Source organism: Anser cygnoides, chromosome 3 (genome assembly GCF_040182565.1).
Source record: "Anser cygnoides isolate HZ-2024a breed goose chromosome 3, Taihu_goose_T2T_genome, whole genome shotgun sequence".
NCBI classification, from domain to species: Eukaryota; Metazoa; Chordata; class Aves; order Anseriformes; family Anatidae; genus Anser; species Anser cygnoides.
Window position 1 is genome coordinate 45036674 of NC_089875.1, and position 69447 is coordinate 45106120.

The 69447-nt window shown below is 43.4% G+C and overlaps 4 protein-coding genes and 1 long non-coding RNA gene across 7 annotated transcripts in view; 3 read left to right on the top strand and 2 right to left on the bottom strand.

The window, feature by feature from the left end:
• Positions 1 to 3409: 3409 nt before the first annotated feature.
• GNPAT (glyceronephosphate O-acyltransferase) lies at positions 3410 to 23923 on the top strand. Of its 3 annotated transcripts, none has more exons than XM_066994062.1 (16): positions 3410 to 3515; positions 6449 to 6637; positions 7982 to 8158; positions 9573 to 9702; positions 12123 to 12250; positions 12702 to 12777; positions 13361 to 13512; positions 13603 to 13733; positions 14406 to 14629; positions 16949 to 17194; positions 18184 to 18263; positions 20595 to 20735; positions 21698 to 21797; positions 21893 to 21986; positions 23161 to 23222; positions 23523 to 23923. In XM_066994062.1, the coding sequence occupies exons 2-16, from the start codon at positions 6530 to 6532 to the stop codon at positions 23564 to 23566; spliced, it is 1893 nt and encodes a 630-aa protein (XP_066850163.1). In that variant the 5' UTR covers positions 3410 to 3515; positions 6449 to 6529; the 3' UTR covers positions 23567 to 23923. The 3 variants fall into 3 exon arrangements, with proteins under 3 accessions (XP_066850163.1, XP_066850161.1, XP_066850162.1); XM_066994060.1 differs by lacking the exon at positions 3410 to 3515 and adding an exon at positions 3628 to 3996 and having other exon boundaries at positions 6446 to 6637; XM_066994061.1 differs by lacking the exon at positions 3410 to 3515 and adding an exon at positions 3628 to 3996.
• Positions 23924 to 24186: 263 nt separating this feature from the next.
• Positions 24187 to 29487, top strand: PDCD2 (programmed cell death 2). Its single transcript, XM_066994067.1, has 6 exons — positions 24187 to 24559; positions 24641 to 24889; positions 25943 to 26128; positions 27171 to 27286; positions 28243 to 28359; positions 29070 to 29487. Exons 1-6 carry the CDS (start codon positions 24262 to 24264, stop codon positions 29247 to 29249), a joined length of 1146 nt encoding a protein of 381 aa, XP_066850168.1. The 5' UTR covers positions 24187 to 24261; the 3' UTR covers positions 29250 to 29487.
• Positions 29488 to 31045: 1558 nt separating this feature from the next.
• TBP (TATA-box binding protein) lies at positions 31046 to 39964 on the bottom strand. The gene is made up of 8 exons (XM_066994068.1): positions 39859 to 39964; positions 38330 to 38571; positions 37337 to 37668; positions 36320 to 36407; positions 34289 to 34380; positions 32946 to 33113; positions 32549 to 32643; positions 31046 to 31625 (listed from the first exon to the last, which is right to left on the bottom strand). The coding sequence occupies exons 2-8, from the start codon at positions 38381 to 38383 to the stop codon at positions 31546 to 31548; spliced, it is 909 nt and encodes a 302-aa protein (XP_066850169.1). The 5' UTR covers positions 38384 to 38571; positions 39859 to 39964; the 3' UTR covers positions 31046 to 31545.
• Positions 39965 to 39979: 15 nt separating this feature from the next.
• Positions 39980 to 46406, top strand: PSMB1 (proteasome 20S subunit beta 1). The gene is made up of 6 exons (XM_048045955.2): positions 39980 to 40174; positions 41019 to 41126; positions 42517 to 42598; positions 43039 to 43168; positions 44704 to 44810; positions 46130 to 46406. Exons 1-6 carry the CDS (start codon positions 40068 to 40070, stop codon positions 46313 to 46315), a joined length of 720 nt encoding a protein of 239 aa, XP_047901912.1. The 5' UTR covers positions 39980 to 40067; the 3' UTR covers positions 46316 to 46406.
• A 3978-nt stretch (positions 46407 to 50384) lies between these two features.
• LOC125179763 (uncharacterized) overlaps positions 50385 to 69447 on the bottom strand; it is a 25471-nt gene continuing 6408 nt past the window's right edge. Inside the window, exon 3 of the long non-coding RNA XR_007157535.2 lies at positions 50385 to 51326. This is a non-coding gene — a long non-coding RNA (uncharacterized lncRNA). The remainder of the gene's footprint in view (positions 51327 to 69447) is intronic.

Genomic DNA, 69447 nt, shown 5'->3' on the forward strand with positions numbered 1-69447 from the left:
GGCCAGAGAGGCCGTGCTAGGGGATGGATGCAACAGAAACCTCACCCTTGCTTGAAATAGTGAGCAAGATCCTAGATGGAACTGCGCTGATACAAAACCAGCTGAAGATCTGGCTTTCTGTGGTTATTCAATACGCAACAAACACTATTTGGAGAAAATATTTTTTCTCTTGAGAGGCATGAAAAAATAAATAGCTGATGATTTCGTGTCATCAGTCTACCAGCCTCTAAAGATAGGGCACTGAAGCCCACCGTAGCTCAGGACAAATTCTGTGCCTTTCATACTGCCCACAACCAGCTTTGACTGACGAGGTGAGTCCTGCTGGAGTCAGGAACCCACTCCATGGGGAGCAGCAGGTGTCAAGCCCAAGCACTCCTCCTGTGCCTGAGGCATTATCTGTCAGGCTCTTGGGCTAGCTCTTACACGCTGAATTGTTAAAGACAAAATTTCACACGAACCTTTCCCTTATCATCCTCCTTCGCTGCTTTTTTCTCTTTCATTTTCTCTTGATATGTCTTGTAGTTGATGTGTTCCTTTTTGGGGGGCTGCAGAAAAGATTGGGAATGATGCCACCAATGAAGTTTTCAAATAGGTTCAAAAAAAATATTCACATTTGCATGGAAACAATTTTTCAGGTGGTGGGGAAGACAAAAGACATGGTTTATTTCATTTTGGGTAAGAGGAAATGACTTAAGGTAGATACATAGGAAGTATATGTTTCTTGTCAGAGAGGGATGTTGATGTTATGTAGCAGACTTAGAGTTTCCACAGTAACACCAAGACTGGAAAAAAAACTATAGACCCTTCCTCACTCCCAAAGACCTAGAAAAAATGTTAACTCATTGGGAGAGAGAAGCTTTAAAAAGCTTCAGAAGAAGTAGTTCCCCCTCCAGCCACTTAGTTTTGAATGGTCTGATTAAAGATTAGTAAGTGGTGTTTTCCATCCCAATCAGTCCTATTTCACCTAAACATCTCTGGTAACACAAGCATACCAATTTTCCAAATGCCTATAGAAAACAGACAAGACTGAACAGAAAACGTAAAGTAAGCATGAGGTGGGAGAAGGGGCATGGGATGGAATCTGGTGTTTTAAAGTAGTGCCAAAACCCCACAGTGTTTATCACCTTCCTGCATTGTAAGAGCTGGGTCACCGGGTCACCTCCAAGCACAAAACAAGCAAGAATTACCTTGGCTCCCAGCATGATAGCCCGTTCCCGTTCCCATAAACGTTGCTCTTGTTTCTCATAGCCTGTGATCCCAAACCTGTGCACTTCCAAGCGAGCCTAGAACATCATAAAAAAATTGCAAGCGTTTTGTAATTGTCTGACCCGTTGTAAAATAATACTTGACAGACCACAACAAAGTCACACTCCCAGAGAAACCCTGGCTAAAACCTGAACTCGGCATGCTATAAAATAATACTAACTGAGTTTTGAATCATACTGCAGAACAGTTAACTATTGTCTATCTAACCTCTGGACAGTAAGGACTAACAGAGGGTCAGTATTTGATTCTCATTTCACACAAAACTGGACACATGGGAAGGACCTACTTTGTATAAACGTGAATCATGTCGTGCTGTACAAACCTGAGCAATAAAACACGCTACCCACAGCACCCAGCATTTGCAGAGCGCTCCCATTCCTTGACTGCAGAGCTTTTGACCAGTGAGAAACACAGATGGGCATATGGTGCAATGGTTCAACTACATAAATATACGTACACAGTTGACACTACACCAGAACTCCCTGGCAAAACCAGCAGGGAATTCATAACCTTTATAGAGGTAGTAGTTGAAGCCCCAGTGTTTCCACCAGTACAGCACTCCACACAGAATCTCCACTGGAAGGTCTTGCTAGATCACAGCACGACCCTGGGCAGAGATTGGGCATACAAAACAACTTGCACAAATCTGCAAAAAAATATGTAGCTAAGAAGGCCAGTGCTGGTTACACTTATAGAACAGGTTAGCACAAAAAGACAAATGGAAAAAAGTCATCTGTTATTTCAAAAATGGAAACCAATCTGCTTTTTTTTCTCCCTTTCCATATGGGATTAGAAATGCAAATTTAACACCACGTGCCTAAAACAGCGTATGCTACACGTTATGGGTACTCACATAGTTTCACACCACTGACATACAGTGCACCTCCTCAAATTATCGGTGACAAATCAGAAAGAAAGGACACAGAGTTGTAACATGCCTCTTTCCATACCGAGCTGTCCACAACAGCCAGCACGCTCCTCCTCCAGCACAGCACACGTCAGAAGTAACACGAAAAGATATCTTTTTCTAGCAGTGTTTCTCCTTGGTCCCACTGTACCTTTCCCAAGCATACATATACACACCTGCACAATAAAGTGCTGAGATTAGATAGATCCTGGTGACTTACTTTTTCGAAGTTAAATTCTTGCTTGTTTTTCTTTTCAGCCACTGCTTTGGTCTATAAGCAAAATAAAACATTTCCATTGAATATAATAAGTAAAATTATATTTAAAAATTGTTCTTAAATTATATTTAAAAGCTGATTGTGATAGTTCTTTAGAAAGCAGTGAAATGCTAAAATGGGTGGTAGCGGTATCTTTTTCTGGCTTTACTACCTTGATATGTTAAAAGACAAGTCTTAATGGTATTTTTAATATGTAGATATTGTAGGGTCTTACTGAAACAGCCTTGCACAATTTGCACAATTGCATGTGAGCTATGCATCATGCACACTTTCATTTCAAAACCCATACCAGAAGTGCTAAGGCATGAACTTTAAGCCATTAACGCAAAGAGAAACATCTCCAGAGGAAGCAGTATCTACAAAAGGTTGGTCCCATTAAAACCATCCCAACATCGTTTAAAGAGCACACTTGTTCAAAGCGAGACTGGCACTCGGTGGCCCATGGGCTCCGTGCCTTTCCACCCTTTGGGGCAGGAGAAGCTGCCAGTTTTGGTACTGAGCCTTTCCGAGATGCTTCGGCTCACACAAAGCACACAGCGATAGCTCTGAGGATCTAACGCGAAGCCACCTTTGTTTCTCCTACTTTTTAAAAGTCTAAAGCCACGTGTGTCCGATGGCTGAACCCGGTGAGCAGGAGCTGGGCCTTCTCCCCGAGGTGGTCCTGGGGCAGCTCCCGAGTGCCCAGGTATTAAAAAATAAATAAATAAATAAATAAATAAGAAAGAAATCCGTGCTTCAAGATCCCTGCCCTGGGCCTACCTGTGGGCCGCTGCCGGGGCCCGGCCGCCCCTTCTCCTCCTCCTCCTCCGCCTTCGCCCTCCTCTTCCTCCCGCGGAACACCACCACCTCCACGGGCTGCGGCTGCGGGGCGGGGGGCGGCGGGGGGCCGGCGGCGCGGAGCTCGTCCCGCAGCCCCACGAAGAAGCCGCGGGCGCCCCGCTGTCCCCCCGCCGCTCTTCCTCCTCCTCCTCCTCCTGCTGCCGCCGCCGGCTCCTGGCTCTCCTCCTCCGCCGCCTCCTCCTCGCCCCCATTGCCGGGCTCCTCACCTGCGCGGCGGAGCCCCCGGTCAGCCGTCACTGCACTCCCGAGTGAACGCCCCCCCCCCCCCCCGCCATCCCTTACTTCGGGGAGCCCCCGGCCGCCCCCCGCTCACCCACCCAGGTCGTAGAGGGCTCCGAGCACCGCCTCCAGCCGCCGGCAGGGCTCCCTCGCCCCCATGGCCGCTGCCTTCCGCGGCGGGGCGGGCGGAGGCGCCGCTTGGTCCCGAGCGGCTGCCGTCAGCCCTAAGATGGCGCCGCCCATGGCGCGGCTCCTCCGCCCTCCCCCGCGCCCGCCCCAGCGCTGCGGGCAGCGGGGCCGGGACCGGGACCGGAGCCGCGGCAGGGACCGGGGCCGGGGCACCGCGGGGCCATGGGGGCCGCAGCCGCAGCGGCGGGGTAGGGCGGGCGAGCGGGGCGCGGCGAGGCGCGGCGGCGGCGCTCCTGGCACCATGGCGGCGGCGGCGGCGGTGCCCGGGCGGGCGCGGCGAGGGACGCCCATGTACTCGGTAGGCTGCCCGCGGGGGGCTGCCCGCCTCGCCCCCTCCCCTGACCCGGCCGTGCTCACTCTGAAGCGCAGGGACGGCCCCCGGCGGCGCGGGGGGGGCTTTGGGGCTGGCTGCGGGGGCAGGGCGCCCCTTCGGGTTCCTGTCCCTGCTGGGATCGGGGCGAGGGGGCTGGAGAGAGGGGGGCGAGTCCCGGTGTCTGCAGAGATCCCCGAGCTTCGCTTCTGTGTCCCCTGGTGCCACACCGGTGCATCGTGAATGCTCCCATTTTACTGTTTTGAAGGCACAGGGAAAGCGGAGGTGTCCCAGGCTCCCACCGCTTCGTTTCTGTCACTGCCAGTGCCCCCGTAGCCACCTGCCCCGCCGGGTTCCCCGACTGGAGGGTCCCGGTTGTGGCTTCTCTCAAGGGGCTCTGTCCCGGCCTGCGCTGGAAGCCCCCGCAGCGCCTTGGCTGTGGAGCACGAAAGGAGCGATGCTCTTCTTCAGCCGCTGGCTCCCTCAGTGCTAAGTCAGGCCAGGACACGGAAATAACTATTCCGGCGGGAAGAAATCCGTGGCAGGTCAAATCTAGAATCGTGAAATGGAGACGAGTGGCAGGGAGGTGGCTTCTCCTTTGGCCGTGGCCTTTGTGAAGCCTCACTCACCGTGGACGCGTTGTGGAACGGCTGCAGCAGTGCAGCGGCTCCTGATGTGGCTGATGATACCGGGGCTGAGTGCTGGATTTCCTCCTTTTTTGTTGTTTCTTGTGTTCTTTTGCAGGGGGTTGCATGTTGTAGGATTTAAACTTTGGTGATTCCAAGAAATGTTGCTTAGATTTTCTGGGTAATGTCTTGTCACGTACTGATTTAAGCAGGTGCATGCTTAGAGCCGACCACTATTGCTGAGGCTATTTTGAGCTATCTTTTTCACTATTATAAGGCATAAGTGTTTTTTTTTTTCCTGTTTTATTTTTAATCAAGAGGGTTGATATAAGGTATCAAGGCAACCGATGACTAATACAAACTATTTCCAGTCTCCTTGTCAGTTTGTGGCTTACATGGCTCTTGCAAAATATCAGCCAGGTGAAAAGTATGGAAGAAGACAGATTGAAAGACAGATTGAAAACTGTAATACTAAACTTTCACAGTATCTTGTGCTGATGAATGGACAGGAGCTAAATGTTTGTTCTGTCCTCACTTTAAATGTCAGCTGCTTTTGATAATGTTGCTGATGTGGCTGTGGTCAACCGGCAGTGAAAGCTGACTCCCTCTCCCGAGGCTGAAAACCTGGCTGCTGCTGCTGGGCATTTTGCTTATCTGCTCCTGGTGTTCTCATGTGCATTTGCTGGCCAGGTTTTCATCTTGAGGCCAGAGAAGGTTGCTCTAACAGCCTGTGAAGCAATGTGTTCTCTCCTTCGCTTTTGGACTGGTTCTGCACAGGTTGTATAGAGGGAGAGAAGACAAAATGAGTGGAAGGGGTGCCTGTGCTGTCCTTCAAGTTGTGCTGAAGAGGAAGACATGAGCATTTTTATCTTAGCATCTTCTTCTAATAAATGTGCTTAACCATAACTGTTTCCTTTGTGTTGCACTGAGCCTTGCTTGTCTGATGAACTGTTGCTGCTGTTCTGAAGTTTGGAGGAATATGATTTAAAGACTAAGGGGTCATTCATATGATCTGTGCTGTTAGAGGAGATAATAGGAGACATCCCTCTCCAGCACGGGGGATGTCTACTGACTCAAGGAGAAGAGTTTTGTCACTGACATTTCTACAGCGGGATGGATCCTCAACTAGCTCTGGATGCACTGCTAGCTTTCCTGCTTACTAGTGATGCTGGTCACTCAGGGACTGCACTCTCTTTATAACTCTGTGCGCACCATGTTGCGTTTTCGGTCTTCATGTGGCTGGTAATAGTTTTCTGGTTCTGTTCCTACTCGGCTGTGTTTTCTGTACCTTATGTCCAAGGCTGGTGAAAGCCAGCACCAAGGTCCCAGACGCAACTTAAAGCAGAAGGGATTATTTCTGGTGTCGATGATTGTGTTTTTATAATGTCATGTGTGTTATTGCATTCATGCAGCTGCAAGAGTAGGGATCAAAGCTGTTTCAGTTAATACCTCTTAAGCACGAGGAGGCTGGAGGCAAGGCATTTTAGTTTTAAAGCTTAGGTGTTTCCTCAGCCTCTTCCTGTTGGACAGAATTAAGTAATGTGGCATATGGTGATTTGGGGACCTTTGCAGAGGGAAATGGTTGTTTCTTTTGTCTTTGCTTTATTTTGGTTTTAGTTTCTAATTGCAGCATTGTTCCAAGCAGGCAATATTTGTTCATGCACTCAGAGCGTTGAATGGAGACATTATAGAAAGGTTAACAAAAAAAAACACATTGCAAAAATTTTGCACGGTATTATTTTACTGCTGTAGTCAAACAGATCACTGAATCACTCGAGACGGTGTCTCATTCTTTATTTGTATGTTCCTAGCAGAAAGAGCTCACGTCAAAGAAAAGGGATGAGTTTGAAGATATCTTGGAGGAAAGGCGATTGTCCAGTGACTTGAGATATGCAATGAAATGTTATACCCCTGTGATCTACAAAGGACTTTCACCTTGCAAGCCAAATGCTATTAAAACTGCTGTTCTGCAGTCAGAGCAAGTTCAGTATGTTATCAAGCAGGTGAGCCGGAACACTGAGCTGTAAGACAAAGTAGATTGAACAGAGCCAAATTTTGTGTGGCGACGGGAAAAAATAAAAGTTACTGCTGGTCTTGTCAAACACCAGAGTTGTAGTTTGAAAGGCACTCCAATAAATCAGTAACTAGGGAGGCACACTCTTCTGGCAGGAAGAACAAATATTGGTTTACCAAAGAGTTGCCACTGAAGCTGTTGTGTCGTGTTTTTATTTTCTGTATATGATACTTTACATTCAACTTAACCAATGTGCTTGACTTCTTTTTTTTCTCCTCCACTGTCCTTGATGCAGAGCAGGATTGTGAAAGATTCTGCTTAGTAGATGTTTTTGTACTTTGAGGATGTTTTGTAGCAATTTTATAGGCTAGTGATGTATTTATGAATTAGTCATTGATACATTCCCTAAAATGAGAGTTATATTTTGATAGAAATTTTTCAGACAAGTGTCAAGTGGTTAAAGGGAGTTAGTCCTGCCATTGCAATCTAGTTCTCAGCTTTGGACTAGAAATTACTGAAAGTATTGCTGGCCTCTAAACTGAGCTGTGCTGTTTGGGAAGCTTTTTCCCCTGTCACTCTTCCTCTTTCTTCCTACTCCATGTTCTGTAAAAGGCATGTTCCTCATTCCATAACAGAAAAAAAACCCAAACTTTTCAGCTAAATATTTCTATATTTAAGAGAGAATATAAATCTCTCCTCCTATATAAATAGAAGAGATGACCATTATTTAAGTCCGTTTTAAGAAACTTCAAAAGGGAATGTGTGTAAGAACAGAAAAAAAGAACATTGATATGCAAAGCTGGTAGAGACAGCGCTTTGTATGCATTTCAGCTAGTGATTGCTACAGTAATACATTACAAAGAAAATCAAGCTTGATAGGGCTGATGTTCTTCAGCCAAGTCTGAAAATCCAGTCCAAATGCACTTCAGAGATTTACTTGAATATCTCTAAAAACATAAGTTTCATTTTACTAGATAAAGAAAATTGCACGCAGCCTTCTTAGACCAATAATCTATGAAATATTCTTAGAACTGAACCTCCTCTGAAGAGGCTAAAATATTCAGATGGTGTGTTTGGGGGGGGGAAATGTTGCTCCCTACCCCCTGTTGGCAGCTAAGCTCATCATTGATTTTGAACAGCTTTAACTTGGCTTTTGCTTGCTGGTTAACAACAAACAGATTCTGTGAGATTAGATGTATGCCTATCCCATAAAATAAAATCTTGCTGGCTATTGCATTAGTGTTGGCATAATTGTTGTGGCACATTGAGCAGTGTGCACGGGCAAGGAGAAGGGAATCACATCTGACTGCTCTTTTGTTTGTTTTCTCTTTAGTTAGCAAAAGAGATGGGAGAATCACCTGATATTATTCAAGAAGAAGCCACAGAAATCCTGGATGAGATGGGTCACAGTATGCAATTAGGAGCTGTCAGATTTTTTGCCTTTACTCTGAGCAAAATATTTAAACAGCTTTTCCAGAGAGTTTGTGTGAATGAAGAAGGAATGCAGAGAGTGAGTACTGTTGGGGAAAAATAAAAAGGTATAATATTTTCATGCTGGTTGCTTAGGCAAAGACTTCCATCTTCACTTCCAGTAAAAAATACAAAAAAAAAAAAGACTGCATTTGTGTTTATTGCAGCTTTTCTAAATAAAGAGGAGAAAAGACAGATGACATGTAAGTTTTTGAGGCAAACAGTCAGCATCGTTTTTTGTACACTTTTCCAAATGTTTCCTGTGGTAAGGAGATGTTTTGCATAAAGCATCTTGCAGCTTTTGCAGAGATTATACAGGCCTTCACTTGGGATACATTTGGCAATGAGGAATATACGATCTGTAAGATTTAAATATATATATTGCTTGTGCCATGTATTTTGATGCTTAGAAGGAATTTGCTTAAAACTTTTTAGTAGGATAAGAGTAATTGTGATCTTGCAAAAGTGAACTGTTCACGTTACTTATGTTTGCATTTTTTTTCAAGAGGGTCATCATTAAAGGTAAGTAGTTGTCAAAAGAAGACACGTGACTGTCATCCTCTTTCTCTTGTTGCTTTTTTTTCTCTTCTGTAATTGTTTTGCCAGCTCTTTAGGGATCTGAATTCCTAATTTTAAAAAAAAAAAAAAAGTTCTCTGTATGACTAATTTTGATCAAGTGATTTATGAGATGTAAGAGATGAGAAACCTTTATTCAACAGTTTTGTTTCGAGAATACTTTGACCTCTTTTCTTTTAGCTTGGTTTGCCTTTTAAAATGGCAATTAATACAGTACATCCTGGAAGCAATTTCCATGTGGGGTGAAACGTGATGATAGCTACCTGGGCAGTAGATAAATAGAAATGCTGGAACTGGTTCTGGAGGGAAAGAATGGTATGTGGCCAAGAATATAAAAAGAAAAAGTTAGAGTAAGTTTTTTTTGCCTAATTTTATGTGGCTGAGTGGGTTGGCAGTTCTGCCAAACCTTCATACGGCTAAGATCCATGAAACACTGTGTACCGCTGTAAGATGTCTTAAGTTTGCCCCAGTCCGGTGGGGGTTTGTTGTCCCCTGTTTCATTGCAGGTTGTCACCCCTCTGGAGGAGGGTACAGTCCATGCCCTGCAAGACTTAACAATGTCAACCCTTACAGCCCCTACTGGGCTTCCCATTCCCATCAAAAGGGATTTGGATTGTGCCATCATGTAATGAGGTGGCCCTGTCTTTCGAGTCCTGTGGTGCCTACAAATCACAGGTTGCTATTCTGGAAACTACTGCTCCAAATTTCCTATGACTCCATGCTGAAAAAGATATAAAGTATGTGAACAGAGAAACCACCCTCATCAATAAATCAGCTTCTGTTTGTGTGAAGCCACGTGAAGGTCTGTATTTGCAAATTCCAACAGTTGTTCCACAAATATTGGAGCAATATTGTTTGTTCTGGTTTCATTTTTTCAGCTGCAGCATGCCATTCAAGAGCACCCAGTTGTACTGCTGCCCAGTCACCGAAGCTACGTAGACTTTTTGATGCTGTCTTACTTGCTATACACGTATGACTTGGCTTTGCCTGTCATTGCTGCAGGAATAGGCAAGTATGTTGTTTTAGCGGTGTTTTCAGGATTCAGAGTACTGGTAGCAATTGGTCTGGTGTCTGCTGCTATAAATACTTGTGTTTAACTTCTGTTCCAAATACATTTTGTTAAAACCCGCTTGGGTTAGATGTTTGCAGTGTACGTGCCTCTCCTCTGTGTTGAGTGCCATCAAAAGAGAATTTTTTCATAGCAAGTTCAACCAGAAGCACCTCACCTGCAGACCCAAGGCTGGGCAAAGATAGGTGTTTGAAGCAGACTTTGATATTACTTTCCTCGCCCAGAAACAAGCAAAAACTTGGCCATGAGCTCCTGTGTACACAGAAGGTTTTGCAATACCTGATACAGTTTTAAGCACAATCATAGTAGCCAGATATGAAGTGCAAATCACCTTTTGCTAGTTGGTGGTGTGACTGACTCCCTCGAAAACATTGGCAGAACTTCATTATGCGAAGTGCTGAGAGCAGAGCTGGCTGAGAAACAGAACTGTATGTCAGAGGGCAAACTGTCCAGATTTTGAACATTGTTCTAAAGCAGATGAAGCTGGTTTTATTTGGTGGAAGCGGTTATTGAAAACTAACAGTCAGTATCTTCTCAGTCAATGTGCTTTTTGAAACTCCTGTCTCTATGGCAGCCTGTAACCAAGAAGACTGATCTTGGAAGTCAGGAGTGTCAACCAAGTCTTCTAAGCAGGCAGATCTTCCAAGCAGGCAAGCTAGCAAAGATCTGGGAACCTAGTACTCTCCTCTAGTTTACTGGATCATCTCTTTTAAAGACTGGGGAATGAATGAGCCTGGAATAAACAGATAAGATGCTCCTACCCCATGTGATTTTTGTCAGATTAACAAATTTTGCATTGCTTTCAGTGGAAAAATATGTGAAAATGCTCCCATCAACCTAAACTGCTTTCCATTTTCAGTAGATGATGTTTGATATCAGGAACTTTGTTTTGAGCCTCTCACAGAAAAGGTGTCACAGATTTTGGAATTGTGTTTTATTAAGTAAGCACCTGTAATGGTGAGAATTTGTGGGTATTTTTTTCAGGTCCATTTTATGCTTACCTTTCCTCCCATTAAAAAAAAAAAATGGGGGCGGGGTGATTTATGCCATTTTTTGAAAATTTTCACCTAATGTTCTTCTGATGCTTTAATATAGATAGGACCAGATGGGATTTTTTCAAGGGTGCAGGCTAGATCGTTACTGTCTTTTCCAATTGGGAGATTAAGAATACCAGTAAAAAATCAGTGGAAGCTGGGAGAATGGTGAAGATGAGGTTCTGCTGATCTGTGAAGTAGGGGTATCTTGCCTTCTGTGTGATGCAGGTTAGCTTCTGGTGAATTCGGAATTTGATGTCTCATAGCTGCCTTTATCAAGGTGCTGCAGCTACTTACCTGCCACATATTATTCTGAAACTGCTCACGTGCTGACGTAGGTATTGGTGTAGTGCTTTGTTAACTTTTGGATTAGACCCACTATTAAGTTTGGAGCCTCAAAGTAGTAGCTACAGATACTAGTACTAAAAAAGATACTGCATGTGTGTATTATTTTAAGTTCCTCAGGTGAAAATACAGTTCTCTGATTGTAGTCGTGTACAACGTATTGTTAGATGTTCACAAGATGTGGTACACAAACTAACTCAAGGTGGTACTTGTGCTGAGTCTCCTGATTGAGGAATAAGTGTCTCTGCTTTGTTAGTTGTCGTTTGGTTTCAGGTAGCATACACCTAGATCTGTGGGGATTTGCTGCTGTTGCCACCCAGGGTCCTGGGTCCAATTTCCTTTTATCTATTTTATATCATGAGTGAATCTCCGTTCTCAAATGTTTCATCGATTGAGGTCGCAAGAAGGCGGAAGCAGCAAATGGCCAGCTGCTGTGTAAACTCATTTTAAATACCTCATGAATAAATTTAATTGTTTCCTAGTTTTAGCAAGTTAAACACTGGTCGTGATTGCTTGAAACTAGAAGATTACCAAAAATTTTAGCTGATTTAGTCTACCATTCCTAAATTGATGAGTCAGGCTCTCAAATGGTATAATGTAACATAATTGGTTAGTTAATTTCCAGGGTTAATTTCTGTGTCTTCTGGGATACATTCAATGGTAACTGAAGATAAGTGAGTCAATGTACTTAAAAAAAATAAATATATAGTCTTCATTATGGCTGAAATCTGGACATCTAAATTATTGAAACAAATTGCTCTAAGTGAATGCTCTTTCCAAAAATAAAATATAAAACACTGAAAGCATATTATAACATGACAATCACATCTTCCAAGTATTTACAACAGAATCCTTGAAAGAGATCTCCTTTATCCTGGTAATTGAATCACTTTATTACATAAATTGTTTGATTCTACTGAAAGATATTAATCAATAAGTTTTGTGTTTGTGGTCTTGTTTTTTGTTGGATTGTTTTTCAGATTTCCTAGGAATGAAAATAGTTGGTGAGCTGCTGCGAAGGGCAGGTGCCTTTTTCATGCGGCGTTCCTTCGGTGGGAACAGGCTCTATTGGGCAGTTTTTGCTGAATACGTAAAAACAATGTTAAGGGTAAGTAAATTACTGAACTCTCAAAGTGTATGCTTAAGAAATACTGTATTGCAGTGATTCATGTTAAATGTGCATGATGTAGGCAGGAGATTGAAAGTCTTCACTGTGATCTGAGGAAATGGATTTTACCTTAGAATTCATGTAGGTGAAGAGCATGTTTGCTGTCTCTTCCTGCAGTTCATCAGTGGGTGGTAAACAAATTGTTGATCTTCAGTTGCTTTGGCTCATGTGCCCATATCTCATAACAAACAAAATATATTTTTTAATTTAGCTATATATTGTGGCAAATACAATAGATGAATACAGGCTTTGAAATGACTGAAGTTAGAGATGCATGGCTTTCATTAAAAAAGCTGCTTACATTTTAAGTACTTAAAATTGTTTGTGGGCGGTAAAGATGAAATATTTTTATGTTTCTGACAAGCTTTTTTTGTTTGTTTTACTTTTGTAGAATGGTTATGCCCCAATTGAGTTTTTTCTTGAAGGGACAAGAAGCCGCACTGCCAAGACTCTGACTCCAAAGTTTGGTAGGTTTGTTGAAAACTTGGAACTTTTTATGATTAATAATGTTTTCCTTAGTGGTTATGTTTGTCCAAAGTTCTTCAGATAGGAAGGGATGTTGAAGTGGTGGGAAATTGGTAAAGTCTGTCAGAGTAGTGGAAAACACTATAGTTTGATTTCCAAGGCCAAATAAAGAAGGGCAATACATGCCTCTTGCACTCTGCTGCTTTCTCTCCCATTGTGTATATAATTGCATAACTCTTTCCTTTCTGGAAAATAGGCTTCCCCTTACCTGCACAGAAGTATTTTAAGCTAACTGTTTGTAAAAGACATGGGGAATCTTTAGAAAGATGATGATGTGCAAGTGCAGATAAGTGCTATTGAAAAGAGCACAAACAGCTGTCCACATGCATTGCTTACATTTACCTTCTGTTTTAAAGCTTGGACAGTGTCTTCTGCTTCTGCTTAGTGAAAGAGAGAACAAACATAATGTTCACTTATTTACAGTTTCTGAAACTTATTTAACTTTGAAAAAGATATCTTGCAGCTGCTTTTCCCTTCTTGAAAAAGACAAGCGTTTCACTTTTTTTTTTTTAATCCAATTTGCAGGTCTTCTCAGTATTGTGATGGAACCATTTTTTAAACGTGAAGTCTTTGACACGTACCTTGTTCCCATCAGCATCAGCTATGAGAGGATATTAGAAGAATCTCTCTATGCATATGAGCTCCTAGGAGTCCCAAAGCCCAAAGAATCTACATCTGTGTGTAAATTCCTTAAGAACAGAAAATAGGTGGATGTATATACACCCTGCAGCACTAAAATTTTATTTTTGCTCCTCCCGTTTTTTTAGGGGTTGTTAAAGGCCAGAAGGATCCTCAGCGACAATTTTGGTACCATACACATCTACGTTGGCCAGCCGGTGTCACTTAGAACGTTGGCTTCTGGGAGAATCAATCTATGCCCATATAACTTGGTTCCCAGGTATTACATCTTTCTGTGGTTTATGCACAGGAAAAACATTTGTTTAGTCCTCACCAATGTAAAAATAATTAAGAAGTTATTTTTTTTTTACTTTGGTTTTGATTTTTCTCTTTTCCTGTCCATTTGACCACTGAAGATGTTTTGTCTGCGCTCAGAGTTATCATGCTTGTGACTGGCTGTTTCTGAAACAGGTTGTTACTTCCATTGCTTTGTTCTAGGTTGAGAACATGCCATTTTAAAAGTTTATGGTGATGTATCAGTCAGGCAAAGCTTTGTTTTCTGAGAATTCAGTGGTTTTGTTACTTAAAAATCTACTTTCTTTCCCTTCTTGCTTTATTACTGCAAACAGTTACGTGATTGTGTACCAAGAAGCTGCAGCTATGGCTGGATTGGGTGGGTTTGCAATTTGTTACAAAAAAGTTACAACACTTTTGAATGTTTTTGAGAATAGCAAGTGTATAGCATCAATACAGAGTTCTGTTTCAAATGTTTTTGTGAATCTGCTCACGTTTTTCTTTGTACTACATAGTCCATAGGTAGAATTACCCTCCAGGTGTTCGGTGCTGTAAAGTAATTAGGGATCTGGGAGCAATACAGAAGAAATCTGGAATATAAATCACCCTCTTCCCTATTTTGGAGCTTTTTAACCTTGAGCTGCATGGTTCTTTTCAGACATCTTCCACAAAAGCCATCTGAGGATATCCAAGAATTTGTCAGTGATGTGGCGTATAAAATGGAGCTTCTGCAAATTGAAAACATGGTTTTGAGCCCGTGGGTGCTAGTTGCTGCTGTTCTGCTCCAGAATTTGCCAGCTATGGATTTTGAACTTCTAATAGAAAAGACCCTGTGGCTGAAAGGCTTAACACAGACTTTTGGAGGTTTCATTGAATGGCCTGGTATGCACATAAAGTGTTATTTCTATTTCTTTGTTTGTTTGTTTATGGAGGAAAAATTATTTTTATGTGGAAGCAGTGTATAGTGACAACATTACAGATTGTTTTCATGGGTGCTGAGTCATTTAGGATTTTAGGATATGCCAAAAATGATGCTAAAATAGAAGGGGTTTTGCCTTAGGGCTGTAGAAGATGCTACTCTGAAAAACAGTTAGGTTGAGGCAGGACAGGTATTTTACTGTTATTTCCTGAAGCATGGAATGAGGGAAAAATTATAGGCTGCTTATAATGTCTTTCTGAAGGCTGTCTTAAGTCCTAGGCAATTAATTACCCAGTTTGCAACAGTACCTCAGTAATATGCTACGTTTGTTGCTTGATATTGGCTATGAGTTGGTACTGTGATAAAGAATTAGCCTGAACAAATGTGTGAAATAAATAAAACCAAAACTATACTTTGACTATTTATTTTTAAATTTGACTTCATCCTTTTGGGGATGCAGTGATGACTTTTGAGGTAGTGGCTTCTGTGTTTTTATATTATACACGCACATACATAAAAATATATTTGTGGGGAAAGGTTGATTCTTCTTCGTCTTCTGAACAATTGTTTTAAGCATCTCCCTTTGAGCCAAGGTGACACAGGTAATTTGTTTTGGAGCCTCAGGACATAAGTGGATAAGCGGGCAAAGAAAAATAGTGTGTGGTGCAAATACCTTTTCACTGTAGGTATATTTAAACTATGGATCTCTGCTTTTGTAGTCATGTGTATAATCAGGGATCACTCTCAGTATTGCAACAGAGAAATACGAGCAGGCCACAGTTATAACAGAAATACCACTTCCCCTTTCAGGTAGCTTCACTGTAGTAAATGCGGACGCAGTCTGCTCCTGCCAGACTGTGAAAGGAAAAATTTCATGGTGTTTAAACATCATTTAGAATCTTACTGCACAGTAAACTGAAGAATATACTGCATTTGGGTTTGCTTATTTATTTTGTTTTCTTAGTAACAATGAATAAACTTTTGCTCTAGTAGAGTTGTAGTCAGAGAATGGAAAATAGGTAAGGTATAGAGATAGAGGCAATAACTGAGCAGATTTTGTCTGAGTGCATTGGCCCTGCACTAGCTGTCATTTGCATAGAAACAGGGTTTGTTGTTTGTTTGTTTTGAATTGTCAATTATTTGAAAGAATAAATAATTTTAAAGGTTAGTTTGGAGGCGTCATCATGTCAGCAGCTACATGCATCCTGTCTGTTCTTCTATCTCCAAACAGCTAGCTGTTCCTCCTGCTACCGTGCCGCTTGGTTGTTACAGGCAGAACATTTGCTTAGGTATTAGAAATTTTATATTAAAAACAGGAACTGAAAAATGACTCGCTCACGCTTCTTATTACACTGAGAAATGTGAAAATGTTGGCAAAGCTGGAATGCAGTAGGCTGAAGGAGCAAATAAAGTGCAAGGAGGTTCTATGTGAAAGCTAGCATAAGGGGAAAATATATTTTTGTCTTCCTGTCAAAGTCTGCAGTGATTTGATATGCGTGTATTGCTCTGATCACGTAAATGGTATTTTCATGTTCAGTTAACAGTTTTTATTGCTTCTTTCCTTGCTTGCTAAAGAGTTCACAATGCAGGGAATTTTGGTAGTGTTTAAAGCCTAAGATATTCTAAAAAAGATGACTGTATTTCAAGACTTGAGGTGCTGTTCTTTATCTGCCTAAAGTTCTTTGAAGGACTTTCTTCTTTATAGAAAATAACAAACCCATAACCCACCCAGTTCCTTGCTTTAGACTTTTAAAAAGGATTTTAATGAAACAAGAATATACTTGGGTTTAAGTGCAAGCTATTTCCTTTTTGAGCAGGTATGTTATGCAATGACCCTTCTGTTAGGATTTTCTTAAACTTAATTATGATGAGGAGTTCCTTGTTTATGAGAGTTGAGGAAAAAAACTTGATCTTGCATCTGATTCAAAAATTACAGTGTCAGAAATTCCTAAGTCAAAGTGTTTCCTTAATGATGATTGTTTCCATCAAGTAGTTCTAACCTCTTTTATTTGGAGGCGCAGAATCTTTGTTCCAGAGACAAAGGATTTACTTGTTATTGTTAGCAAGTGGAAGAATTTAAAGTGCTGTAATGACAGAAATGTCTGAAATTTGTTCTCTCCATTGCATACAATGCCTGGGCTGAGAACACTTTTCTAACTGAATATTTGATGTAATAATTGGTCCTAAAAATAAAGCTTAACGAAATACCAGCATACTTTAGACAGTATCAACAGAGACATATTCTCTTTTGCATCATCCTGAATCTTGCATTTTCTTGCTAGATAATCTTTGTGCCAAAAAAGCAGTTATGTCTGCCCTCGCCCTGCATTCCAACATTGCTCGCCTCGTCAATGGCCACGTGGTCCTCAATGACAAAGGAGAGGAAGATGGAGCCGTAGGGGAAATTGTCTTTAAGCGAGCTCTGGCCATCCTCATGTGTGGTACCTACAGAAACCAGTTGCTGAATGTCTTCGTGCGTCCCTCTCTGGTGGCACTTGCCTTGCAAATGACGCGCAGCTTCAGGAAAGGTACGTTTGGGTAGCTCGGGGAGCCCAGTGGCTTCGCTCCCTCTCATGTCCTCCGTGAGAGGAGCAGGAGGTTCCTGTGGTTGACAGTGGGGGCTACTTGACAACGTTGTGCCAGAATTCTGAATAAGGTCCTGTGACATAAAGTGGGTGTGTTGGGAGGGGACTTTTTTTTTTTTTTTTGCCGTTTTTGTTTACCCCTTGATACCCTTGAAGGGAGGCATATTCTGGTGAGACAGCAGATATGAGATGATTCCAGTTCTTGTTTACACTGTTCTGCAGTCCAGAAGTAGTTGAGTTTAGAAAAATGTATTTGGGAGTGCTTGGGTTGCTTCCCTTGCAGTATACATTATGAAACTGCCAGAGGGTAAAATGGCCCCAAAAGTGGCAAAAATCACCTCATGTATTTCAGCTGTTAAATAAAACTGTGCTTGGAAGTGTCTCCTGCCTTTCTAGCAAGGCTTCATTTCATGCCAATGTAAAATAACCTACAACCATTAAGTTCCTTGTTTTGTTGGCATTTAGCAGACCTGCTTTTTAGGTTACAAGTTACACACAGCTCACATTCACATACAGTGCAGCCAGTTCTCAGCCTTTTTTCTCTTCTCAGTGCTGTTCCTGAAGTGTTTCAGTGCTTTCCGATACTCATTAAGTAAAATTTCAAAATATATGCCTTGGTTTTGCGCAGCATCTCATTATATGATACTTAATGCATGTTCTTAGAAGCTACGGTCCCCTGTTCTTTCTTTCGGTAAAATCTGAATTGAGTACTTTGACTACTTCCTGTTTCACTGGGGTGATTTCTGTTGTATATGTACTTGTGGTTTTAATGTCAAGTTCAAATTTTATTTGGAGTAGATATTCTCTCTCAGGAATAATAATAGAGAGTAAATATTCTCCCTAAAATAAGGAATAAATGGCTTTTCGATGGCATCCTTTTAAATTATGTTTTTTAAAACAACAATACTTTACAATATTTTTTTTTTTTTCAGAGGAAGTCTACAGCTGCTTCAGCATCTTGAGAGATGTGTTCTCTGATGAGTTCATCTTCTTTCCTGGTATTTCATTGAAGGTAAAAACATCCTTTATACAAAGTTGGTGATCGTCCATAGCACAGTCAGCACAGCATCTGATTTTGGGGCTCTGCTTAACAAATGCCTTGTGATAAATACCTACAGAGATATCAGCTTGATCTGTAAGTGGGAGGGAGAACTTAAAAGAGGGTCAGAGTGGAGGTAGTCATTAGGTTAGTTGCAAAACATTGTGTGAATCCACAAGGTTGCATATGCAATCTATTTTTAATTCCTCCAGTGTGTAAAAAAAAAAAAAAAAAAAGCCTGAAACTTCCTAGTTCTGAACTATTAAAGTGAGCTGTAGCAGAAGTTTGGCTTTTTTGTGTAAAACTACCAATCTTCTGGAATGGATATAAAAATGAGTAGAGCAGTCTTTTTTTATTTTTTTTATTAACGAAGTGTAAATACTGTCCTGTTCCTCTGCAGTTACGAAAGAGACGTTAGGCTGTGAAGAAAAAAGTGTTAACGTAGGTCTAATTGGATTCTTTCACAGAGTGGGTATGTTCTGTCAGCACAGAAGCAGAAGAGCAGTTTTCGTTGAGGTTATAGCAGGGTCATTTTTCCTTAAAGCTCTTGCAGACTGTGTAGCAGAGGGGGCACTGCTGCTCTTTCAAAAAGTTAAACTAGGTTCTATACCAATTAATGATCAACCATTGTATGTCCTTGTTATCTTTGACAAATAGAGTATGCAGTTCTAAATTTAAGTCCTTATTGTCTTCTGGTTGATTATAGTGCTTCTAGTGCAGCTGTGATGGGCTGCTTTGTGTAGCACTATACGTGTGGTCTGTGATGGTGGGGCTGCCGGAGCACTGTGCCAACACCCAGTGCTGCGTGTGTTAAAGCACATCTCTGTACCACCTCTCCTCGAATGTGCAGCATGGCCGTATCTACCTCTGTAGCATTTATGTAGCAGCTAGTGTTCCTCTTATACCTTGAAATCTGAATGTTACAGTGCATATGTAAACTTTTTTCTAATATGTAGTGTTGATGGCTTTGAGCCCTTTTAGATTTTTATTACTGGCATTTACAGTGTCTCATGTAGATTCAGATATTACACTATGAGCGCTAGGAAGGAAGTACTTATAGTAAAACCTGATTTAAACCTCTGCAGATGAAATCTTACAGAGCTAAGAAGGTACAGCCTGTGAAGGTTTCTGAAGCGAGAGCCTTCCTAATTGCACAAGTGTCCCTAGCAGAGTCTTAGGGAAGCTTGGGTTGTATTGCTTGAAAGCAGCTTCCCCTCATTCCACCCGCCTTCCCATATCAGCATTACTGAGACAAAGCCGGTATTGTTCACGCGTGCAGCCTTGTTACAGCACTCAGTGTGTCTGCACGCTCTCCGAAAACAGCTGGACACAGAAAAGATGTGAAAACTGCAGGCAGTACTTTGCTCCCTGCAGGACTTGCCGCGTCAGTTTGTACGCATCCTGCAGGGTTGGACCTGGCTCTGGTCCAGCCAGCTTGAAACGCAGGTGAGCACAAGTTTATTAGTGAAAATTGGTTTGACATCGTACCCCATACAAACTGGTGCAGGTGCAGTTTTTATTTGGGATTAAAACAGATTAAATATGATTTTTATCAAATGTTAAGGCTAAATATCTGATAGCAATATTTAATTGTGATCTTTCCTGCATTAAAAAAAAAGATAATTTTCATAAGAATATTCAGGATTTGTGACTATATTAAAATCTGAGCAAGCCACCCCTCTAGTCATCCACGTGTCTATCATGTCCGTTCCCTCCCCCCTCTTCTCCTCTGGTAATGGAAGGAAAATAGTTTTGTCACTGACGTTTCCATAGTCTGTAACTTTTGGCCATTGTGTTGCTTTTTTTTTTTGTAGATAACAGGTCAGTGAACTATGTTATCACTTATCACTAACAGTGTGCGTGAGATAAAAGCAAGCCCTGACTTAAAAAAAAAAAATAAAAAAAATCTGCCACCATCACCAAACAAACAAAACAAACAAAGTCCCTAAAATAGACAACTTGTCCGTATTCTGACAAAATCCAGGGGAATACAAGCTGGCTGTTACAATAGCAACCACAGCCTCTTCCTAAGGTCCTAGGCCTGTTGTGCTTCCAGATTTGCTCTGTTTAAGATTATGTTCCCACTGCCTTTTTAGAACGGTATTTCTGGTATACAGGAAAATTTTGGTTCATGTCTCCAGAGAACCGAAGTGAGAAATGGAAGAAGTGTCATGCTCTGTTTTCTGTTATTGTGGTTGTGTTTTGGCTTGTTTTTTTTTTTGTGGTTGGTTGGTTGGCTTTGTGGGAAAAGGTCTCTGCACTTGCCGTAGAGGTTAACATTTCAGTTGCGGTTCTCTCTCCCAGGATTTCGAGGAAGGATGTTTTCTACTCACAAAATGTGATGCGATTCAAACAACTCAACAGGAAATCTACCCCACTGACAAAGGAAGTGTTATAGTATCTTTCTTGTCAGCTATGTTCAGACCTTTTGTGGAAGGTTATCAGGTATGCTGTTTTCCAAAAAATTATCTTTTTTATCCTGTGTTTTATACGAAAAGTAGTAGAGTAGTGATAGTTCTGCAGTACAAATAGCGACTGTTCCCACGGCTGGGGAATGGAAGAGTTGAGAAATAGCAGTAACAGGTATCTTAACATCACCTTCCCTCCAGGAACCTGATTTCAGCTTTTGGCTCGGACTTTTCAAAATGACTAAAGCAGTAAGCTGCTTTGTAACGTGACGAGCTATTGTGGGTTTACAAGCTTCACAGGGAGTATGCTGCTGGCAGGCTCCGTTGCTCTTTCGCAGAGGAACTCTTGCTTAATTCATTTTGTGGGCTGTCCTGCCACACGCAGAAATGAGTTTATATCTCATATCTGGTAGGGTTGTTTTTGTGTTTTTTTTTTTTAGAATCGTTAATTCCATTGGTTTCTCTGTAAATTCTTTTTATTTTTTTCCAAAAGGTTTTAATACGGCTAAACACACTTACAATCCTGTAATACGTAACCTGTACAAAAATAGGAGGCTAAAATCTCTGATATGTCAGCATAACATTGGTGGGAATGTAGATGTTTGAACCTGGTAGATGAGGGAACTGCTAATGATCTGGTGTACGACTTAAGCTGGTCTGTACTGATTTGCCTGATTTTACTCCTATCTGTAAAACAGATAATACTTTAATAAAACTATACTGGGTTTGATTGCAAGAACAGAAATGTTAAATTGATGTCTAAGGTAACCATTGCAGTAATGAATGCTGAATCTTCTTTTAATATTAAGATTCTCATGCATGCTAAACAGTAATAAAATTTTCAGATGTGCTACCTACTGATACTTCTTGAGTTCCTCTCCTAACTTTTCAAAGTGCAATAACATTACCTCCTTATGGGGACATGTTTGTTTGTAACTAATAACAAATTGACAATCACAAGGAAAGAAGTGCTGATGTTTTTTTTTTTTTAAATGTTAGTTAATTTTCAGATACCTATCAAAGGAAACAAAAGAAGCCTTTACAGAGAAGCAATTTGTACCTGGAGTCCGCAACTTTGTTTTTCAGCTTCTTGAAAAGGGTGCGTACAGCTGTCATGCAATATGATTTTACAAACTTAACCTGTTAATGGACAGTGGTAACATTTTTGATTTGTTTTTTCTGCTTTCTCTGTAGGGAATACGCAGTGTTACGAAGCACTATCTTCTGACATGCAGAAAAATGCCTTAGCAGCTCTCGTGCAACTGGGTGCAGTGAAGAAGAAGAAAATGTAAGTAACACAGGCTTTTTGGTATATAAAAGACAATGTGCGGTCTTACTGGAAATTCTTAATGACTGAGCTATTAGCATTAAGCAGTACAGCAGACACCTGATGCCCTGAACATCAGTCAGCTGAAGGCTGATTGGATTTACCTGAGTTGTGGTGAAGACCCAGGTAGTTCCTTTCTGTATGCATTGTGGAAACAGCATGGCAGCCCTTAGAGTGAAAACACCCCTGCGGGACCCAGCAGCAGAATTCAATACTCATTGGTGGGCTTCTTCTGACTCCCTTTTCTAAACCTTCTGGTTTTCAAAATCTTTAGGAGGGCTTTGATAAGCAAATAGAACAGCCCTGCTTATTCTGTGTGTTATAATAAGCCTCATCAGGCAATGTAAGCAATTACCAGGAACAGTACTACTTTTTCATGTGTTTTGGCACTGACATCTCAAATCAATTCACATGAAAGCTTAGACGTTAAAGTTATTTAACGCAGTTCCCAGGCCTAAGATTAAACGTCAGCTGTAGTTATACAGAAACATGGTCACATATATTTCATGTTATCAGACTAATTTGTGTTGAGGTGGTACTTCTTACGTTTAAAAGTATAGCCGTAGAAGACCCTGCTACACGTCCCCACATTGTCTTGACTATTTCACAGAACAGCGTTGGCAGCTGATGGCCCTGAGCTATTTTCTTATGTGTCTGTTCAGGAAATGAATTGGTTAAGGTTTGTATTGCTCTTGGAAAGCACACAAAGTGCCGTTGTTGTAGGTCCCCCTGCTATGTCATTGTGCTACATAAATGTCTGTGGCTGAATTCCCCTTTCAAGTAAATGGAATAAATCAAGTGCAGCAGATTTTGAGATCAGCTGAAGGTTTGATTCAGTTTCAGAGATAGAGTCTTGAAAATTGTACAATTGAAAACAAACAAACAAATATTCTCTTCTTGCGGTTATCCCCAATAAAAACCAAGGGAAGACAGACTCAGTGTAAACGAGAGGAAAGATAAACCCTAACAATCCTTGAGTACAATTTGTTTAAAGGTCTGCTGTGACCTAAAAATTGGTAAGTATGCTGGTAGGATGAAGAATATGATGACATTATGAAAATGTTTAATTCAGATTATTTGTGTAGAAATGACTGAAATAAGAGATATCCATTGAAGTTATTTGTTTTAACTGTAGGTCCAATGGATTCACTTACAATGTAAATCAAGAGGCTGTTAATAAAATCCTGGACGTGTTTGGTAAGTGTCGTGAGCGGTCTCTAGTTCATTTGAAGATAACTTTTCAAGTTACAAATGAGTTTGGACAACGAACATACATGTTAGACCTGCTGTTTTTTCCTAATAGTTCCTCAGAATCATCTGCATAAAAATACTAATGATATTTTTACAGTACTTCTTCCTGTGTAGCTGACTGCAGCTTTGAATCTCTCTCCCTTCTTTTGAAATACTGTGCAACAAAATGACCAAAAAAAAGTAAATCAAAAGGAACTTTAATGGAGTAGCTGCAAGTAAGTGATTACTTTTTCTTCTTTTTGTCAGATGCCAGGATACCTGTACAGAAGCCTGTGGCTGCAAGACTCTAAGTGGTTTTTGATGCTGTGACTGGATGTAAGTACCTGCTGGGGGCACAGACCACCGCCGAAGTGGAGCGGGGATGGCAGCAGACCAACTTCACGTCTTGTCCGTCTGTCTGGGCGTTGTCAGCGTGCCAACGTGCGAGGCAGGAGGGGGTGCCAAGGCTGTGGAAGGGTGGTCTTCACCTGGGGCACTTCCCCTAACTGCTTAGAGACTGCTGCCTCCCGTGGTTAGAGTTGTATTTGTATACTCACCTGTGGTTTGCTTTTTAAAATGGATTAAACCTTTTTTTTTGGATACCTATTTAAAGAGAAGCGCACAGTAACGGCTACTTAAATACATTTTTTTAGACTCGTAACGAGTAACGTGGTCGGTCTCAAATATTTCCCTGGAGCGAAGCTGTAACGGGGGAACTGAAGGCTGAACATTAAAACGAGCATTCAGACAAACGCGTTGCCGGCTGCCTGTGTGCGGGACGAGGCCCGCGGATAAAAAAACTCCTGGCCGGAGCCGCGCGTTTAAGCACGGGGGCGGCGTTTCGGCCGCTCCCGTCCCGAACGGGGCCGCTGGGTGGGGCTCCGGGCGCTGAGGGAGCGGAGCGGAGCCGTTGAGGCGGCGGCCGTTGGGCGGCCGTTGGGCGGCGCTGTGCCGCGCTCGGCTGCCTTCCGCCGGTCCCTCCGCCCCGCTCCGCCCCGGTGCGGCCATGGAGGGCGGCGTGGAGCTGGGCTTCGCGGCGGCGGCGGCCCCGGAGGACGCGTGGCGGCTGCGCAGCGCCTACTTCCCCAGCAAGGTGGGCGGGCGGCCGGCGTGGCTGGGCGAGGACGGGCTGCCGGGCCCCGGCGCCCTGCGCTGCGCCCGCTGCCAGCAGCCCCGCGCCTTCCTGCTGCAGCTCTACGCGCCGCTGCCCGGCCGCCGCGACACCTTCCACCGCAGCCTCTTCGTCTTCGCCTGCCGCGGCGCCGCCTGCTACAGCCTGCCGGGCCCCGGGGGGCCGCTCTGCGGTGAGGCGGGGGGGCGGCGGCGCTGGGGGGCGCCTCGCTGCCCGGCGGCGGGGCCCGACTGAGCGCCGCCTCTCCCCGCAGTGTTCCGGAGCCAGCTGCCGCGGCGGAACCGCTTCTACCCCGAGGAGCCGCCCCCCGAGGAGCCCCCGCCGGGCCCGCTGGCCCCTCCCGCGCGGCTCCTCAGCGGCGCCCGCCTGTGCCGCGTCTGCGGCTGCCTGGGGCCCAGCGCCTGCGGCCGCTGCCGCCGCGCCGCCTACTGCGGGCCCGAGCACCAGGCGCTGGACTGGCGCCGCGGGCACCGCCGCACCTGCGGGCAGGCCGGCGACGCAGGTGGGTCCCCGCCGGGTCCCCTCGCCGTGCTGCCGGGCCCCGCTGGCCTGGCTGTGAGAGCGCTGGGGGGGGGCTGGTGTGGTGACGGTGGTGTAGGGATGGGGATGGAAGGGTCTGTTCTGCTAGGGGCTGGCTTCGGTGGAAGGGGAATGGGGGGTCTTTGTTGTGCCTGACACACTGCTTGCGCCCTTTGCGGGTTGCTTTTAAAATGCCTTCTTCATAAACTGTAAAGGAGCGCACGAGGTGATGCCTAAAAGGATGCTGTGAAGGTCAGTAGATGAAAAAAGTACTTCAGATTTATTTTAGAAGACACCCTTTTCTTACGCCAGCCCTTCCCTCTCACTCTGTCATCTCATTCACATTTGTTTGCGGGACGTTCGAAGGACAAGTAGAGAGTGTTGGAAGTGTTCAATGGTGCGATGTAACTTGGTGAGCGTGTGCTGTATCTCTGCTTAGGCATTGCGCTAGTCCCTCCAACTTGGGCTGCAGGAAGTGGAAGTAAGCAGTAAGTAAAAAAAAAAATAAATAAATTCATACAAATCAAGTTATGGGTCAGGCTTTGGAATCACGTAACTGAAACAGTGAAAATCTGAAACATAACAGAACACAACTAATACCATCGTTACAGAAGGCATTGTCGATGCATCTGTGGAAACTGTCTACTCAAAATACGCGGTGGAAAAATACAAGGAATGGTGTGGCCTCAGGGTACCCGATGCAGACATGACTTGTGTGCATATGCTACTTAGAATGGGATATGCACAGAGGTGTCAAACTGCAGTTTGGGACTTTTTAATGCAGCTGCTAATACTGTCTGTCTTCTGTGTCACATGGGTTTGCAAAGGTTCAGAGCAACGCATCATCTGCTAGGTTTTCTACTCTTGGTAGAATTTTTCTTATTTTTCTATCAGATTTAACGATGTAATTTTTTTTTTCACCCTTGCCATGTTTGGGCAGTATTTTTGCTACGCAGCTTGCTGTAGTTACTTCTGGGGAGAAGAGCGTGAAATACGAATTGGCGTTGTGAAGTGGTGCCTGTTTTCTGCTTTGCAGATGACTCGGAGAATGCAATTCCAGGCGATGACAGATTCCTGTTTCCAGAATATGAGATTTTGATAGAACCCGAGGAACCAGAATTTCCTGCTGACAGCAGTGTGGATCCTGATGATGACAAAGGAGCTGCAGGTACATCAAAGGAAGCGGAAGAACAAGAGGAACTCAGAGTTAGCAGCAGTACAGGTAAGAAACATGGCACTGCAATTCTTCGTAACGAAGCCTGCGTAACATCTTTAAAATAACACATGCTGTTGTTTTTAAGTGTTCCATCTAAACTACTGGTGACAAAAAGCTACAGTCAGTAGCGGTGCAGGCTTTTTGTATACATCCCATAATATGTAGCGCGTTTATGGGAGAGACTCACTGGGCCCCAGCCCAGGGAGTTGTCAGAGCAGCTGCTGCAGATAGCTAGGAGCATGCTGTGTCCTTGTGTGCTTTCCTCAAGTAAGGAAAAACTCGAGTGAGATGAGCAGGGCCCTGAGCATCTGCTTCTTTCTGGAAACTGCTGGAATCAGGAGACCGAGTTAGAGGCTCTCGGTTTAGCTCATTTTAATACATGGAAAATACTTAACGAACCTCCTTGTCTGTGCCAGAAGGAAACTATTCTAAGGTTATCTTAGTTGCCTTTGAATTCAGAATTTGAAGTGCAGGCCCTTTTTCCACAAAATTAGTGTGTTTGCAGTCACCACACAGGCTTTGCGCACAACCAGGGTTTGCGGTTACAGGGGAAAGCTGCTGGGTTCCCAGCTGTCCCTAAAGCTGTCCAGAGGCTGCTCGATGTTCCGCGTTGATGTGAACATGGGAGGGCTGTGGCAGGAGTGCAGCAGATGCCCCCTTCAGTGATAAAAACTGAAAGTCTGTCCTGTGTGCAGCATGGGCGGCCTTTTCCAGATGTCACATTCTGAAGGTTCAATGCTTAGTGATCCCTGCTGGAAGCCATAAACGTTGGTAGATGACCTCCTTCCGTTTCTAACGTGCAACTACTGACATCTGTGGTTAAAATGCTACTAAAACTAATCAATGGATGTGTGCCAGGATCTTAGATGTCACAAAAAAAAAATTGTCTTAGAGTGATGTACACTGGGAATGGCTGAGAACAAAATACACTTACGGATGCAATGTTGTTTTTAATTTTTGGCTGTCTTGCATTAACCTGTAATGTTTGTGGATTGTTTTTTTGTTTTGTTTCTTTGTTTGCTTGCCTTTTTTTTTTTTTCTTGCTTAGGTGAAGCATGTCAGTCCTTAGATGAAGAAACACTGGAAGCAATGGCAAAACATGAGACTGAAGAAGACAAGGTCTTCCAGATGTTTAAAGAGCGAATAGCTGCTGAACCAGAGCAGGTCAGAATATAGATATATGGGGCAGATACAGAACTTGCAGATTCTGGCACAGCATTGTTCTCCACCTGTTCCGCTTTCATGCGTATGATTATAAATGGTGATGGAAATGCCTCTTCATCCTCTACACACTTTAATTAACATAGGCTAATCTTCCATAGAGGCCAGATCACATAAAATATCAACTATTTAAAACAAAAACATGGTTCCTGGTTCCATTCAAAGGAAGCACATGAAAGGAAATGCATGTAAGCAGAGGAGGAAGAAGTAAGTCTCTGTGTCTTTTAGCTTGTAGCTCAAGTGTTAGGGTGCACATCCAGAAAGTAGGAGACCCTGAGTCTGTTCCCTCCTCTGCTTGGGGTAGGTGCATTGCCTCCCTCTCTGGCCATCCCCATGCTGACTGGTCTGCATAAGTGCCCTTTTGTTGATAATGCATCATTTGCTATATAAGTATTTAGATAGCAACAGAACAAAAAAGAATATGAATGTCTGAAAATACTTGCATCTTGGATGTTAGGACAGTCCCCGCGTGTGTTTAGACTCAGAACTGCGAACAGAAAGAGCTGCGCTGCATCCCTGACTTCTCTGAACACTTCCACATACTCAGCTGTCAGTCTCTCTGCCTCCATCTCAAACCTAAAATACCTGTCTAGCATTTATGGGTCCCTTAATTAGAGAAATACAAACTAAACAATGATCTAGGGATAATTTGAATATAAATTGATAAATTGAATAGGAAGGCTAAATTAATACCTACACGAGTTTTCTTAACCAGTTGAGTCATGCAAAGAACCAGTTTTGTTCAGAATACTGCATTTGCTGCTGATCGACTTGGTACTGCTTCAAGGATCAGACTTGTTTCTGCACCCATCTTACAGCTTTGTCTATGTCAGTAACCACCTGTTTTATAACAAGCTGAAACGGCAGCCTCGGTAACTTAACCTTCTGTTTAATTCTAGATTATTAGATACTGCAGAGGAGGAGAAGGCCCAATCTGGGTATCAAGGGAAAATATTCCCAAAGAACAAGATATCCCAAATTGCATATGTGGTGCCAAAAGGGTATTTGAATTCCAGGTATGTAAATTCGTTTAAAGGTAATACAGGTAATGTAGTTCAGGCTTAACGGGTTCTAATTGTATAGGTATTGACTTATGCTTAGAGCAAAGGAGTTGAAGTTGCTACAAAATAATGATGCTAATTTGTACAGAGTCCATATTTATTATTGCACTTGCTTTTCCCTATAGGATTTTCATATTTAAAAAGTATGTTTCCATTCTCATAATTTGTGCCATGCATAAAATGGTGCACTTGTGAACATGGAACCATCTCTTAAGTAACAGGAATCTGGTATTGTTTATTCAGAAGAAAAAAAAGCATTCAGGATGTGAATTGGAAATTTGCCTAGCTGGAAGTACTGAACTGCCGAATTTTGAACACTAGAACCATCTGCATGTTGAATGCACTTCATGTCAGGCAAAGATGAGAAATGTAATTACGAAGATGGTAATTGGGAACGGAAAGTGGCTTGTAAGTCGGGCAGCACTTACTCAAATAAAACTTCTGTAGATAAAATAAGTATGGCCGCGTGTTTGAGTCTACGTGCATCTAATGCCCTGTGTCAGGCAGGGCAAATGAGAGGGCGTTTCGAGCTGCTGTGTTACTTCGTAGTTTTGACTGGGGTTCTGGTTAAGTGAACATAAATGAAAGCAAAGCCTTACTTGGGGCGGAGAGAGAGAGTATAGAGCTGTGGGCTACCTCTAAACCCTTTTTTTTTTCCCCTGAAGATTATGCCACAGCTCCTGAACCACCTTCAGGTTGACAGCCTTGGAGAGAGCATTGACTGGGGAACGCTGGTGGTGTACACGTGTGCTGAGACCTGCGGAGATGGAAATGAGTACGTTGAGGAGTTCATATGGAAACAAGACTTCTCTGCAGGCTCTATTGAACTTCCATCAAGTTCCTAAGTTGCATCATCTAAATGTTACATTTTCCTTGTTTAGTGCATCTGTGCATTGCATTTACAAGCAGGTAACTGAACTAGCAGTGATACCTGTCTATCTTGTAACAATACAGCTACTAGACCTTGACAGCCTCCTTATGGTGCTGAGGGGAGCAACTTCAACAGGCCAGATGCAATTATTAATTGAATTTTGGTTCAAATCTCAACTCTGAATGTTTAAATAAAGCTGAGATGTTTTTGGACTGGTATGTGTCTTTTGTTGGCAGCTGAACTTCAAGAACGTAAATGTTTGTCTGTCAGGGTTTTCTTTGGGTTTCTCAAAAACAAGTGCACAGAGAAAAGCAGACTGCGGTAAGGTCATGTGAGTGCTTATGCTCAGCAGGCGTACAGCAGTCACAGCTACGGTGAAACCGCTTAGCCTTTCAATGTGCAACCTAAATATGCTTCTTTTTCTGAAAGGCACACTGAATCTGAAGTGGCAGTTGCTACACATTGTAATTCTTCATAATTCAGGGTAAATGAACAGTTTGACGTAAAAACATTAACAGAGTTAAACTGTTTCCGCACTCTTAACTGTCTGATGCAGAAGCAGCTTAAACATGTTCTGGGATGGCTGGCTTTGTTTGTCTGTTACTGCTTGTGGCAGCAGATTTTCGCTCTGAACGGTATCTTAACACTGCTGTCTTGGGTGAGGTTTAAAACAAGTGCCTCCTGTGGGGATTAGTCTGATATTTGCCGTATAGCTGAGGCAAGAGGAAAAACGAAATTGTAATGTTTAAATTACCGTAATGGTTGCTTAACTACCCCTGTGGCCAAGAGCTATGTTTGCAGTAAGGATCAGGAAGACGCATGGATGGTGACAGAGTTTGCTCAAGAACAATCGATCAGGAACGCTGGCCAGCTTACGTTGTGGCACTGGCAGTGATGCAGTTCTTGGGTGGCTTGCACTTACCTTGGCAAAGCTACGTTACTGAACACCGGCTTTCCGATAGGATCAGTGAAGACTAAGGATAAAGTAAGTTCACTTCAAACTTGCAGACTTAATGGCAGCAAAACCAGCTATCATTTCATCTTCTATGGAATGAAACATCAGTTTCATTAAGTAAAGAGACTATGGTTACACTGGGGTTAGTTTTAGGTAAAAGCTGTTTGAAAGAATGTGCAAGTAGAAAGGTTATTACTGGAAATGTACTGGAGGAAAAAAAAAGTTTATTTTTAGTTCTCAGCCCATTAAGCTTCAAGCACAGTTCAAAGGGAAGATTATGTACATGCTGACTCTAGTCGGAAGGGCTTTGACATTTTACAGGAACACTAATATAGTGAGACTGTCGTAGTTGGTAAAATACAAAAGTAATTTAAAAGAAAGCCGAGAAGCTAAGCAAGAATCTTTTGTTCCAATTCACTCAAGTGTAGCTATTTAAGACTTGCATAAATCCCATCTGTTGAATGTGAAGCAACACATACTTGAACACAAACTTCTTTAACCAATCGTCCCTTGCTTTAACATACTAGAAATACTCGAGCTAAATGTTGCCAAGGATATGGCTACTGGTAAGCAAGCCAGAGTATCATTAAGATTCTCCTCACACTGACAAGTCATTTACAGTAGTGTATGTGCTATTTATAAATCCGGATTAAATTAAAAAAAAAGTTCTCAATATATTTCACTCTACCAGCTGCATAATTTTAAAATTCATTAAGACAGTTCCCATAATTGTATAAACAGGGTTTATTGTACATGTGGAGCTGAAGGAGGAAAGAGGAGGAATATATATATATTATATATATATGTACAGTGAGCCATTTTCATTAATAAATTTATTCTGTCTTGCTTAATACTGGAAAGAGGGAATGTGTCTGGCACAAAAAAATTAAAATTGAAAAAATTTAAAAGCTTAAGTTCTTAAAAATTATAAAAACCATGGTCTTATGGAAGGAAATTAAAACATATATACATGGCAACTTAAGTGGTTTATACACTGAGTGACACAGTTGCAGTTGTCTTTTAAACCAATTTATGGATTTTCTATTAATAGAACTGGCATTAAAACTATTTAAAAGCTAGAATATAAATAAAACTTGAAGAGACTGCTCCAGGAACAGCCCAGTAAAGCAACTCACAGTAACTCAGTAGACGTAATCAATATAATTCCCCGTGAGCATCAGGGAAGTAGGCACTAACTGGGAAATAGTCCAAGTCCTGGTGTTGCAGTTTCACTGAAGTCCATCTCGTTACTGCTGTGCCATATGCAATGCCTTTTAAAATGTACCCCCAATTTCTCTGAAACTTGTAGAAACTGTTACGTTGTCTTTCTGAAACCCTTTAAAATAGGATAGATGTTTTCAAATGCTTCATAGATTTCTGCTCGAACTTTAGCGCCTAGAAAAAGAGAGGAAATTAGGTCAGTTTATGCCTTTCTCTAGAGTTAAATACGCCATTTTAGCCTTCAGAATGTTTATCTGAATGCAGCTTTATGTACATGATCCCTATTTTTTACATCTATTTTTTAAATACACATTTCATATAAAGCATTCGTTATCAGAATAAACAGTGAGAAAGCTGGTAAATGAAAAAACCAACCTGAAAGGACTTTCATTAGCCTCTTCATGCTTACCCTATATTCACAAATTAGATTTTCTAGACAATTTCTTAGGAGCCCGAACTACAAAGCACAGCCAATAGGATGTTTCTGTAGAAAGGCCTAACCAGCAGGGTGTTTCTTCCAAGAGAGCACAAACACGTTGGGAAGGAAGGTCTGGAAACGGAGACTGTTGCAGAAGCCTACCACCTGCCATAGCGCAGGGCCATGCTCCTCCTTTCAGCTGCGAGCTGCATTTTTCCCTACACAGTAAGGCTCAGCACGAGGGGAAAAGGAAGGGTGCAGGTGGGGTGCCCGAGGTGAAAGAGGTCCTAGAGCTTGTCTATCTCCCCCTCTTTGGCTGCTGTGCCAAAGGAAGATGGCAGCAGCCTCCAGCCAAGCTGTTAAAAAGCAGTCAGCTCAGTCACGCACCTAGCACACAGGAACAGGCTTTCAGATTTTGCTAGGAGCATTACCTGTGCTCTTAACGGCTTTTGGGGCACCTGCATTCCCAGTCAGGATTCATGATCACTGCTTATATGGATTTAGCCAAATACACGTGGTTTGCTTCGCGGGTTCTCATCCGCAGAACGCTGTACTAGCTGTTCTTTCCCAGTACTGTCAGCTTTAAGGAAAGCAACTAGCAAGTTGCATGCTCTTGGTGTCATTGTTTTTAACACAGTCTAAATCCTACCCACTGGAATAAAATACCATCTTCACTTACCAGTTAAAACCACTTTTCCAGAAACAAAAATAAGCAGAACAATTCTCGGCTTGATCATTCTGTAGATTAAGCCAGGAAACAATTCTGGCTCATAGCTGTAAGAGAAGAGAGTCACAGGGTTTCAACATGCTTGCAGACAGATGCCCTAGCCTTCCATCTGCAGGACTGTTCAAAGTGGACAGAGCAGGTGTAGAGTTCACTGAAATTTGGGGAGAGCAGCAACGACTGTCATTTTGATGGGTTGATACCGGGCAACATCAGCTACACCAGAGGCAGAGGAGTGACAGGAACAAAGGTGTGGGTTCCTCTCTGGTGTAAGGAAACGATCTAAACAGATGCCACTCTCTAAGCTAGTCGGTACACAACAAGAGTGAAACATAGGCAAGCTTTTATTTACCTGCTGAACTGCTGGTGTGTGAGTACCAGTCCTTCTAATCTGATAGGAAATTTCACATCACAGCTGCCCACCATGTTCTGAATTTTAAAATCCAAAAATTTTGCAGGAAAACCCAGTTTCTGAACAACTCTTGCATACTTCCTTGCTGCCAGTCTGGATTGTTCTTCACTGAAGGGAGAAAAAATATCCATTGTATTTCCTCAGTTAAGTATTACTTGAATCAAAAAGCATTAAACCACAAATATTTGTCAGGAGAAAAAATGTGGTGCGTGTTGGGATGGGAAGGGGAGTCACACGCACAATTTTTACACCTAAAATTAACAACTAACACTAGTTTTTACGCTTAGTTTTGGTACTATGGTCCTGAACGCGACCGGCATTGTATTCACTGTTTATGAAGCAGCAAACACAAAACTGGAAAGCCACGTATTTCACAGACTTCATGTATATGTACCTGAGTCCCTCCAGTAAGAGGTAAAAGCTTACTTAAGTTTTACACTGAAAACAACTTTGAATTACTACTGCTACAAAATGCATATTCCTATAAAAATCTGTAAACTGCCCAAATCACCTGCTTGATTCAGCCCAGGCACCCAGACCTGGGTTCAACACAACTGCACGGCCTTACTTGCTATTGCAGAACTCAGTTTGCTTCAGTTTTGTGAAGTTTTCAGTTGCTCCTAAGGCAGAGTAAGACAACTTGAATTTCAAGCATCCCCAGGCAGAGAAAGTGTTCCCTGTGGGGCTCTATTCATTCATCTCTGCCTATTGGCTAATTCCTTCTGGATTCCTAAAGGACTTCTTCAGAGCAGAATTTCTCTTCTGCCCACTGGAGTTAAGCTTATGTTTAGTTTCCAATTCTCACGCTTCAATGATCACACTAAGAACAGATCAGACTACAGGGACTGGAGACTTGGAGCTCTTGGCCTGTGATGAATGAAACTATTCAAATGCCCAATCACTCTTACCCTGCCACTGCCCCTACAGTTTAAATGGTTTTAGTGCAGTCATTGAAATTCTTAAATTATCAGGAAAAAAAATAGATGACTGCAAAGCCAAAAAAAGTGAATAATGATCTCCTCAGCCAGTTTATCAGACTGTATGAAAGAGCTTCAGAAACAGAACTCTCATTTCCTCTTTAGCAAGGAAGTCCTTTTAGTCACAAAAAGACATTTTGTAAAGAACGTATACGTTTGTCTATTTGAAATTATCTGGGAAGCAAGCCTAACTGTATCTGTATGATTTTATATAAATACTATATTCAAGCGTCAGTATTTTTAAAGCATCATGGTTTCAAAGGAAAAGATAGCTTTAATTAGTTTGCTTGTAACAGCTAAACATACCTTTTTGCTCCTGTGCACACCATTTTTCCAGAGCTGAATATAAGTGCAGTAGTACGTGGTTCTCTTATTCTCATGATCACAGCAGCAAAACGCTGAAATGTGAGTGTTGAGACTATCAGTGACACACCGCTATAATCATCACACCAAACCCGAGTTTGCATAACATAAGCCATTGCAAAGAAATACTAAATTCAAATATACTTGCGGATCGCTCGTGATTCAAGCATTTTGAGTAAATTTTAAGTAGCTTCCCACACATGCAGAGGTGGAGTCAAAGAGGAAGGATTTTTTCTGTTGCAATCCTATTTTATTAAGATCATCTTTCATTACTAAGCATGTGACAGAAAAATACCACTAGCATTTGCAACAGAGTGAAAGACACAATCTTAACACCAAGTCTTCCTCCGTGTCTTGAAATTTGATCTGTTATAAGCGGGATGGAAGACTAAGTAAATATTTTATGATCCATTTTGTTTCTTTACCTTAAAAAGTTGGACACTTATATTACTGTCAAACAACAGCCGATTTGACGTACTATAACATCTCTACCTGCATTTACAAATATTCTTAATCTCTGAAGAAAAAGATACTGTAAACTGACCCGGGCATCAGACAAAAACCCTGCTGTTTGTTTGGTACATGTAACTTGGACCAATTCGCCGTGTAGTCCCATAAATGCTCTGCTGACATAGCCAAGGCAGAAGCGTGGGTTACCTAACAACACATTTGACAAACCGTGGCTTAGATAATACAGCCCAGCAACATCTTTTTTTCGTAGATGAATGCACTGACTAAAAGTCAGGAGTGTATTACATAACCCTTCTTTCTCTCTGCTGTGGAAAACAGCGTTTCCATATTGATCATTCTGGCCTACAAGCTTACGCAGACACCTACCCTACCTTAAGGGTATGCTCAAATTTTTGCCTCACTAGCATCTTACTCGCATGCAATCGTGTAACAGCCTCACTGGTACAAACTTACAGTAACAGTTATTTATTATATTTGCCTGCATGCACACTTCAATTAAGCAGAGTTCAGGCAAACCGTAGCAAAATCCTACCTCCTAAAACAAAACAAACAAACTAACACATCCCGAGAAAACCGAACCCTTCCCAAGGCGAGCCAATTCAATTACACAACATCTAAACTTCCATTAGACACGGTGTCCAGCTACTGTGGTTGCAAAGGTAACATTTCCAAGAGGAGCCACCCAGAAGAAAAATGAAGTGACAAATTTTCTTGATTTGCTGCTCCATGGCCTCTGCTGTTGTTCAAAGCTTCCCAAATTAAACAACTCCCATGGCTTAAGTCACTGCTGTTCCAACCTGCTAGTTAGAAGCAGTGGTAAACTTGGAAGCAGACATGAAAAAATTAAAAAACTGCCATTCCACCAAACCTAACCATCAGGAGCAAGGAGATGGTAGGAGCACTGGGGGACAACATGAAAGAAGAGAGCTCGTGGGGGGAGCGAGATGATAAAACAACCAGTAACTGCACTGCTGCCACAGGAATTTCCAGGGGAGCAGCTGGATGGAGGAAGCCACTGCACACACAGAACAACCGTGGCTCTGGCCCAGAAAATTGAGCCCAGAAATTGAATTCTTCCTTCCGTTCTCCTTGTTGGGAGACAGGGAGCAAGCCTTCAGCATCAGCCATTTTGTGGTAACAGAAAAAAGGAACTTTCTGAGCACAAGCAGCAAACATGCCCACATGAACAGTAGCTCAGGACAGCTCCACAACAAAAAACTTTGCCAGTATATTACACGTTAGTTAGTTTCTTCCTAAGCATGCTGATCTTTCCACATCTACCAAATTACAACCTCAGGTAAAACATAGCTACATCAGCATAAAAACACTTCTTACTGATTTAAAACACAAATCTTTAATAAACTTAGACCATTCTGTGAACTCTACGATAAATCTGCATATATATGAAAAAGTTTTTTTTCATTTGAGCTATTACAAAGTACGGCCCAAACCCGTGCTTCTGACATACCTGTTATTGGGTAAGTTCTAACACACTGCTCTTACCTTGGGATTATATTCAGCATTTCGGGCACGAAGCGCAATGGTTTTTAGGTCAAGCTTGCAGCCAAGATTCACCGTGGACACAATATTCCTGAAGATAGTTCACAGAAATACAATTAAAAAGTAAATTAAAGAATGCATGCATCTTAACACATTTTAGCACGCTTGACTCGTTTCATTTCTTGTTTTATTTAACTGAGTTTGAATGACATCTTTCCTACTGACAGGAACACCGAGCAGTGTTTTGGCTCAGGAACCTCCTTTTTTGCCCTTCAAGGAGGAAGAAGAGGTACAGGACTAAGTGAGAATGCACCCACAGATAAACCCCTTGCCAGCTGATAGGAAAGAAGGTCTCCAGAAAGTTTAAGATAAATTATTAGATGCGAAATATCCTTTGATATTTGTTTTCCAGGAAAACTCTGAAATCTAAAGGTCCTCAATGGGGTGGAAGTGTGTGGGGGGGAAAGTACTAGGAACTACTCTTTCCATGCAAAATTCACTTAGATTACCACCCATTTCTCTTTGGGCCTTCCATAAGTTGCTGCAGAAGTCTCTTTAGGCTAAGGTTCAGTGAAAACACTTTCATACCTGAACCTCAACTAGTTCTAGGTTGTTTTTTCCTCCTAATCATAAACTCAACAGTAGTAATGAAGTAGAAAATGGAACGTGTAATATTAAAAGCTATTCAGCACTAGCTCCTAGACTAACAGCTAGTTTCTTCCCCTCTACCCATCTAGTTCCTTTTCAGCTGTGATAGTTCCTGCGGTCTGCTTTAACATTTCACTAACAAAATTCTATGCACAGCGAAGTGGAGCTATCTACTTCTCTGTGAACCTGCAAGCTACAAATGAGAATATATTTCAAGGTATAGATATTTTGAAACACCAGATTATCAACCCAGACTATTTTATAAGTAAAGCATGCTGAACTCTTAGAGTGTGTGTTGTTAGAAGTTACAATGCTGAAATATTAAGCATTAGAAGTCAAAGCACGTCCTGCGGAAGTACACAAGACACTCACTGTAGCTGTGGCACTATCCCAGAGCTCTCGGATGCCGGTGTCGCAGGAGTTATGGGAGTCATCGGAGTCATTGGAGAGGGGTACAGAGGCGTGGTTCCCGGTAGGGGGGCTGTGGTAAGAGTCTGTGAGTGGAAGAGCTGAGGGGTTTGACCAGATGTCCCCTGCGTCGCTTGCTGTGATGTAGACTGCTGTGCTGCTTGCTGCTGCTGCTGCTGTCGCTGCTGTTCCTCTAGGATGGACAGGCTGTTGGTGCTTTGGACAGGCTGCGGTGTCAGTCCTGTGCCATATGGCATCATTGGGCTAAAAATTGGAATCCCGGGAGTCATTGCACCCTGTGGAAAAAAGCACAAAAAAGAAACCACGGATCCTGTGGTGATCCATTTTGCTTTTAAGAAAAAAAAGCTTGAAGGAGTAGTCTAAAAATAAATCATCTTAGTTGATCGTATCAAGCCTGAGGCATATTAGTAACTTGCTAAAAACAGAAAATCCTTGGAAGATGCAGTTATTACAGAAAATGAAACACGACGACCATCGCTTTGTCAGTTCTAGCACTGTTTGTCACCAGCCAGCGATGCCAATATGTTTCTCACAGTACCTTGCAAGCATGTCACAAATTTGACACACAATTTTTACTTAAAATCACTTGAATGAAGACTGCACTCATCGAAACAAATGCACTCGTGGCACAGCTGTAGTCCATTATGTGTAAAGTAATTTAAAGGGTTCCAACAGCAATGACCAAAACTAAATTAACATTTACCACCTGTCTGTCATGCTCCAACTTCAGGGAAACCAATACACCTGTATGTTTCTTAAACCTCTGGATATATAAATCAAAGGTTTTACAGTTCTGCTTTTAACTAATATTATGCTATGTGTAGTAGAATTGTTCAGATCTGCAAACAAAAAACCTAGAGACTACATGCAAGAAACAGCAAACACTTTCACAAAGCAATTCAGATCACAGTTACATATTAAATCGTTTCTTTTTACCTGAGGAGAGGCTAAGCCTTGAGCGTAGGGTGGCAAGCTGTTGTTCTGATCCATGTTTCCAGTTATTTCTTTGGTAAGATCAGAAATACTTCCCTCAATTAACTGAAATTAAATTCAAACCGAAAGGGTTTCTAACCCTTTAAAGCATTCCAGCAAAGCAGCTTTATAGCCAAGCTGAAAACGTTAGGAAAACATCAGCTCCAGAGAAATGCGTGTTGCGAGTCTGAAACACTAAGCAGAACCTGAAAAGCAAAGAAGTAGTATCTTGAGAATAATGGCTAAACAAAAAGCAAACCTATCAGCTGGTTAGTTAGATAAGAGACGCCCACACACAAATATATATAAGAACCCTCACCCACGCATGCGTGCACATACGCACCATGTACACAACCACCTCTCTTAGGCACGCTCTGCAGACCCTTGCAGACCCCTGGAAGTCCCTAAAACCCCCTCCACAAACAGCTTGAGACACCCAAGTTCGTTCTGCAAGCTTTGCTTTGGAAAAGCATTGATTTTTTTAGAATTGAATTCCTCCAGCTACAAACTGACAAGCTTAAAGCCCCACGCTGCTTGTTCGTCTTTTCCTGGGCAACTTTACAGCTTGGGCTTCCAAAAATATTTTTATTTCTAGGGGGAAAAACATCCCTGATCAAACCAGAACTAGGAAGTTGCTGTCCAATTCTATAAAGTAAAGCTCTAACACATCAAATTGCACTGAGGTGCTTTATGAGGGGAAAAAAAGTGAAAGCCGGTTTCAGGTGTACACATGAAGCGTATGCATGATTTGTGTGGTGTTTTTTTTCCCCTAATTGTATCTGTGTTACTCATTATATCTCTATGCTATGGAAATAACCAACACAAGTGAAGAATTTAAAGATTATAATTTGCTATCAAGTGCTTTTCCGTTAATTTACAGCTTGCTTAACGGGATACTTATTGTTTGGAGCCCCAAGGTCACTTTTAGGCCAGGGGCAGGCCGTCAGGAAACCACTGCACCTGAAGCAGGCCTAACCAGGCTGCTGTTCATATTTTTAAGGTACGAGGGCTGGGAAGGGCGCTACCCCGGTGGGAGGGCACACGTTTCCCCCCGCGGCCCCGAGAGGCCCGGACCCGCGCTGCCGGCATGCGGCCGCCCGCGGGTTCAGCCGGCGGGGGGCAGCGGGCGGCCGGGCCCCGCCGTTCCCCCGGCACCGCGGCGGGCTCCCGGTGACCGCCACCCCCGGGGCCTCCCCCCCGGCCCTCCCCGCCGCCACAACCCGCGCGGCTCCAGGCCCAGAGGCGCAGAGGCCGCCCCGCTCCCCCCCGCCCGCCCTCTCCCCGTTACCGCCCGGCAGCCGCCCGCTCCCCCCCACCCCGTTCCCCCGGCCGCCCCCCGGCCCCGCCGCCATCACGGCCGCGGCCCTCCCGGCTCCAGCGGCGGCCAAGTTTCCCCTCCCGGCCCCCGCCCCCGGCTCGGCCCGGCCCCAACCACCGCGTCCCGGGGGCACTGCGGCGGAGGCGGGGGGGGGTGCGCGGGGGCCGCCCGGTACCTGCCGCGCCCGCCGCCGCCGCCCAGCCCCGGCGGGAGCCAAGCTGCGCCCCGCGCCCGGCGCGCCCCGACCGCGACACTTCCTCCGCGCCGCCTCCGCCGCCGCCATGTTGGGTGAGGGCAGCGGCGCCGCCGCGGGGCCGAGCTTCCGGTGGCGCGGCCGCCATTTTGCCGTGAGGCAGCAGCGGCAGGGAGACGGGTGCCGGGGGGATGCTGTCGGCCGCCGGGGGGATGCTGCCGGGGCTCGGCCCGGAGCTGGGCGGCCCCAGGGGGGCTGCCCTGCAGTACCGCTTCTCGCCCTACACCTTCAACGGCGGGTGAGCCCTCACGCAGGGGCAGGGAGCGGGACCGGGACCGGGCCGGGCGGGCCGTTGCGTGTCTGGGTGGGTTTGGTCGCGCCCGGGGTCCCGCAGCCCTCACGGGTCGGTGCGGGCGGTTTCCCCTACCCGCGGGGTTGGGTTTTTATAGCGCTCGGTACACCCGGTAACGGTCGCGTTATTTGCTTCTGAGTCTGTAACTGGTTTGAAAACTGCTTTGTCATAACTGTTACAGGTAGGTGATGCGTAAAGGTGCTTGCCTGGAGTTGGCAGGACCGAGCCAGCTTAGCGTTCTTTAGATATGTTTTTCATAATGCCTAACCGCTTTTTAAAGGACATCTGTTAATTATTTAATGGTAGTACGTGTGTGGCAATCACAAAATTATTATTTGGAAATGAATAATGTAAAATAACGTCAAACTGAAAGAGTGATACTAATTCAAGAGGTAATTTAAAGCAATATTGGTGCTTGATACTTGGCTGGAATGTTTTTGCTTGGAAATACAAGCAGTTGTAGAAGGTTCAATCTTTCCTTATCACACATCTAAAATTTGTAGTTAACTGTGTCTAGTTTTTGTATTATACGTTACCAAGTTTCCATATGATTTATAGTCAACATAGAGAATCACGTATGTTCTTTTCAGTGTGTAGTATCTTCTTCTCTCCAATCCTGAGTAATGTGCAGGGAAATGCATAACGGGAAGTATACTAAGGAATATAATAAGATGCTTGACACAATGTGAGTCAGGTTAGAGAGCTCTTATCTTGTCTGTACATTTGCCACCTATAAAAAAAAAAAAGCTGTGTCACAAAAGTCATGATTATATGAATTAATTTTTTTAAGGACTGTGTTGGCGATTGCTGGAGAAGACTTTTGTATTGTTGCCTCTGACACACGACTGAGTGAAGGTTATGCAATTCACAGCCGGGACAGTCCAAAATGCTACAAACTGTAAGTCTGTGCTTTGTAAGAACTGAAATGGAGGAAAGATTGATGTGTAGTGATGAGCATGTCACCTATCTGAAATGATCTGCTACTTTCCTTATGCTGAATTCTCAGGAAAAAAGGATAGTAACAGAATTGATTTTCTGAATCGTGGTGTCCGTTGCTGCGATGTGCTGTTCCAAATGCAGTTGGATTTCTTGTTGCATGTTGTAGAATTTTGCTGACAACAGAATGTTTTTAGCATGGTACCAGACTTTGTCTGTAACATAAGCTAGGTTCTAGCGGGATAATCATAAGCTATTATCCTACCAGGATAATCAGAAGAACTTTTGTCTTAACTGTAGCAAAACTTAGTTCTGTAGTAATTAGTTCTGCTTTGCCAGTTCACAAGCGTGCCCGCCACTGTCTGTTGTATTGCGTCCCTCTAGTCAGCCATCTGTCACTTTGAAGGGTGTTTATTTTCAGAGAGGTAAACCTGCCTGTAGTTCCATTTTTGAACTTTTTACGTTTGTTATGTGCTTATCTTGACTCACCTAGATAGCATCCTCTTGATTTCAAAAGAATATAAACGGTATGTATTTTTAATGTGTAGGTGTTTACCTAGTAGGCTGCCATCAGCTGTATAAACAATTTTTTTTGTTGATGACACAAAATCATATGAGCTGATGTTTTTCCTGACTAACTTCGTCCTGTATCTTTGATTCTCTGTTACTGCCTAAATGGAAATTGCTTTGGCGCAATCTGTGTGCAGTACCTGGTGAATTCGCGTAGTTCTAGTGGCGGTGAGAGACGATTCTGAAGTTAGTTTGAAAGTGACTACTGAGTGTTAATCCTATGAAATATATGTCAGTTTTTGTAGGTTGTCACTGATTTATTAAAGTTTAAAATTCAAACGTGTGTTCCTGTAGTTAGCATTTATGAAATGCTTTGGAACTGAACAAAGAGCTAACCTACCTTACCTCTGTAGCCAAGTAACTTCTGTTGTGCTGACACCGAAAACCACCTACAGTATAAATGTTACATAACCATCTTAAAATCTTAAAGCAGTCCTCTGGCCAGATGGAGTAGGACGGGTTTGACTGATACTGTGTAGCTAGGTAATAGCTAGGGTTAGGGGTGCGTGAAGAGGTTGACCTTTTTTTTGGTTAGTCTTGCTGTGGAAGTCAGTAGACTGAAGAATGACATCTGTGTGGTCCCGCACTGAGTGAGTCCTTCCCAAGATGTAGGCTGCAGTTTCCTTGTAGGTGCAAGGAATACATGTTACTACATTTTAGACAACAGTTTCCGATCTCGTTAGAGAAACCGACAATATATTTGATGTTTTCATGATCTGCTGTGTAAGAAAGTGGTATAGTTCATAGTAAATCTAAGATCACAACAAAATCTGGTTTTACAGAACAGAACGAACGGTCATTGGATGCAGTGGTTTCCATGGGGACTGCCTGACGCTTACTAAAATCATTGAAGCAAGATTAAAGGTAGCTGACTATCTCAATGTATTTAGAAACTTATATTCTTAGTATTGCATTTGAGACCCATGATCTATTTAAATATGGATTTTGCTGTTTGTCCTCAAGTGTTTGTATCACTACTATAGCTGTATTGCTAGTGAAAGATCAGGCAGGTGAAATTGATGCTGTGTCCTTCCAAGTGTAACATCACAAATTTAAAGAATGGAAGCACTGAAGAGGCTAATGTTAATGAGGCAACATCTATTCTTTGCCAAATCTCACAGAAATATTAATTTTGGCTTGTGATAAGACTTTACTGTTAGACCAGTGTGTTTTTGCTCATCTTGCTAGTCGATCATCTTGCTAAGCCTCAATCTCTACTGTAACGAGGTTTCAAAAGTGTAATCCTGACTGACTATAAAATTTAGTGTGTGACTTCTTTCTTGGATGTGGTGTGCCATTTGCAGATGTACAAGCATTCCAATAACAAGACCATGACTACTGGGGCTATTGCAGCAATGCTGTCCACAATTCTGTACTCCCGACGTTTCTTCCCTTACTATGTTTACAATATCATTGGTGGACTTGATGAGGAAGGTAAGACTTAGAGACTAAATTTCTGCAGGTGGATAGCTGTCCTTTTGTGTCTCAGGTGTACTGAAGGAGTGATTTAACATAATTTAATTTAACATGCTTATTCTGAACACCTGCCTTTAGGTATTGGGTACTTACGTAAGCAAAATACATATTGTGCATCTGAACCAGTTTTCTCGTTTCCTGTACTAACTTGATCTTCCATTTCTGAGGAGCCTAAAAGTCTGAAAACTGTTACAAACGAAATCTGCTAGCATTGCTTACCATTCATATTTTAATTTAGACAGGAACACTGTATTACAACAGCTTTGCTGGAATTCTTAAATGTCTCTTTAAAGGAAATGTTAATAGTAGAATTGTATATATTTTATTCATGCCTTTCCTTGTGGTAGAGATTCTTAAATATGAAGACCTACTCCAGAGAGGTTCCTCTAAAGAGACTTTTAAACGTTAACTAATCTCCAATGAAAACTACGACTTCTATGTGGAAGCTACAGTGCAATGTACAGGACCTCCTGTGTTCTTGTCCAGTGATGTGGCTGAGCTGCTAAAATCCCGTGTTCTCTGACTTTGAGCAGGAGCTCAGAGGTGGTTGTGTCTGGATAACTTCAACCATTCCCCATGGTTTGTTGTTAACACAAAGTTATACTGCTTTCCTAGCCTTGCTAAGGCATATCTACGATATGTGGAGTCTGGAAGGGGCTTTTCTGGCCTAAAAATGGTAAATCTCAAATTAAGAGGGTGCTGTAGGATGCGATTAGAATCAGAGCACAGGTTTGCACACATGGATCCGGTAAGATTTATTTCTGATTTAATGTTACTTCCTGGATTTGCACTTGCTTCCTGGGGGCTGCTCAGCTACCTGTGCTGTGCTTCTCAAATCAGGTGCAGCCTGGCTGAAGGAAAAGAATGAGGGTGGCCAGGTGCTGTGTTTTCAGCAGTATGTCCTCATGAAACCCTGATGCTTCAGAGCTACAGGGTGTCTACACCTGTAATGCTGTACAAGCTAATAAGCATTGCACAGCCTGGCCTGACTCCAGAGGGAAGCGTGTAAGAAACGAGAGCATCATCCCCAGTTCAAGCGAGGCACCACAGAGGCATCCAAGCATGCTGTCTGGAGGTAGCTCAAGAACTATGCATTGATGGCTAAAATGCCTCTGTGCTAGCTTTAGGACAAGTAGAGCTCTTTGTGCAGCACTGTGCTTTAGCACATTCTTCTGCTTCGATTGTTCTGCATCGGGACTTCTGTGGTAAGTACCATAGGCAACACCTGTTAGAGGATGGTCATAGCTTAAATCTTGAAGATAACCTTGCGTGTAGTAGCAGACCGTGGCCACAGTGAGCCTACTGTGCCAAGTACTGTCTGACTGTGCTGCGGTATTACTTTGTAAAGGTTTGCTGGGATCTCTGCTGTTCTAGAGGCTGCTTGTGGAGAGAACTGGTTCCTGATGTAAATCTGTATCACTGTTGAGAATCTTTTTGGATTGTGATTATGTACTTTTTGGATTGTGATTATGTACTTTTTTTTTTTCTTTAAGGGAAGGGAGCAGTCTATAGCTTCGATCCAGTAGGCTCGTACCAGAGAGATTCTTTCAAAGCAGGTGGATCAGCAAGTGCCATGCTGCAGCCCTTGCTTGATAACCAGGTAAAATAATTTGTGTGTTAGTTTTTCATGATCTCTGAAGATTTGTGACATTCAAATTAATGTAGTTTTACTTTTGAGGAACACTACTTTTGAGAGAAGGTTTAAACGTATTACAGGTATTATTAATCCTACCTAAGTAAATTTACAAGCTGTATGCTTCCACCCTCTCAGGAGAAGTCCAAAAGTGATGCTTTTGGATTCTGTTAAGGTTTTTAATAAGGTACAGTGGGCTCTCTGTTTAAAATATAGTTAAATGTTTTAATTGAGAAATTGCTTCCCGTAGAAGCTGATTGTTTTTTCTCTTGTCTGATAATGTAAATATGCCTATTACTTAGCATGAAATAATTCTAAATTAAGACGATATAATTAATTGGGGTATATAATACATTTTAACACCTTAACATATCTGTGTTTGAGATTCTCAAGTTGTGTACAAGTTATTCGCTATTTTCTAAGAATGTTCTTGCATAAAACTGCTGGAAACTTACTCAAATATTTGACAGATATAATTAAGTATCTTCATATTTAGTTGAAACTGTTAACTGCTGAATTAGAGAAATACCAAAGCGCATTTTACTGATTTGGTTCTTAGATATTGGTGCTGGTATTGCTAGTCAGATGAATCTGATGCCAACACAACTTAAGTGCTTAAAAAAGCAGTAAGCACTATTAGTTTTTGTCAGCTAATAAAGGAATAGCATCCAGTTTCCTTAACAACTCGAGTTTCTCAGCTTTGTTTCAGTTTTAAGCTTCATTAACTGGAGAGAATAAAACATCTTCTGTCATAAGTTGCTTTAAGTTATTTTTTATCATTTCTGAATTTGAGGCATAGTAAATGACTCTTCCAATTCTGATGTTTACTTAATGGCTAAAATATATTTAATGGGGCAGATCATGCTCTGATATGGGCTATTTTAAATTCTAGGTGCATTTAGGAATACTTGCTTTTAAGAAATGCTTCTAACTATGAAATGATTGGAGAAGGGGCTTGTGTGCAGTTCTGATGCTGCTAACCCAGTGAGAAGTTTCTGAAGAAATGGATCAGTATCTTGCATATGCTGAATATTAGTAGGAGAGGCTATGCTTGCTTTATACTGGGTCTGCTTCCGTTTACTTGTGTACAAATATCAGAGTTGGTAAAGTTCTGATCATGCAGCTATAAACTGTATGGAGGACTACTTTTGCCAACTTTGGGTTTTTAAAACGGACTAATCATTTCTTTTTAAGTTGTCTAAATCTGCTCGTTCTCGTGCAGTGATTGAAATGGCTTTCATGCTCGATGGAACGTACTTCATTTAAAAAGCATTTTCTTTTCTTAGATTGGCTTCAAGAACATGCAAAATGTGGAGCATGTACCTCTGACCCTGGAAAAGGCTTTGCAGCTGGTTAAAGATGTCTTTATTTCTGCTGCTGAGAGAGATGTGTACACTGGTGATGCACTTAAGATTTGTGTGGTCACAAAAGATGGAATTAAAGAGGAAACCATCCAATTACGAAAAGACTAATTGAGTTCACATACAAACATGTAATCTATGGAATACAATTTAACTGTATCGTGAAGATGTTTGTCTTATTAAATTTTTTCAAGAAGTTTGACGACTGTTATGCCGAGTATTTTCTGTCTTTGGTAGAAGTGATAGTGGTGTTTTGGTGTGTGGGTTTTTTTGTTGTTTTTTAGAAACCCAAACAATTTGTGGCAAGGATGATATTAAGTGTTTGTCTAAGTCAATTTGGTTCATCTCATCTTAATCTATTAATCAATCTAATTACATTGTCAATTTAATCCTCTTCTTACAGTCCCATATGCTACAACATGGAGGATTGTGAACTTACTAAAATTAGACTGACAGCTTTTCTGATGATGCTTTCTGTTCAGCCTTGGTTTAGTGAGAAAAGCATTTGTTGTGTTTGTTCCTGCTGTCTTCTCTGTACTTCATAGCTTACTTTTCCCATCTTCTTGTTTATCTTTCTGACATGCTGTTCTGGCATCTGACCTCTCTGTGTTTATTTACAGATGATAAATCTCAGTTGCCTGAAACAAATTTATCTGCATAAGAGGGAAGAATGTTACATGCAACCTTTCAAAGTTTAGTCCTGAACTCAGCATCTTGACTCACCTCCACATGTATTTGGTTGGTGTCCAAAACGGAAGCAGCATCCTTTTCTGGCTTCTGATGAATAATAGAGATTCTTGGAAGCCTGTTAACGTTGAGGGTGAAGCTGTCAGTCCTACTAGTTTTTTATTCTTGGGAAATTGCATCAGGCATGGACAGTCAGATTCATGGAAATTTGGCTTAGGTACTAGGACCTTCAGAAGAGCAGAGATGAGTAATGAAGGGCAAAATCATCTCTTGTACAGGAATCTATTCAGTCTCTACCCATTCAGAAAAGGACATGTAAAGTATCTCTGCTTGAGGCACCATACTTGATCTTTATAAAAACAATTCTGCTGGTGTGTTTGAGCCTGCAGTAAGCTTGTGGCTTTTTTGAAGGTGGCTGACTGCCCTGTGTGCAGCATTGTGGGTGTCATGCAATTTTTTTTTAGCTTTGGCTAGTCTTCATCAATGATGGTAGTTTCAGGCTTTCTAGACAGTTCAAGCAGCAGGTAACTTTGAACACCAGTAGTGAAACACACGGCACATTTCAAGGGACTCTGGATGTGTTTAGGAAATCCAGTGAGTGACAACTTGAGTGCTCTGGGAAACTGCTGCTGCTCATGAATACCCTTGACCACTGGGTGCCACTGTTGGGCCGTGTAAGGAGGGAACAGCTCATCCCAGATGGATCATCAGCAGTAAAGGGACACAGCATCCCGAGGGTGAGCATCACTGGCTGAAGTCACTTGATCCCACAAGTCAGAACTTCCAGGCACGTAAAAGTAACTTACAGGGATGCTTAAGATTATTTGCAAAAGCCATCTGAAACGGGCACAGTTAGTTGTATAACTGATTGTGTAGCTACAGGCTGTTCCTTACTGAGCAAACTGAACACAATGCAGTAATTCCAAGAACTAAAAGTTTGCATCTATTTAAAATGCAAATCTGGAATACCAAATTGAATACACACTGTTGTTTCTAAAAAATTCAATTAAAGCATCTTAAGCTCAGCTATCTTTGATACCAATTCTGTGCTGAATTGCTCAAGTGTTTCACAATAAATAGTTAGTTTTGCACAATTGCTGAACTCCGGTGAAACTGAGTAGTATTAAAGCTGCAATGAAAAGCAGCTCATGATAACAAGTTGGCATGCCTGCCTTTTGGACAGCTCTGTTTCCAATATGCACGATCTAAACAGTTATTAAGGAAAGGCAACAAACAAGAATCTAATCTGTACCTGAATGAATTTAGCGTTCTTGGTAGATGTCAAATGTGTAGGAGAGTTGCACTGATTCAATTTAAAAAATTGATTTTAAGTTTGGATGCTCATATATTCAAAGGTAAAGTTTATGTGAAAACTAAATGCATGTCAAACAGACCTTAAAAATTACTTGTTCTAGTTCGAGGTGTCTAGGCTTGTCTCTGTAAGTTGTTTCAGGAGGAACACCAGGTGATTTGAGTGTTCAGGTCATAGAGGAGATAGAGCAGGTAATGAGGATGCAAGTTTTCTTGCTCTTGGGCATCAGTGCTGTCTGGTTGGAGCACTTGTGCAGACGAGATGGCTGTTTTGTGTCCTTTTCAGTTCTCCTGTGGAGCACCTCTGGCTGAAGAACCAGCAGGGGATGAAAGTTTTTACACAGGCTTGTTGGACTGGAAATACCGATGTTATTTTTTCAGGAATACCCTGACTTTTTGCAACCCTCCTAAGTTTTATACTTGTACTTCCTGTATATAAATCAGGTCAGTAGTCATGTTGCACTGTCTACAACGTCAATTAATGTTTTATGAAGTACTTTGAGCACTATCTAGTTACAGAACTGCCCAGGGTGGTACACTGTGGAGGTACAGCTAGGCAAAACAAATAGAAGAATACCACTTACAGTTCCTAGAAGCAGAGGTCTGGGATTGGCGGGTCTACTTGGCTAGGGATGAGATGCCCCAGACTTCTGGGGAAAGGAAGGGAGAAGAAAAACGTTTGTCTTGCAATACCCTTTCTTAATATTAAACAAGTTACATGTGTATTTCAAAAGCGAGCTGTGCTGCAGAATTTGGTTAATCTTGGCGTGAGTGCTTCTAACCACCTTGATCAAGTGCTTGCATGCAAGTGACATGGTAAAAGAAGAGCAAGTGCACAAAGCTGCGACAGCTAGCTCCTCTTCATCTGGAGCAATACTAACCAAGACCTTAAGATGGCAATAGTTAGCTGCTCTAGCAGACTACACCACAGTTACACACGGGGTGGGTAAAAATAGTCATACATACTTTACCAGTTTCCCACTGTAACATGCTTTGCAGTAGTGTTTATTGAGGAGATGGGAGGCTTTATTTTGATCTCAGCCAAATGGCAGCACACTGTTGCTTATATAAAGGACTGCACAAGGTCAGAATCAGCCCTGAAGACTAGGTTTGTAATAAAGTAGACCTTGCTTTATTTTAGACACATGTTTTCAGCAGGATTGTTTATGTGTCAAACCCATTTTGTGTACAGGGGAGGGGGCTTGTTATTATGGAAAGTGAAAGTGCTTGACAGGGCATATATATTGCATCCATGCTTCTAGAACTAGTTCACTGTGTCATTTCTGCGTGGAGGATAAGTTTAATTTCCCTTTATTAGGGTGATCTTAAGATTGAATCATAAAATGTTGTTTTATAGAACAAGCACTGGGCTTACTCACTCCACAAAGGTATTTCTCCTTTTTACAGAGAGATGTCTGCAACAGTACGTGCCTCTGTGAGGTGGGAGGCAGGAGTGGGCTGCTTCTATTTTATTGCCATTTCATAGGGAAAAACAGCGATATGGGAATCACAAAACACAGTTTGAAGTATAGCAGTCTGACGTGATCCTACTGCAACTCACTCCTTTCCACTATTTGTATACTTATGGGGCAAAGCTGTAATTTCCCACACTTGGAAAAACTTTTTTTTTTTCGATACCACAGAATTATCCAAACTGGAAACCAAGAAAAAGTAGGCTTTCCAAGTGCTCTGCTGAGTGATTCAGGATTTTACAAACCTAAGCTTGTGGAGAAGTGGCAGGAGCATGTAGGGAATGATTAAAAAAGCATTCATGTCAATCTGAGCAAAATAAAACAGTCCGGTTTCTCCCGAGGCTAGTAGAAGATAGTTTTAAGAGCATACAGTAGCTGCTGACCTGTTCGGGGCTCCTGATCTAGAGTCAGGAACCAACTTTTGACTGAAAAGGATTTGGGAGCAACAGCTTTCAAATTCTTTCTTTCAGTCAGCTTTTGTTTAATATGGATGTCCTTTGCTTTTAGGCCAGCTGGGGCAGTTGTAAAACAGACAATATGGCACATAGGCCTGAAGTTAACCAAGATATGTCTCCAGAACTGCCTTCTCAAGACAAATTCCTTTTGAGAAGGGGTTTTGTCTGTGTGGGTGCAACACAGTGAGACCAGCCTTATATTCTTTCAACTCTAATATGTAGTTAGTTTAATTGTATAGACCATTTTATGTGCACTTCCTTTTCTAAGTAATCTCAACAAAGTCTTCATAATTACAAAAACATGGTTTAACAGAAAAACAAACAAAAAAATCCTCAGTATCTTTCCTGTTAGATTGTTCTTGGCCCTGTTCCGAACAGTTGCTGGCAGAGTTCAACTTCACTGTTCGTTTCAGAGGCTCAAGTGAGGGTAGGGATGGACTCTGTCAGTTGCTCAACTTCGCTGTAGCCTACAATAATTAATATTCTCTGGCACAAGACAAATTAAAGGGATATTAGCAAGGGGATAAGGATGGCATCCAAAACACAACTGGTGCTTTGCTATTTAGCCAAAGAACCCTAAAAGAGGGGCTAAGCAGGATTCTAATTCTTGCTGGAGAAGAGAAGATGTAAAAGACCGGGAGTTGTAGTGTGGTATTATAAAGACTTTGCTCTTGCTGTAAAATTTATTTGGCTGACACCTCTGAAATTTAGGTATTTCTGCTGCTTAGCTTTCTTTGGCCACAGGGGTTTGGAGACCTCGGTTCTAGTCCAAGAAGTCACTGATGTGCTGACTTACCTACATGCCCACCCAGGGTGCAGCAGACAAGGTGGCTTAGTCCAGCAGAGTCACAGCTCCTCTGGACCAATGCCGCGTTTAACCAGGCCTTGTGCAAAAGGGCCGTAACCAGCTTGGCAGTCAGGTCTGGTGGGTCACCAAGCTGCTTACTGGGCTCTCATTGCTGTGCTCTTGTGCGTGAGACCCGGGGCGGAGCAGCTGAATGCCGCCTCTTCTCCACGGCCGCCTGGGCCACTGATGGAGCCGTACCTGGGAGGTGGGGATGCTGCAGAGTGCCTCGGGAGCGTGTCCCCTTCCAGAAGCCCGTCCTCAAACTGCGTATTTCTGTTTGCAGCTTGATTCTGCAGCCTTTGTGGAGAACGTCATGCACTGAGACTGCAGAAAGTTCGGAGGCCTAATGGCTGTGGGGAGAGGAGGAAAAATAAAAGAAGAGTGGGAAGCTTTTTCTTAGGTTTTATATGAGCAACCATTTTGGAGAAAGCTGCATTCCAGTGTCACTGCCTTGCGCTTGATCTGAACTTTTCTTGACATCTACCCTTGAATGCGGAATGGTTAACACAATCTCCATTAAGTCCCATGGCAAACAAACAGTTTGGTGCGGCTGGTATTTGTTTGCTAGTTGCAGACAAGTCGATCTCATTAGAACTGCATTTACAACTTCTGCCAAGCGTTTTGAAACTGGTTGACATGCTCAACAGCTGCCTGAGCCGGAGCAGCATTCCATTCCCCGCCTCCATCTTATTAGCGCAGGGGATGGCTTGATTAATGACAATTAGATGGGATTTTTAAAAAATGAAAGATAATTTGTCTTTGGAAGAGCTATGCAGTGTGTTTTCATTCTCTGATTTAAAATAAGCCACAAAGTCTGGGGTTTTATGTCCTTTTACAAAAGCCAAGAGAAGTGCTCACCCTGAGCTAACCCACAAAATCCGAAGTAAAAGTATTTTAAAGGGTGATGCAAAGCGTTTTCATCAAACTGCTCTTTAACAAAGTGCAACCAAATGAGAAGATTTCAATGGTGACACTTAGATTTTTCTCATACAGCTCCAGCATTGGGAGGCTCTGTGTGAGGTGGGGGAAAGGAAAGCCTTGCTGTCCACAGCCTGTTAACTACTGCAAGCTCAGTGATGCTGAACAGAGTTCACACAAGCTCACGTAAAGACTGGTCTGATGTGTGGCTCAGCCTGGACTACGCAATTTGTTAGACTGGTGTATAACAGTGTTCATCTTATGTTCCTTAAATCCCCAAAAACATCACCTGGGCAGATGTTGTCTCCTGGCCACCAGCCTGTTTCAGCACTCACTTGGTCACAGCTGAAGCATTTCCACAGGAAGGTGATGGCCTATTTCCCCCCCACACACACAATTCTCCAAGCCCTGAGCACAGAGCTATAGAGCTTACAGCCTCAGATAGACAGGCTGTTGATTCAGCACAGGCTGTTCCACCTAAACTATCACATGTGTACTATTTGGCTATGCAGCCTTTAAAGTCAGGGGCTGTGGTAACCTTCACCTCTGTTAAGACATGACTCACAGGGGCACTCTTCACCAGACTCAGTGAAGCACCACAAAGCCAAGATGCTCTTCCTTGAGCAGCTGGGAAGTCACAGCGACCAAAACAGCATCTACATACAGGCATTCTCATGCCTAATTTAACCCACCGAACTCCTGCACAAACATTTCTTAGAGGTTTCTGCCAGTTTAAACCCTCTGTTTGGTTTATGATTGGTGTTGGCAGGAAAGCTGCCCTCATTTTCTCTCTGTGCACAGACCTGGAGCTCTGCGCTCCTGTTCATGCTCCCAGTTAAATTTAGCTACGGTGCTGGAAGTCATCATCCAGTCTGAGATCCCAGGAGCAGCATTCACTCTGAACTGCAGTCTCAAAGCCACCTGTTTGCTGATTTTAATTGAATTGCTCCAGTTAGTCTCACTGCAGAGCACATCAGTTTGGAAATGGCCTGATTGATGGAAGCGTCACCTCAGAAGCTTCTGGATGAGTCCACAGAGAAGCACGTTCCCCTCAGCCTCTGCATCACAGCCCAACCCACATGCAGGCAATGGGAGCCAGCGTGGCTCTAGCTACAGTGTTGGGCTACAGGATCGCTGCCTTGTAAGCACTGATTGTATGGTTTAATGAGACAACCCAATTAGATGGCTTGACAGACCATCACAACAGTGACGCAGCTGAGCTCAAACCCCATTACAGAAGCAGGAGAATTTCAAAGAACTTCTTTAAAAGAAAAGTCACAGAATAGCTCGCACACAGCTCTGCAAACAACAACATCACCCAGAGGCTGTGCAGAGCAAGGAGAAGGGCTGCGAGCGTCACGACAGAAACAAGAGGAGTCAAAAGGAATTAATTCTGATGCTGATGTCCCTTGCTAACACTCAGCATGGACACAGCCTGGATTTCAGGTACCATCTATGGGATATAACTGCTTACACAAATCCCATGGTATTCATCTAATGCTGCCTACGGAGAGTTATAGCATAGCCTTTGCAAAACTATGCATGTACAAAATTGGTTATGCCAGGATGTATGTTTTATTGTCCCACAGCTACTCATGGATGCTCAGGGCTGCATTCACAGATCCACACCCTTAAGGCATTTCGTACGCAACAACCAGAGAAAGGTTTTTATCACTCCCCACCCCCAACTTCAGAGGATGAATAAGCCTAGATTTTGGAATTTCCTCTCTTCTTCATCCCTGAACTGGGAATTGTTCATAAATCACCTACTGCCCTTCCTGGCTGGCACTGAGGCTGGCCATCCCCACAGCCATCTACAGGTAATCTCTGAATGTTTAGCAAAAAAATCATGTGTTAGCAGATTGAACCCAACATCTTGAACTTCTCTGAGCCACAAGGCAACTATCATAGCGTTTGGGTGACACTCCCAGGACAAAACTCCCTTTTCAGAGCATGCATTGAGGAATTCACAGCAGTTACAGTCCTTGTCTGGTGACCAAAAGAGAGGCTAAGCACAAGGTCCAGCAGGCTCAGCAAACCTTGCTTGTCAAGCCAGAGGACATTTTACAAAGCTCTTCTTTCCAAATGAGCTCCTTTTGCTCCTTTTTACATGTGTCACGAGGATCCAAAACTAACGAAGAGGGGAATGTAAGTTGCTGGCCATTCATACCACAGCGGCTTTTCAATGTTATTTTTCCTGGATTAAAGAACCATACACGCATCCCACTTGAACTGCATGACATGCACATCAGAGAAGGAAATCTCAAGGCCTAGGCTGAAGCTGAGAGAGCTGAGGCTAAGAGGTAGAAGACCTTTCCAATGCTGCTGACAGGCATAGGCCGCTCATCGTGGTTCTGTGGAACAGCTGCTCTGCTCCTGCAGATGCCGTCCCAGTCTCTCTGTCCACCCTACTGCTAGGGGTTACTCCAAGAAGCTGTGCACAGACACCCCCCCCTCTGCCACCAGATTTTCCTGAGCTCTGTCCCGGTGAGCGGTGTGTGGGATGCCCTCACTGAGGCCTGGAGACACCACAATGTGGCTTCACTCCCAGTGCCAGCAGCCGTACTGCAGCTGGAGCTGTGACACAGGCCACCACAGCCTGCAGGCTGATTTCCCTCCCTGCCTGCTTTCCGTGTCAGGATAAATCCCTTTGTGCCAGGAGAAGCTTTGCTGCCAGCTCTGCCAGCCTCTCGGGGGGATACAGCAGACGGCCGCACGTCAGTGGGAGTGCTGCTGTAACAAGCCCAGACCGAGCTGCCCCTGCTCTTGCAGGCACAGAGCCTTCAGGAAGAGCACGGATGAACTCTGTAGCACCAGGAACATGTCTGTATTTGTTTCTGCAGGGGAAAATATCCTGTCAAGCAACAGGTCATTAACACGTAGCTAGCTAAGTTTTCAATAAATCCATGCGCAGCTACTGCAGTGTTAAATGACACCTCAGTGCCTCGTAGTGTCAGGGAAATCAAAGGCCGTCCCTCTCCGTGCCACAGCGCAGTCATCGTTCTGGAAGCTCTGACGTGCTGCGATATGGGATACACTTCAGGGACAGGCGATAAGGCTGGGCAGCACGGTACAGAGCAGAAGTGCGGCAGCTGGAGAGCTTGCTGTAGGTGCAGACATGTAGGGGCTGGTAGGGGGAGACAGGCACCTGGGGCTGCCCAAAAATGCACACCTCAGCTGTGCGGGATGGTGAAGTGAGGTGAGGAGGGTCATGCATAGCATGGACATTATTCTGGTCCCAAAGAAAGGGGATGCAGCTCTATGCTCAGGAGTGTCTGCTCTGAAAGTGCATTACAGACACTGGCAAAGAGCCGCTGCTACCCGGAGCTGGGTGGGCAGCATGCACGTCCACCATTTTCTGTGTAGCACAGGTTTACCCGAGGGAAACAGCTGAGTATGGCAAAACAAACACCTTGCTTTCCACAACCCACCCGCAGCTCTAGATCCAGAGGCAGCTCAGACCTGTGTAGGCATATGTCAGGGTGTGGGGGGGAGGCCAAAGTGCTCGAGAGCACTTTGTGGGCACGACATGAGCCCAGAGCCACACGCTGCAGGGGGCTGCCTGCAGAGCGCACGCTCCCAGCACCCTCCTGATGGCAGGCTGCTCGGGGCTGATCTGGGCATAACGAGTGCCACACGACGCAAGGCTTTGCTCCCCACACCCATCATTCAAGTGACTTAAATATGAACTTGAAATAATATGGGCACAGTACAGTGCCCCTGCAGCTTTTCCCTCACGCCCCTGCACAATGCCATGTCACAGCACCTCAAAACACAGCACCGCAGTGTGACGCTTGACAGAATTTGCCCCGAACTCGCCTGGATTCGTCACCATGGTGGTAGAAAGGGAGAGGCCGTCCCTCCTCGTCCCCCCTCACACAGAGGGTCGCCCGGCCTGTGTGCGGAGGAGAGGGGCCGCAGCCCCTGGCCCTTGCATCTGTAAGGGCCGGGGAGCAGCGGGCCGAGGTGCAGAAATCAATGGGCTGGCGGATCAGAGGGCCCGGCCGCGCGGAGCAGGAGCCGCTCCGCGCGCACACACGCACAGGGGCCGAACATCTGTCAGGCAAACAAAAAGCAACCCAAGCGGAACAAAAGAGAGGATTATTTTCACTCAAGTTCTTCTTCAGTCGCAGCAGGCAACGCTCAAGCCGTTCTCGCATTCAGACACTAAGGCCTTATGGGGTACGGGCTGTCCGGGAAATGCCAAACGCTGTTACCAGAAGACAAAAGAGGGGAGAGAAGAAGAAGAAGACGAAGAAAAAAAAAAAAAGTAGATATGGAAAATGCAGACTGTGCTGTTGGATTGGATTGAGCAGGGGGGCGGTGGAGGGGGCACCACTGAGGGGTTGAGGAGAGGGAGGGGAGAAGGACGGGGTGGCGACACACTCAAGAAGATGGTGGCAGTCCTTGGAAACACTGTTGAGCACATCTGCTGTGCCACCAAAGCACTGAATGCTGCTGCTCCACTCTGAACTCACCCAGAGGGGCAAAGGACATGGGATCAGCTCGGGAGCAGCGTCCATGCCTTTCCCTTGTGCTTGGCACTAGGTGCACTCACCTGTCAAATGCCAGCCCACAGCATCCCACAAAAAAGGTACACGTTTCAGTCTCAGGAGCGACTGGCCACGAAAGACACAGGGGCTTGACGGCATTTTCGGGAGTATCACACAGGTGCTTCAAACCAGCTTCATTTTACTAAAACCTATTTGGTGGGGGGGTAGGGATATAAACTGGAAAAGGGGCATGCTGAGCTGACCTCTTTCACTGCTGCTAGACAAGGAGAAAATTAAACTTCTCAAACGCTTCTGATTTCCAAAGGCAAAGTTGCAAAATGTCACACAAAAGATCTGCACGTATCCATTACTTGTACTGCCTCCCTTTCTTCTCTGCTCCTTTGGTCCTTATCCAGCTTCTGAAGGAGTCATTGTGCAGGGACAACCAGGAGCAGATTGCTCTGGTAGGAAGGAAGGGACACAACCTGCCCTGTTTCACTGCACAACATACTATACTGGTCCCTTACCATAAAAATTTTTATGAGGATGCTGTTTCTTGTATGAAACACTTTTTTCTCCTGTAAATGATCAACTTTTATTATTATTATTATTTATCAACGTATCATCTAAACGTCTTGTTTTTGGACCCTCCCCCCCAAAGCCCAGCTTTATAGTATTAGTTTTATGGCTTCGGATACTGCTTGCACAAAGTTCAAAGCTTGCAAAGAAAACCAAAAAGAGAAAAAAAAACTTGAATGTTTTAGCTTTAAGGAAAAATATTGACTATGGACAAATATTAGTAATATCCTAACCACAAGATAAGAAGGTATTGATTTGCTGTTGATGAGAACTGCTTGCAAAAGGTAAATAAGGGACTCCTGAAATTCCTGAGACATGACCAAGCAGTCAGACAGAAATTCCTCTTATTAAACACAGCAGTCTGGGCAGAGCAGCAGCATCCAGGGAAGGCTGCAGGTGAGGAACTACTGACCAAGAATGGCCAGAAGCAACCCTGGTAGGTCAAGAGCATGGTCGGGAAGCAGACTGCTCCAGGGCTTGGGTCTCTTCCTCAGGAGGAAGATGGGTTAGACTGCCTGTAGCCTTGCAGAAGATGACAACTCCCTAGACCAGAAAAAATGCAGGACTGGTGAAGCTTGGATAAAGAGATGTCCAAGGCCAGCTTATGAATTACTTTGTTTTAGAAGGAGAGTTTGATCTTTCTGGCCTCTTGTGAGCCCTTTCAGTGTTCAGAGAGACAGTCCAGGTGTGTGTGCATGATCTGTGCAGGACATGTGCAGGGGGCTGGGTATGCTCTCTGTGCACAGACCTGTGGCTTAGCATGCAAGCTGTCTCTTGTTGCTTGATATGTCTTCTTGAGCAACGCTGGGGAGCCTCCTGGGGCAAATGTACCTGGGTCTGCAATATCCATGGTTTTGGGGGTTTCTTTGATGCTCATGAGGTTGTTCCATGGACAGAGATGGCCCTGGAAGACAAAGGCCAGGGACAGGGATGTGTTCAGCAGAAGGCTCTGGGTGATCTGGGAATTAAGACTGGCAGAGATGTGCTGAGAGCAGATCTGACCTGTAAGCCTGATCTGTGGGTTTGATGGTCCCATTTTCTCTGGAGCCACAGAGCACCCAGATCTTTCCTGCAGTCTATCACACCCCTTCTCAAATGGCTTTTAACTGACAAAGGAGAAAGACAACGTCAATGTGCAATGTTAGTACGGCTCTGCAGACTACTCAACGTTGTCTCTCAGGCTGCAGCTTGAGAACTCCTGCTCCAAAGGCCCAAAAAAGAGACGGGACTAACCAGCGTCTCTCAGACAAACAGCTGTGACACGTGCCATCACAGTAAATTCATGGTGGCCGCAGTTTTGACAGACTAAGTCAAAACAGAACTGAACAATCAGAGCAAGTTTTTGTCTTGTGGCTGCAATGAATTCCCTGGTGGCTGCATGAGGCCACTGTTATTGTCTGTGGGAGTCACTGCCCTAAGAGATGAGTTCTTCAACAAGTGAACAAATAACTCAATTAGAAATGAAAGCAGTACATTCCTGAGAGGAGCTCAGCAGCCTCTTTCTCCCATTAGCAACAGTGGAAGTTCCCAGGCTCTGCACCTCGCAGCCCTCGATCCCAAACCATGGCTCCTTGCTCTCCCTTTAGCAGATGACATCTACCAGTGCAACCAATTGCTTCACAGTGACACACCAGTTTGCATCTTTCGGGTACCATTTGTTGGTATGTGGCAATGCACTTATTTTTTCTGGTCAAATTTCAGCCTAGAAAAATAATCCAATTACACACAACAAAATGGAAAGGGCAGGGGAGAGGAGACCAGATTTATGAGTTGATGAATGAGCTTTTTGTTGAAAAATAATTATTGAGTACTCACTTTGTGGGTGAGCTTGCTCTACCAAGGAGAGGGGAAAATCAGTAGTCCTAGGATCTAAAAACAGTCAAGAAATCAAACTCAGGCAATTAGAGGGTGACAGACAGGCCAATCTGAATCATGTGATGAGTACAGATATAAAAACTTTCCTCCAAGGTATGAAAGAGAGAGAAAAGTATTTTCGTTAAATGTATTCAGTGGGCATGGGAAGCAGGGACCTCCTGCAAGGAAGAAAATGTCCTTCGAGTGTATGTCATGGTAATCTCGTACTGAAAAGCAGACGGGGTGAAGGAATTGTGAACAGCTGGTAAGTGGCAGCTCTGTGCCAAAAGAATAAAGAGTAGAGGAGGGGGGAAAGCAATTAAAAAAAAAAAAAAAAGCTAAAATGGAAACTCCTAATTTCAACAGTAAAATAAAAACCCAAACAGAAAAACAAACCAGAAGTGTTGGGAGTGTATTGTCAAACACCAGCTTCCCATGGATCCTGAGCTACAGAAGCCATTGTCCTCTGTTGGGGATGGGAACCATAAAAAACAACAAGCTGGGCTGGGAACGTAACCGCTGTGCGCTCTCACTCACATTTCTCAACCCAAACCAACACAACTCTCTATTGAATACAGGGGCTGCTCCAGAAAGAATAAGTGTACCCCTCCTGCCTAGTGGGGGAAATGACCTGTGAGCACTCACCTTCCTTAAAAATAATCACAATGGTAAAACAAAATCCCGTATTCAGCTCATTATGGCTCTTGGGTGAGGAATAAGTGATGGCCCCGTAGCAGGGTGTGGGAGAAGGACCCACAGCCAAACCTGCCACGTGGCCAGCCCCGGCGGAGATGTTTGGGCAGGGAGAGCTGCGGGCGGCAGCGCCCTGCGCCCAGGCACGCGGCTGGCACCAGGCTCTGCGCCGGGGGCTTGAGTTTTCCCAAAGCTGTGCTGCTGCCAGCAGGAAGAGAGAGGTTTATCCTCAGCCTCGGGCGAGGCATGCTGACTTTGCCCTGCCTTACTCTGGCATGGGAAGAGTTCACCGGGGACCTGCCCACGGCTGGGGCGAGCGCGGCGCGTGCCGGAGGATGAGGCGCAGATCCGTGATTACTGATCCACCACGTGGGAGATCAGGTGAAAGCCTGTGTGCCAGGGCAGAGCAGGAGCTCCTGCACTGTTGCTTTTGGTCGCCCGGTGAAGATATTTCTCTTGCCACTGGTTGTATGGCAGCAGCTTTCAAACCCTGCTCAGGAGCCAGGCATGGTTTTTGTACTGGCTTGGGCAAATCTAGATCCCGTAAATGCAGTTCAACACCAACACATGGCCACAACCTCAACTCGGAAGTCCTTAAATCACAGACTACCCGATACCAGGAGGATGCACAAAAAGATCTGTCACTCTTTGCTAGCCCTATTCTTGCACACCGCTATTTACCACTGTTTTGAAATAGATGCATTAAAATTACAGGTAACCCAAGCTCCATGTTTAACTGCCATCTATTCTGATATTCAGAGTATTTAAACTTCTAAAAAGGATTCTGCTCATGGATGGGCTCATCGTTTTCAGGGCATGATTGACAGGGGTCTATTTCAAGAAACCTCCCCTTAAAAAAATAAAAGAGAAAACTACCTTAATGGTGAAGCGGGGAGTGACAGCAACAGACAAAAGGTCATTGCTTCTTTGTTCTTCACATCTGAAGAAAATACACAGGACTCCATTGTATGACTTTTCCATGCACGACATTGTCTCCCTTGACCCCATGCACATCTGCAGCCTGAAGTCCTCTGTTATCTCTGGATAACAGCTGTTCCATCACTGATTATTCGTCAGCTCCAGTTCAGTCTGCCTAAGGTGCTGTGAAAACTCCCCAGGTTGCTGTGACTGCTGATGTGATTTCAATATAAAGCATAAAACTGCTGCAACAATAGCATAAATAATGGATAACTCCTATTTGACAGTTTGTTGGGTTATCTCTACATGTAGGTTTATAATTCAAAAGTTACAGGATCTTTTAAAAATCTCATCGAATCCCCTAGGCTGAGTCCTCTTGGTTTTTATTTGTCTTTTGAACAGCAAAAATGCAAGGTGAAAGAACACATACAGTCAGCACTGGAGAAAGAAGCGAGCCCTTCAGATATATGATGTGCAGGAGCAGAATTTGCAGGACAATTAATTAGTGAGGATTTCCAGTTAAAAGAAAGTGACTGAAGAGATGGGATACGTGCAAAACCCAACCCCTTTGAATGCAAATGTGCCTTGATCTTTATTTGGGGCAGAGGAAGTTATCTCTCTTCTGTCTTCTCACACTTGCCATGGTGACCACAATTCAGTATGCACCTCCTCCCCAGGTAATTCATCTTCTGGGCTCTTCCACCCCCACACCCCCTGCCTCATCTTCCACCCCTACCACTCCCCAGTTACCAATGCCATTCCCACATGGGTGCTAAATCCCATCAGTCCCTCTGTCAGAAGGATAAGGATGGAAGAGGATTTCTTTGATCTCTAAGACTCTTTCATGGGTCGTTTGAGAGGTGAGAATGGAAGAAGGTGAAAATTTCCAGTTTATCAGCAAGGTGTTGATGGCCACCAGATTGCTGGGAACATAATAGAGGACAATCCTGAAAAAAAAGCTGCTTTGCAGCCCAGCACTAAGTTGTTAATGAGCTCCCGGTGTAAATTCACAGGGTGCAGGGGCTGTACCTAAGCAGGTGGCTCTGTAGTGACAAGCAGGCCCCAAGTTACCTACTTTGGAGTAAGCTGTACAGCTCCTGTCCCCGAAATCTCTGCATGCTTAGACTTAGAGTTAAGATTAGCATTATGGAGTCTACAACATGCTAGGCATATTTCCAGAAGCGTGAGCCCACCTCACAGACTGCGGAGGTGCAGGCTATTCTGGGGAGTTGGCCCCGAGTCCCGGTGCCCATGGCTCATTTGCCGTGTGGCCATCTGTATGGGAGGCTGCTCAGAAGTAGCTGCTCTTTGATCTCCCCGATCCCAAAGGTGCGAAGCATGCACAAATGGTGAAGGTAGCAGCAGTGTGCCTGTCACAGCAAAGAGCACTGCATCCCTGGCACAGGATGCGGGCACGCGAGTCCACTGAAATGATACAGAGGGACAGAGTTAAAGGTACATATTCAACCTTTGTCCTAAATTCCCCAATTTGATTGCAAAACTGACTCTTTTTTTTTCATGCCCACAACTCTTCTTTTATCTCTTTCAGCCCATCTACATCACATCCCTTGCAATTACATCACACTCCCTTTGTCCGGGAGCCAAGAATTTGTCGAGAACTTGCAAAATCCTCATCCCCGATTGTTTACCTGTTTTGTACAGCATTTCTGCCTTTCCTCAGAAAGCAGTTCTACTATAGCCTCCTTCTGTTAGACAAAATTATGCAAATTGCATAGATTAAATTGCTGTATAATGGTTGATCAGCTTTTCCTTATTGTTTGCCATTTGTTACACAGGATTTGCGTGCATTTAAGAGTTTTATGTGTTTAATAGTTATTTAAGAGGCTTAGCATAGCTAATACCTTCAAGCAGTTCTGTCCCTGCAGACTGCAGAGAAGTAAAGGCTACCTCTGTTGTCACTGGCTTTGACTCTGGGAGTTTGTAAAAATTGTTTAAAAAGCCCGAGAGGCAAAGGAGCTGGGGAGAAGCAGCGACGATTGCTGAAGGTTTTTCACGGTGCTGCTGTTTACCAAAACGTCCCCTGTCCCTCTGCTGATAAAAGGAGCTACGAAGCGGACGCAGCTCCACGGAAAGGGCCCCGCAGGATTCGTGCCATCCTGTTGCCGTTCATGTCCATGCAAAAGCTTGGATTCGCTTTCACGCGAGCCTAGGCTCATATTCCTGCTTGAGGCTGGTTGCAAGCGAACACAGAGGCATTTCCTCCGAGTTGCCAAATCCTGTTCTCATTAACGTGCTGCCAGAGCATTAATCATATCTCAAATCTTGCGTGCCCCTGAGCAGCCTTTCCCTCCCAGATGCCTCATCCCCATTCCTTGATAGGCAGACTTTCATCTCTCCCCCCCTCCTTACGCAGCCCTGATTTCCAAGAGCTGCAGCCCAAGCTGGGCAAGGAGGCCAGGAGCAAGGATTTTGCCGTGATGGAGCTGGCTGTTCTGCTTCCCAGCCGGCAGCCGAGCCGAGGCCGCTCCAGAGCGCTCAGCAAAGCGCACACAACTCGCGCAATACCTACAGCTTTTCTGTAAGCAATTAACTGAAGAAGTCAGGTTTGGTTTTCTTAAACAAATTAGCCTTTTAGTATTGAGTTATACACACCGTTGAGAAAACAGAGAGTAAAGTAAATACATTCTTGAAAAGCAATCCTTCTCCCATGCAGCCCCAGAGAGCAGTACTCACACATTTGCCCACTGCAAACAGATGGGCCATTTTCTTGTGTCTCTATTAGGTAATAGGCTCAAGCTGTGAACAAATAAAGCAGAAAACACCCAATATGCCAATGTGTTAATTTTGTCTTCCTGTAGGTGTCCCTGTCGGTTGCAAAAATGAGGCAAGCCCAACTTTTTCAGTTCTTTTCTTTTTTTTTTTTTTTTGCTAACAAAGAAAAAGACCAGTTGCAAGCTCGTTCCTGTGCAAAATAAACTCGACTATTTTTCACACTAACACGTATCTAAGAAGTAGTGATTCAGCCACATGTGAGAAACAAAACTAACACTGCTTGATAGGCTGTCTGTATATGTATTATTTTTTAGACAGCTGGATTCTCCTTTAAAACCTACATCTCTGTACACTATACTTACTAAATGTAGTTTTAATTACATGTCCAGAACCAGTTCCCTTAATGTGCATATGAATACACAGAGTATACATAGTTATTTCTCATTTGCATGGCCTTTTTTGCTTCTGGTACATCATGAACCTCACTGGGATACAGCTCAGGACAGAATCTGGCTGAGGCTGTGCAGACCTGATGAACTATCAGATGTGAATTAGTTGCCATCACTTTTATACACAAGACTGTTTCCATGCTTGCATGGGAGTTGTCAGATTTCCATGGGAACCAAAAATGAAAGGTTACCAACCCTACATAGGTCTAGCCATTCGCTAAAACTTTGTTGCAGGGAGAATAAAGATTCAAAATCATTTTTTCAAGGCACCCTGTCCAACTCTGCAGTTGGACTTATTTCTCCTAGGAAGTCTTTGCACTTGCAGGACTGAATTCTTGAACCCAGGGAGCTCAGCAAGTGCTGAGCATCACAGGGGTTTCTGCACTTCAGAACACACAACGAACAGTTCTTAACGCAGTCAGGCCTGTACATGAGAGATATAAAGGTGCTTCTTTAAAGTCTAACCTGATTAGAGTCACTCCTATGACTCTTAATTTACCACTATCGAACTACCTCTCCTATTGTTATAATCTTCCTTTCTTTCATGAAGGCTCTTTGGGAGCTTTTCACATACTTGTTAAATGCTCCTGGTCACAAAGCCTGCTCAAAGTTCCCTTGATCATGTCATTGCTATGGTGTAAAATTGAATTACTTTTACAATGCATGCTGTACCCTGGCAAAGTGAAGCCTTTCCCACAGTTAACAGAGCTAGAAGGCCTCAAAATAAATGAACAAAGGAGCACAAAAAGTGGATTTTCATTAAAAAGACAAAAATTTAGATTTTTTTTCTCACTTTTTCTTGAAATGTGGGGAAGGCAAGCTCAAAGGGCTCTCTAGTATGTGCCAGCCAGCCACACTATCTCAGTCTTTCAAGAGAGAAATGAATTGACTTGTTGGGGAAGGGTTAATAAAAGTGAAAGATAAAGTATTTGCAGTTTGCTTTTTTTGGGGGTGGTGGTGGTGGTGATGATGGTTATAGAAGAAACACCAAAGTCTTGTCTCCCACAAGGAATCAAGAACATGAACAGTTTCTCTGTTGCTGATAACGGCTGTGGGATGTTGTTGTGCCGCAGGTCACAAAGTTCTCATCTTATTTGGGTCCTTTTTATAGGATTGGATATCAAATTAATGAGGTTATCCAAAGTGCAAATAAGTATTAAAACCAGACAAGCCTACTCAGATCATGATCTGGGGCATGAAGTAGCTCCTGAAAAACACAGTCACTCAGGATTTCTTTTTACAAAGATGTTTCTAAGACCTTGTTATTCCCTATGGTCTTAATTATGTTCATACTCCTCCCACATACCTCATCCTGGAAAATAAGCCAGGCTACTCTTGCATTGTCTAAATAGAGGACATTGATCAGCCCTGCTTTTTCCAGGTTCTCATTATACATTTCTAACGCAGTACAATAACAAGCCTGCACTGGCACTCCGTTGCTTCATGTTGGAGACAGCAGAGTGCCCCTTGGAAGTCCAAACTTCTTGGGAGAGCTTGGTGGTGTGACACCTTCTACAAAGTACAAAACTCTAACATCTTTCTTGAGTACAGCATGGTCCCCCAGTGACTATCACCCTGCTGACCAACTATTTTACCTCACTAATTTTTCCCTCAGTTTCTCACACGATTTGTTCATTGCTATTATACTTCTCTGTGGAGCTCCCTCTCCTTGTCACATCTATGTTGGCTTCCTTCAGCTTCAGGCCTTCATGCACTTGACAGCACATTTGGCCCTCAAGCCTGTGGGCTGGGAGCAGAAGGAGCTCATAGCCAGGGGTGCAGTGGTCATCCCCAAGATCCCAGCTGGAGAGGGTCCAGATGCACCCATTCTTGTCTTTGGTAACTCAGAGCTGGTCTCAAGCGCCCCAAAAGTCCTATTTCAGTTCAAGGCAGTCCCAAGTGGTTTCACTCCTGTCTATTCTGTAAAGGGGTTGTGCTACCAGGTTTATATACTCTGCTATACATATTCTGGTGAGAGCTTGTTTCCCACCTAGCAGGTTGATTTCATTGTACTGCTCCTGTGAAAGCCATGGAAGGTGTTTGAGGGAGCTGCTTCCACGCTGGCAGCACAGCAGTGCCCTAGGACGTGGCAGAGCACATGTTGGGAGATGAAACCTCTCTGTTCTCTGGGATTCCCGGATAGCCATGCAGCACAAAGAACAATGGGAGCAGCACCCTTTTGACTTGCGTGGTTTTCATGTTTCTTTTGCTTCCCCGGGATTTTCTAAGGCAGGCTGTGCATACTAAAGTGTCGCCACTTGCACTTAAAGACTTCGCAGGTGATGGCGTGATGCTTGTTCACACCAGTATGAGAGGAACACCACAGCAGGAAGTCAGCTCTTTCAGACCTCTTTAGAAATGTGCGATAATCTTATAGTGCATCAACACTTTCTCCCTCACCTTTCTCTCAGCCTCTAATTTCTCTTCAACAAGACTATGTTAGTCTCTACGTTTCCATGCTGCTGCTGACATAGCTCTCCTTTCTCTAAATTTGCTCCATTTCACACTTCACTGCTCCATACCATTGCACTATTCAGTGTTTTGGGGAAAGGTTTACACGCCCGCTTGACACCTAGCCTGCTGTGTTGCACTCTTCATTTTTCCACATGCTTTGGAAAAGACACATCTGGTGACAGAAATGCATGCCCTTCTATATTCTCTTTCCTTTTTTTTCTTCTTTTATTCCCCCTCATGCTTTGCCTTCTCTATATTGGTCCATATTTAAATTTTGCTTTCATGCATAACATCTTTCTGTCATTACTGCCTCTGTTTACAGCCAGTCAGATTTTTTTTTATTTATTTATTTATTTATTTATTTTACACAAGCAGCTTTTATAACCAAACACCCCAATTCTGAAGAGTTTTCCAGGAAAGGAAAACCCTAGGTTCAAGACCTTCTATGAAATGAGTTAGTGGCAAACTCATATTCAAAATGTGAATGCACATCCCATAGGAGCACACTTACCAACAAAATGATGTTTGTTCTGTGTATGTATGTATTTGTTTCAATCACAAATCTAACAAACAACCTTTGAAAGATGGTTTTATCTTGATGTACAATAAAGTTGAAGGATCTGAGAAGAGTTTCCTGCCCAGCTCTATTTATATCACAGTAGTATCTGAGTGCCACTCAGAGCTTGATTAACTTGCTCATTCAGTCCTGCAAACAGGGCAGTACCATACCAAGTTGGGTTTAGAGTTCGGAAATAAAGACACAGAGGACAGGTTAAGCAATTTTCCCAAGGTCACACTCAAAATACCACTGTGCTCACCCACAAGATTCTCATGCCAGACTAATGCTTTATCCCCAAACCCGTAATTTTTAGTTAAGTATGTAGCAATATTTATGCTATCACCTGACACCACAGCACTGAGACTTACTGAACTTTTCATTAAAGCTGTGTACAAGCACTGAATTCTTACAGTGTCAATCTGAAGTAGTGGTCACTACTTTGTCTCTCCTGTAGGTTGTGACATTGAAGGACATATTAGAAAGCTGACATGACCAAAACTCTGCTGAGAATAAGCAAAGTCCAGTCATCGTCCTTATCCCACCACATGCACAGATTGGGTCCCCTGTGGAGGACACCAGGTTTCCAGACTCCTTTTCGTTCGGTTTAAACATTGGATGCTAATATCTTTGTGCAACTTATTAATCCTGGTGAAGTTCAGCATTTTTCTTTTTAGTGCAACTGAGGTGCATTAAAACCCACCAAGATTTACACATCACATACGGTCCTCTCTTAAGAAGCTCAGCTGTAAAAATAATTCTCATCACACTTTACAAAGTTGACTGTGGTGTTAAACTCAGCAGACATTTGGTGAAGTGCACTCCTGGACAGGACCAAATAGTTGTTAAGCACGCTAAGAAACTGTTCTCTCATTCAAATAGAGGCTACCAAAATGGTTTTTGAATAAGAACTCACTGGGTTTTCTTCACCCTTTCATCTTGTCAGGAAATCTCTGTGAACTTCCCTCCTCTCCATTTGCTTTCCTTCCCCTTTCTCTGCTGTCATTTACCAGCCGGGCTGTTTTCTTCAAAGTACCCTCTAAATGTCACAACCACCAAACAACCACAGCAAATAATGGAAATGCCCTAGTAACCCTTCCCAAAGCACTTATACACCAACACTGAATAATTTGACCTGCTCTCATTCTAGGGAGCATTTTTCACTGTAGTAGCAGAGGAAAGGGAACGGTTTTAAGATTTTGTTCCCTTTTCTCTTGGTTCTCTTTTGATGTAAGACAGCTCTACAAACACGAACTAGAAAAACCCTACAACCCAAACCATATGCCCCTGGGAATCAGTGTGCCAGCTAATACAGAATGAGGAACGTTCCCATTTCAAGTGCCATTGCACATGCTTCAGTGTGTCCCCCTTATTATAAGAAAATCACTTGGAAGTTCTCAGGGACCTCTGAACCAAATAAGCCATAACAATGAAAGGCTTGGGTAAAGCAATGGTGTCCACATATTTATCTTTAAACTTGGGGTTTCACCTGGGAAACACAGTTTGTAAGACAGGATTTCAGGCAGAATTCCAGCTCTTACTTTGGTTTTAAAAAAAACAGAAGTGTTTCTAAGAGTCGTGAGAACTGTTCTTTTCCTGTCTGATTCTTTCTAATATATCAAAGGACACTTGATCTAAAGGCCCACACTAATAGGCATTTTAAAGTGTTAAAGTATGTTAAGATACCCTACTTGACTAATCTTGGGATTTCTGTATCATTTTATTCAGTGTTGGTTAAAGTTCTCATCTCCCAAACAACTTATTTCTCTCTCTCTCTTTGATCACTGATAAATAAGAATTTCAGGTTATTTAGCATTCAAGATGTGCCTGAAGCAATATCCTCAAACCAGCTCCTACCAAGATCAGAAAACAAATATTTAAGTCAGCTCTTAAGCTTTGAAGATGATCTTATTGCAGACCTAACAAGACCTCTAGATCTAATCTAGACCAGAGCTTTGGTCTCTGCCCCTTTCTCTTTTACAGGGACAGAACAATACTGAATGTGGTCTTTCTCATAGTACCTTTCCCTCCTTCCCTTCAGGCTTTTCACTGTACTAAATTTGCCTTACCCTAAACAAGCAACATTGACTTTATCTACTCTCACTGGAGAGACACTTTAAACCTAACCCGAGTTACTCACTCTTGTCTCACACGTCAGGAGTGAGAAGAATCGTTCAATGAAGCTTTCAGAGGTGTGGATTTAGTGATATACTTAGCTGTTCACACATAAACTCCTTCTGAAGTGCTCCACATCTATGGAGAACAAAACAGTGGCACAGATGGTGTGACCAAACCAAAGGCTAGGAGCTTCCTTGGACATGACTGCAATATGCAAGTGAAGGAAATTCAGAAGAAAGAAACATGAAGGAACAGCTCCACAAATTAAGCTACCTATGCAATTAGGTAATGAGGAGAAAAAATTGTTTCTGGATCCCATCTGTGACTTTTGAGGACTGACATAACCCTCCCCTGCTGCCTGCAGCGCCTGTTTGACAGCCTCCCACCAGGCCTGCACTGGAGGCTCCTCTCAGACCAGCTACGGCAGCCAGGAGCTGGAAAATATTCCTCCCCTTCCCACCGTAGCTTTGCCAGGAAAAGCCTTTTCTTAGGTACAACTAAACCAGCAGAAGGATTCATTGCTAAGGATTCATCTGCTCAGAAAACAAGCAGGACCTATGCTGGACAGAGGACGTGAAGGCTGATGGTTGGAAGGCACGGTTCGGGGAATAACTCTGCCAACATCCCCTTTGAAGGACAGACAAAGCCCTGTTCTTCTCACTGTGCAGTCACTCAAACTAGCTGCCTCCCAGACACCATGTGGCAG

Bases quoted from the DNA above. Each gene is read 5' to 3' on its own strand.
- TBP (XM_066994068.1), bottom strand. From the start codon at position 38,383: ATGGATCAGAACAACAGCTTGCCACCCTACGCTCAAGGCTTAGCCTCT. The intron at 37,669-38,329 runs GTAAAAAGAAAC...TTTTTTCCACAG, and splicing joins AAGGCTTAGCCTCTCCTCAG to GGTGCAATGACTCCCGGGAT. The intron at 33,114-34,288 runs GTATGTTTAGCT...TTCTCCCTTCAG, and splicing joins GTGTGCACAGGAGCAAAAAG to TGAAGAACAATCCAGACTGG.
- PSMB1 (XM_048045955.2), top strand. From the start codon at position 40,068: ATGCTGTCGGCCGCCGGGGGGATGCTGCCGGGGCTCGGCCCGGAGCTG. The intron at 40,175-41,018 runs GTGAGCCCTCAC...AATTTTTTTAAG, and splicing joins CCCTACACCTTCAACGGCGG to GACTGTGTTGGCGATTGCTG. The intron at 44,811-46,129 runs GTAAAATAATTT...TTCTTTTCTTAG, and splicing joins AGCCCTTGCTTGATAACCAG to ATTGGCTTCAAGAACATGCA.
- PDCD2 (XM_066994067.1), top strand. From the start codon at position 24,262: ATGGAGGGCGGCGTGGAGCTGGGCTTCGCGGCGGCGGCGGCCCCGGAG. The intron at 24,560-24,640 runs GTGAGGCGGGGG...CTCTCCCCGCAG, and splicing joins CCCCGGGGGGCCGCTCTGCG to TGTTCCGGAGCCAGCTGCCG. The intron at 28,360-29,069 runs GTATGTAAATTC...TTTCCCCTGAAG, and splicing joins AAAGGGTATTTGAATTCCAG to ATTATGCCACAGCTCCTGAA.
- GNPAT (XM_066994060.1), top strand. From the start codon at position 3,667: ATGGCCGCTGCCTTCCGCGGCGGGGCGGGCGGAGGCGCCGCTTGGTCC. The intron at 18,264-20,594 runs GTAAAAACATCC...TCTCTCTCCCAG, and splicing joins TTCCTGGTATTTCATTGAAG to GATTTCGAGGAAGGATGTTT. The intron at 23,223-23,522 runs GTAAGTGTCGTG...TCTTTTTGTCAG, and splicing joins TAAAATCCTGGACGTGTTTG to ATGCCAGGATACCTGTACAG.